Source organism: Salvia miltiorrhiza, chromosome 8 (genome assembly GCF_028751815.1).
Source record: "Salvia miltiorrhiza cultivar Shanhuang (shh) chromosome 8, IMPLAD_Smil_shh, whole genome shotgun sequence".
NCBI lineage: Eukaryota > Viridiplantae > Streptophyta > Magnoliopsida > Lamiales > Lamiaceae > Salvia > Salvia miltiorrhiza.
The window spans coordinates 35798497-35870585 of record NC_080394.1 but is presented as its reverse complement, the minus strand read 5'-3'; the positions used below and the strand labels follow the sequence as shown (position 1 = coordinate 35870585).

General features: G+C 37.6%; 5 protein-coding genes and 1 long non-coding RNA gene across 13 annotated transcripts in view; 3 read left to right on the top strand and 3 right to left on the bottom strand.

Moving 5' to 3' along the window:
- Nucleotides 1–751, bottom strand: part of LOC130997948 (PAN domain-containing protein At5g03700) — a 2592-nt gene extending 1841 nt beyond the window's left edge. The window contains 1 exon segment of the mRNA XM_057923386.1: nt 1–751. This exon segment is cut by the window's left edge and continues 31 nt beyond it. Coding sequence (XP_057779369.1) covers nt 1–501 — 501 coding nt within the window. The 5' untranslated portion in view covers nt 502–751.
- Nucleotides 752–23111: 22360 nt separating this feature from the next.
- Nucleotides 23112–25334, bottom strand: LOC130997946 (uncharacterized). 4 transcript variants are annotated; one of them, XR_009093266.1, is made up of 5 exons: nt 24861–25325; nt 24503–24570; nt 24120–24289; nt 23526–24012; nt 23112–23347 (listed from the first exon to the last, which is right to left on the bottom strand). It is a non-coding gene; the product is annotated as an uncharacterized LOC130997946 (long non-coding RNA). The 4 variants fall into 4 exon arrangements; XR_009093265.1 differs by having other exon boundaries at nt 24503–24584; nt 24861–25324; XR_009093264.1 differs by lacking the exon at nt 24503–24570 and having other exon boundaries at nt 23522–24012; nt 24861–25334.
- Nucleotides 25335–26770: 1436 nt separating this feature from the next.
- Nucleotides 26771–27637, top strand: LOC130997945 (putative phytosulfokines 6). The gene is made up of 3 exons (XM_057923384.1): nt 26771–27025; nt 27126–27175; nt 27306–27637. The coding sequence occupies exons 1-3, from the start codon at nt 26932–26934 to the stop codon at nt 27411–27413; spliced, it is 252 nt and encodes an 83-aa protein (XP_057779367.1). The 5' UTR covers nt 26771–26931; the 3' UTR covers nt 27414–27637.
- Nucleotides 27638–38984: 11347 nt separating this feature from the next.
- Nucleotides 38985–40334, top strand: LOC130998401 (uncharacterized). The gene is made up of 2 exons (XM_057923820.1): nt 38985–39619; nt 39833–40334. The coding sequence occupies exons 1-2, from the start codon at nt 38985–38987 to the stop codon at nt 40332–40334; spliced, it is 1137 nt and encodes a 378-aa protein (XP_057779803.1).
- A 586-nt stretch (nt 40335–40920) lies between these two features.
- Nucleotides 40921–43394, top strand: LOC130997944 (heat stress transcription factor A-3-like). The gene is made up of 3 exons (XM_057923383.1): nt 40921–41073; nt 41276–41427; nt 42621–43394. The coding sequence occupies exons 2-3, from the start codon at nt 41404–41406 to the stop codon at nt 43353–43355; spliced, it is 759 nt and encodes a 252-aa protein (XP_057779366.1). The 5' UTR covers nt 40921–41073; nt 41276–41403; the 3' UTR covers nt 43356–43394.
- A 54-nt stretch (nt 43395–43448) lies between these two features.
- LOC130997943 (serine/threonine-protein kinase CTR1) lies at nt 43449–59405 on the bottom strand. Of its 5 annotated transcripts, none has more exons than XR_009093262.1 (18): nt 59155–59405; nt 58916–59060; nt 53676–54115; nt 52518–52819; nt 52297–52441; nt 51363–51466; nt 49670–49878; nt 48582–49019; nt 48407–48447; nt 47769–47837; nt 47595–47695; nt 47423–47507; nt 47230–47328; nt 46391–46459; nt 46166–46297; nt 45768–45862; nt 45156–45348; nt 43449–43646 (listed from the first exon to the last, which is right to left on the bottom strand). XR_009093262.1 is itself a non-coding variant. In XM_057923381.1 (18 exons), the coding sequence occupies exons 1-17, from the start codon at nt 59103–59105 to the stop codon at nt 45157–45159; spliced, it is 2628 nt and encodes an 875-aa protein (XP_057779364.1). In that variant the 5' UTR covers nt 59106–59403; the 3' UTR covers nt 43449–43646; nt 45156. The 5 variants fall into 5 exon arrangements, 3 of the variants coding, with proteins under 3 accessions (XP_057779364.1, XP_057779365.1, XP_057779363.1); XM_057923381.1 differs by having other exon boundaries at nt 45156–45182; nt 45266–45348; nt 58916–59403; XR_009093261.1 differs by having other exon boundaries at nt 58916–59403.
- Between the last annotated feature and the right edge of the window lie 12684 nt (nt 59406–72089).

Here is a 72089-nt window from a genome sequence, read left to right as displayed (position 1 = left end):
GCCGTTGGAAGAGACCAAGGCCATGGCGCTACTGAAATTTTGATTCTCGACGAGGGTATCTGAGGGAAAGTCGAAGCTCTGCCACAGAGGCGTTGCTGCGTCGAGCTTCTCGATAATGAGATTTGAAGCGTTTGACAGCCAAACGCGGTCTCCGGAGGTGTGTGTAGACCAATATACCCCAGTGTGGGGATCGGACAGAACGAGGCTGCCGTTGAAGAGGAGGTGGGTCGGGTTGGCCCATCTGGGCGATCGGGTCGTGGCGGCCGACCACAGCGGGACCAAAGAGGGCACGTGGAGGACTGAGAGGCTCAGCTCGTTGCGGTTGACTCGGAGGAAACCCAGTGAGTAGGTGTTGGATGAATCGTTGAGCAGAGGCTGGAAAGATGAGACGTCGGGATTTGGAGTGGCTTTGAAACCTACCACCATTGCCGTTGTACGTGAGCTCCACGTGACTGTTTCGAGAATTGTGAAAATGGCCACGACGAGAATGCGTGCTTCCATTTCAAATGCCCATCAAAATATGTATATTTCTACACACAAAATTTAGAAGAAAGGAAATATGAGTAATTGATAAGGTTGAGGAAGGAAGATTTTATGAGTTATGTGTGTTGTTATATAGGTATTACCAGTGGCGCACTACTGCGTTAGATAAGCCAGCAAGAAAGATTTTATTACTATTACTATCACTTGAAGATTAGGGAATATAAAAAGTGGATGCATTTTTCAATAATATAATAATAATTTTATTGCATGGGATGGCGAGGGACCTCTTCATACAGTAGATATTATATTAATGTTGGAGGATTGGTGGATCCACCTAGAGTTGTCAACTGGGCTGGGCCAGCCCGGCCCGGCCCAGGCCCGGTTGAGCCCGTAAGGAGTTAGGCCCAGCCCAGCCCAAGCCCACATTTGAAATGGGCCGGTCCTGGGCCGGGCTTTTTATAAAATATCGAACCCAGTCCGATTCAGGACCACATGTCTAGTGGGCTTGGGCCTCAAATGGGCCGGGCCTCACATGGGCTTATGCTGGGTCGAGTATGATGGGCTTATACTGGGTTGTACTTCGAATGAGCTTTAGTTGGGTACGAATGAGTTTTCAATTTTAGATTGTTTTAAATTTGTAATTATTATCTTTAAATTATTTTTAGCTTATTTATATATTTGACAAATGGTCCTTGGGCTTTAAATAGGTTTAATATTTTATTGGGTTTAATATTTTAGTATTGCTAAATTGTGTAGGGAATTGAATATTGAATAAGAGGAATAAATATATAAATAATATTTAACCTAAATTATTGGGCTTGGACCGGTCCTGGGCTGGGCCTGGTCCTGGTCCTGGGCCGGGCTTGGGCTGGGCTTCTAACGATCCTGGTCCTGGGCCGGGCTTGGGTTTGATAAATAGCCCAAATGGAGCCCATTTCAAAGGGCTGGCCCGGCCCAACTAACCCATTCGATCAAGTGGGCTGGTCCTGGGCCGGCCCATACCGGGCTTGGGCCGGTTCGGGCTGGGCCGGCCCGGCCCAGTTGACAACTCTAGATCCACCTAAAAGTGATACTTTTATTGAATCAATGTAAATCTGCAAGTTGCATTGCAACCAGAATTTCTATTTCGTTTTCTCAATAAATTGTGTATTTTATTATTGTAATACTATATGTTAGTACATATTAATTACTATGACCCTTCATTGGAAAATTTCGTATATACACATACAGACCATGGAACTTTTGCAGCTATTCAACACTTGATGCCTTTTCTCACTTCCTATATTATCTAACTGCATCTCATTTGCATGTCACAGCTTTCTTCGATAACTTTCTTCTTATTCGCCATAAAAGAGAGAGGAAGTAATGGTTTCGGCGTGATTTAATTCGCTGTGCTACGACGAAGATTAAATAAATAAATTAAGATTATATGTTGAAGGGGCACTTTTATATGGGAAGATCTTTGTCCTAGTCTACTAGCTTAGGGTTTACTCGATGCTGGGTGAATCCGTACTCCCCCTAAAATAATTAGTTGACAAGTAGTACTATTTAAAATAATGTTATAACCGGGTACACGATCGAGATATTACAAAATAAATATTTTGAGAAATTACAACTCAAAATAATTGAAATATTACAAAGTAAATAATTTGAGAATTTACAACTCAAATAATTTGATACAACTGAAATACACTGTATAAATAAATTATACGTATAAACAAAGTCGAGTCGAGATGAATCTCTTCCCGCAAGAAGATTATCGCCCCGGTAGTGCTCTTCGGTTTGGCGTATCTTCCCCAAAGGTAAAACGACTACGTCTCGGCGGATGTAGCACCACAATCCGGCGAGCTCCGGCGAACTTAATAGGATCAAGAACTGAGCACAAGTGTTTGCAGAGAGTTGCAGAGAGAATGGCAGAATGCAGAAATTTGTTGGTGTTCTTCGTCTATTCTGCATGCTCTCCACAAGTCTATATATAGACATGTGGTAAGTATGAATTCAATACATTGAATTCCACTCCTACGGCTGGAAGGTTGAAGAGTTGGCCGGTGGGCGCAGAAGTCGTACTGGCGTGCTGAAGTTGCCATGCAGAAGTCGTACTGGCGTGCTGAAGTTGCCATGCAGAAGTCGTAGCAGGCGTGCTGCTACTGCTTCTTCTGCTGCTGCTGTCAACTGTTGCTGCTGGGCTTGGGTTTGGAAAAACAGTTGGGCCAAGAATAATTAGTTGGGCCAAAACAAAACAAAAGTCCATTGGTCCAAAAAATTAAGGTTGGGCCCCAAACACCACCCCAAAGCACCAATTGCCAAGATCCAAGTCCTTGGCCGCGGCCCGTACCCGACCCGACCCGACCCGCCCGTCCGGCGGCGGCGACGACGTCGTCGTCCGTCCGTCCGTCCGATCGATCGATCGTCGGCGGCGGCGCGCGTGTGTGTGTGCGCGCGAGGCTAGTACTTAGATCAAGCCCACTAGCAAGCCCACAAGTCAATTTATCAACTCCATGTGCTTTGCTATTCTTATACATGAAAAACATCTCTATGTTTTCCAATGTGGGATAACATAACAAATGTTATTTTTCCCTCTTCAACATCCAAACTTTGACATACAATATCTCACTCATCGGAAATCGGTTTTGAGACTTCAAGTATATCACGTTGATCTACTCAAGATGTAGATTAACATCCAATCATTATTTTAATTAAATAATAAATATTTAATTAAATAATATTTTCCAGATATGGCTTTAAAACCATATTTCCAAAACCATATTTCCAACAATCCCCCACATGAGTGAGAAATCAGTATGCGAAAGTATGCAAACACTTAGCTCAGTCCTCTTAAGATACAATATTGCATTTGGAAAGGTAGCTTGTGGCTTTGAACCTGCCATAGTCAATATTATCGAGTATACCGGCGGCCTAGTGGATTGTGTTCCTTGAACTAGTCCTCCTCGGTGTATACTTAGTCAACAATATTGACACAATATTGCTTCAATCCTTATTCGTTCTCACGTTTGTGTCCATTACAGGCCTTGGAACACCCCTTTGGATTCATAAGTGTTTCAATCGAAGCGGCCCCACTTCACACTTACATAGGTGACTCTTAACTCAAGTATCCTGCTATACTTGTCCTCTTCGAGGAGTTCTAGAGTCATTAAAAGTCAAAGACTTAACCTCACCACGTGCAGGTTTCCGAACACTCACTGTTCTACAAGGAATAGGTAATTCGAGTGTTCAACACACGGATTTTCATAGCTTAGTTGTCCCATTGAACCAAGTTCTTGGGATCCTCCAGTCATCATGGTTGGGTTGCCACTATGATTATCCTTAATTTGTGGACTTCAAACCCATTCCCCCTAACAGTTTATACATCTGATCTCGATGGATACTTTTTGTCAAATGATCCGCTATGTTATCAATTGATCTTATATAATCAATTGAGATAACTCCACTAGCGATCAAATGTCTCACGGTATTATGACGTCGACGAATATGTCTCGACTTACCATTATACAAATGATTTTGTGCTCGTCCGATAGCAGCTTGACTATCACAATGAATTATCACGGACGACACAGGTTTCGACCAACATGGAATATCCTCGAGGAAATTTTTAAGCCACTCGGCTTCTTCACCAGCTTTATCCAAAGCTATGAATTCTGATTCCATGGTCGATCTAGCAATACATGTTTGCTTCTTGGATTTCCAAGACACAGCACCACCCCCCACAGTGAATACATAATCGCTCGTTGAAAACGAGTCTTTGGCATCAGATATCCAATTTGCATCACAGTACCCTTCAAGTACAGAGGGTTCCCTAGTATAATGAATCGCATAGTTTTGAGTATATTTCAAATATCTCAAAACCCTTTCAAGAGCTTTCCAATGTTCATTACTAGGGTTAGCTGTAAAGCTGCCCAACTTGTTGACCGAGCATGCTATATCGGGACGAGTGCAATTTGTTAGATACAACAAGCTCCCAATAATTTTCGCATATTCTATCGCGTCAACAGGTTCTCCCTTGTGTACACTCAAATGCACATTAGGTTCCCATGGTGTCTTAGCTATTGGCTTGTCAAAAGCGTTGAATTTCTTTAACACTTTCTCAACGTAGTGAGATTGTGTTATAGTAATACCATCAGGTCTTCTTAGAATTTTAATTCCAAGGATAACATCAGCTAAGCCCATATCTTTCATGCTAAAATTTTTACTTAGCATGCCTTTGGTTTCTTGAATCACTCGGGAATTACTTCCCATGATGAGCATGTCATCTACATAAAGACAAACAATAACATATCCGTTATTAGAATTCTTAATGTAGACACATTTATCGCACTCATTGATTCTGAATCCATTTGACAACATTACACTGTCAAATTTTAAATGCCATTGAAGCGGTGCTTGCTTCAACCCATATAAAGACCTTTGAAGTTTGCATACTTTGTGCTCTTGCCCAGGTACTACAAACCCTTCAGGTTGCTTCATATATATTTCATCTTCCAACTCGCCATACAAGAACGCAGTTTTCACATCCATTTGGTGAATCTCGAGATTGTGCAAGGCAGCAATAGCGAGAAGCATCCGAATAGATGTTAGTCTGGTCACAGGTGAATAGGTATCGAAGAAATCGTACCCTTCTTTCTGCCTGAAACCTTGAACGACAAGTCGGGCTTTGTACTTATCTATAGTACCATCAGATTTGTACTTCTTCTTTAGGATCCATTTGCATCCTAAAGCTTTACTTCCAGGTGGTAGATCCACTAACACCCAAGTATGATTCTGCATAATGGAATCAATCTCAATATCGATGGCTTCTTTCCAGAGAGCTGCATCTGAGCCAGACATAGCTTCTTTAATCGTCACCGGTTCGCCATCTAGCATCAAGACAACATAATCCGGTCCATAGACATTAGCTTTTCTAACTCGTTCCCCACGTCTCGGTTCTACATCCATAGGTTTAGACCTTGGTCTTTTCCTATTAGGTGGTACATGATTAGAACCCGTGGCATCATCTACTTGAGTAGAATTACTAGCTACTTCCATAGGTTTAGAACCTGTAGCATCACCATCAACTCCATCATTAGAGTTCGATGTACCTTTATCCTTGTTAGGATAGATATTTTCAAAGAATATAGCATTCCTTGATTCTATCGTTGTCCCAACATGTATATCAGGTATCTCCGATCTGTGCACTATAAAACGATAGGCACTGCTATTAAGTGCATGACCAATGAAGATACAATCCACCGTTTTAGGTCCTATTGTAACTTGCTTTGGTAAAGGCACTTCTACCTTGGCTAAACACCCCCACACTTTGAGGTATTTATACGAAGGTTTCCTTCCTTTCCATAGCTCATAGGGAGTTACATCTTTCCCTTTGAGTGGAATCTTGTTCAAGATATAGTTGGCCGTTAAGACAGCTTCCCCCCACATGTTCTGGGGTAATCCTGAACTAATCAACAAGGCATTCATCATCTCTTTAAGAGTTCGATTCTTGCGTTCAGCAACGCCGTTAGATTGTGGTGAATAAGGAGCCGTCGTTTGATGGATTATACCACTTTCGTTGCATAATTCAGCAAACGGAGCTACATATTCTCCATCTCTATCACTTCGAACCATCTTAATTCGACATCCAAGTTGATTCTCGGCTTCATTTTTGAAGTTTCTAAAAGCTTCAATAGCCTCATCTTTACTTTTCAATAAGTAAAGGTAACAATACTTTGTGCAATCGTCTATAAAGGTGATAAAGTACTTCTTGCCACCTCTAGTTTGCACGAACTTTAAATCACAAACATCGGTGTGAATAAGTTCCAAAGGTTGAGTGCTCCTTTTTACCGATTTAAACGGTAACTTAGCCATTTTGGCTTCAACACAAACTTCACATTTTTCTTGTGAGTTGTATTCATCAACTTTTAGTAAATTCATTTTTACTAATCTCTTTATAGCATTTAGATTAACATGTCCAAGTCTACAATGCCATAAATTTGAACACTCAATCAAGTAAGCAGAAGAGGTTGATGCATCTTTATTGATTTTAGCCTTGGCAGGCTTACAAGCTCTTACACCAAGTTTGAAAAGTCCTTCGGAGGCATAGCCTTTCCCTAGGAACTTTCCCCACTTGCGTATTACAACATAGTCAGATTTGAAAAACAATTCAAATTCCTTATTCGTAAGCCTAAATCCCGAAATTAAATTCTTTCGGACAGTTGGAACGTGTAATACGTCTTTCAATGTGATCTCCACGCCCGACGTGAGTTGAAGAATCACATCTCCCATGCCAAGGACTTGGGATGTCCGCTCGCTAGCCTCCATTATCGTTTTGTTTTCCACTTCCTTGTAGTTGTGGAACAACTCACGATTTATGCATATATGGACGGTAGCGCCGGTATCCACGAACCAAGCGTTCGGGTTGTCCACATGATTCACCCCGGAGATCATGGCAGCAAAGTCATCGTGGTTCCAATCGTCGAAGTCCTTCTCGACGTTGTTCACGTTGCTCTTTGCCTTCTTCCGCTTTGGCTTGCGGCAATCTTTAGCCATGTGACCTGGTTTGTCACAGTTAAAATATACACCATCAAACTTTGATGGTTGACTACCGCCTTGTTTCCCTTTACCCTTATTATTAGGGTTAGGGCGACCACGTTTATTGAAGGGACCGCCTTTCTCGGTGAGATTGGCTTTTGCCTCCATCGGAGCTTTTCCCTTTTTATCACGACTTCTCACGTGATCCTCCATTTGAAGCTTGGATATTAATATCGGCACGGACATCTCCGAGCGCTCATGCTTCAAAAGGTTTTGAAATTTCCTCCAACTAGGAGGTAATTTCTCTATGATGATTGCAACGAGCAATGCATCCGCCAAGGGCATCCCTTCGGCTTGAACCTCATGTGAAAGATTTTGGAATTCTTCCACTTGGTCCATCAATGGCCGGGAGTCGACCATTTTGTATTCCAACCATTTGGCGACAATATACTTGGTAGTATTTGCCTTGTCCACTTGATATTTCAAATCAAGGGCCTCCCACAATTGTTTCGCGGTTTCATGAACCTTGAAAACACGGTAGAGCCGTTCGTCCAGAGACATGAGAACGGTGTTACGGCACAAGTAGTCGCCGCGGCACCAGTTCAAATATCCGGCACGAATTTCTTGGCTCGTCTCCCCTTCCCCTTCACTCGGGGTTGGAGGTTTATCCTCCATTAAAAATCCGGCAAACCCCACGGTTGTGAGGTAGAATAGCATCTTCTCTTGCCAATATTTGAAGTTCTTGCCTGAGAACGTTGATGGTTTCTCGGCAAGACCAATAGTTCTAGATGTTGTCGATGAAGCCCCCGTTGATGCAAACGAGGAAAATATTGACGACGTGGTTGAACCGATGGTTGCAGAGGTGGTGGAGCCATCCATATTGACGTCGTTGTGAGCCATTTCTCGAACGTGTATCAACGGCAGAGAAATAATCTTCTTGCGATTGTTATAACCGGGTACACGATCGAGATATTACAAAATAAATATTTTGAGAAATTACAACTCAAAATAATTGAAATATTACAAAGTAAATAATTTGAGAATTTACAACTCAAATAATTTGATACAACTGAAATACACTGTATAAATAAATTATACGTATAAACAAAGTCGAGTCGAGATGAATCTCTTCCCGCAAGAAGATTATCGCCCCGGTAGTGCTCTTCGGTTTGGCGTATCTTCCCCAAAGGTAAAACGACTACGTCTCGGCGGATGTAGCACCACAATCCGGCGAGCTCCGGCGAACTTAATAGGATCAAGAACTGAGCACAAGTGTTTGCAGAGAGTTGCAGAGAGAATGGCAGAATGCAGAAATTTGTTGGTGTTCTTCGTCTATTCTGCATGCTCTCCACAAGTCTATATATAGACATGTGGTAAGTATGAATTCAATACATTGAATTCCACTCCTACGGCTGGAAGGTTGAAGAGTTGGCCGGTGGGCGCAGAAGTCGTACTGGCGTGCTGAAGTTGCCATGCAGAAGTCGTACTGGCGTGCTGAAGTTGCCATGCAGAAGTCGTAGCAGGCGTGCTGCTACTGCTTCTTCTGCTGCTGCTGTCAACTGTTGCTGCTGGGCTTGGGTTTGGAAAAACAGTTGGGCCAAGAATAATTAGTTGGGCCAAAACAAAACAAAAGTCCAAACAAAACAAAAGTCCATTGGTCCAAAAAATTAAGGTTGGGCCCCAAACACCACCCCAAAGCACCAAGATCCAAGATCCAAGATCCAAGATCCAAGTCCTTGGCCGCGGCCCGCCCGCCCGCCCGCCCGTCCGGCGGCGGCGGCGGCGGCGGCGACGTCGTCGTCCGTCCGATCGATCGTCGGCGGCGGCGCGCGTGAGGCTAGTACTTAGATCAAGCCCACTAGCAAGCCCACAAGTCAATTTATCAACTCCATGTGCTTTGCTATTCTTATACATGAAAAACATCTCTATGTTTTCCAATGTGGGATAACATAACAAATGTTATTTTTCCCTCTTCAACATCCAAACTTTGACATACAATATCTCACTCATCGGAAATCGGTTTTGAGACTTCAAGTATATCACGTTGATCTACTCAAGATGTAGATTAACATCCAATCATTATTTTAATTAAATAATAAATATTTAATTAAATAATATTTTCCAGATATGGCTTTAAAACCATATTTCCAAAACCATATTTCCAACAAATAAGTACTAGTACTGTTTTGTATTTATGAGCATAACATTTAATCAAATATTAATTGATTAGCAGATTAATTAAACACACTAGCTTACTAGGAAAATCAATGAAGATAACAACAGCTATGCGAAATGGTTAAGGTCTCTTTGTTCGACTACCATGCTGTCTGATAAAAAAAATTAGATAAATTCATCAACATATACACTCCACGAATTTAAGTAAATTAATGAAAAATACTGTATATATACGTTTGTCAAATTAATCTGGTGGGGTGGAAAAGTGAAATACAACTAGATGTATGCTTTATGCTTATCTAGTTGGTGTTTCAAAAAAAAAAAAAAATGCTTATCTAGTAGGTCATTTGTCAACTAGATGCTATTATGATGGTTTTTGACTTTCTCGCTCATAACCTCTCTCTGTCTTCTGAGTTAAAGATTTAGGGAAACAAAAAAGTCAACTCTTTACGTTTTCGCAACTGCCTGAATAAATAGGTAGAAATTAATTTAGGTTGCAATTTTCATGTATATGTGTGCCTGCAATCACAGGTCGGTATGACCTATCAAGTAGTATATGAGAAGTTGCATATTACTACCTCCGTTTTTTTATAATAGTCGTATTTAGTTCATTTTTTTTGTTTCTCAATAAGTGTTTTCATTTAAAATTTGAGAGTATATTTATGATATTTTTTCTATTTATTCTTATTTAATACTAATATCACTACAAGAATTCAGCTCATAGACAACAGATATTTTGTGTTGTCTATGTGGAAAATATCTATTGTTGTCGTCGGTGTTGTTTATTCCGGGGTACTCATAGACAACATATATTATCTGTTGTCTATTTTATGATAGAATGTTAAAAAAATTTACAATATTCAATTACCGTATTTTATAATACCAATATACTTGATAGAATTAAAATACTTAAACATCAAATAATCAAACAATACTACAAAATCAATAATAAAAACTCGACTAATATAATAAAAGTCAAACATCTTGTTTGGTATTTTATCAAAATACCTTACATACACAATTGTATCGTCCCTAACTACGCATTTATTTATATACTAAAAAACCTCTAATACAGTCTTCAACCTTGAACATTCACCACCAGCCATTCAACAAATTCAATCATCCAACTATCTTCCATTTACATGAACAAAATAAAATACGACAAGTTTAAGATTTAAAATCATCTAAAATTAAATGAAACAAAAGAAAACTATATAAAATAACAACTGCAAACGAGATAACTGACCTAGAGCTCTGTTGACCTGGTCCATTTTTACAGCTTCAGATTAAAGGATCACATATGTTTTCTTTCCATCTGCAATATTAATTAATATTTGTCTGCCTTTCTCCTGTGTAAGATCAGAAGTTTCCATCATACAAACATCTTACATCAAACCCAATAAAATATTTTTATCATCCTACATGTGAGTCAAAACAAACAGAATTTAAATTATGTTGTCTATGGTGACAGCAATGGTGGTGGACGGCGAGTTGACGAGCGGAGGCGCGGGTGCGGCTGTTTAAGGCGAGCAACCGTTTGCCGAAGGAAAGAGACGACGGGCTGGTGAATGAGGCAATGGAAGCGAGCGGTAGCGGGCAGTGGCAAGCGGCAGTCGAGACTTGAGGGTGGTAGGCTGCAGCGGCGCCGGACGGGAGGGACGAGCGATGGGGAGCGGTTGATTAAGGAATTACTAAAATACACAAGTGTTTAAAATAGCAGTAATCTAGAGTTATTTTGTTAGTTAAAGTTTATTTATTTATTTTGTAATTGAAATACACAAGTATTTTAAAATTATGTTGTGCAATAATATAATAGACAATAGATTTTTAAAAACACTTGTTTATATGTGTTAAATAGAGACAACAGTTTAAGAATATTCCTTGTCTATTATATTACTCCCTCCGTCCCACTTCAATAGGCTCATTTATTTTGAGCACGAAGATTAAGAAAACTTACTTTTTAGTAGGAAAGTCGTAGTAAAATGGTGTGGTTCACACTAATTAAGTACAACTTTTTTACCCGAAAAGGAAAATTAGCCTATTAGAGTGGGACATCCCAAAAAGGAAAATGAGCCATTGGAGTGGGATGGAGGGAGTAATACACAATAGAATTTAAGATTTGTCGTCTAAAGGCGGTTATAAACAACATAATTTAAATTATATTGTCTATGACCATCTTTTTTAATGGTTATAGACAACAAAATTAGTCATATTTGTTGTCTTTGTAATGCTATTTGACAACATATTTATTAAAATATGTTGTCTATTTTGTGTTGTCTATGTACCCAATTCTTGTAGTGTGAATGTAATAATTAGTTGTATATATGCATTTATTATGATAATTACTAAGGTTACAAATGTAAAATTATCTTATTTTATTGGTATGTGTATTTTGACGGCTGAGGACACTTAATAAAAAACGGAGGGAATAATTATTAGGTGACATACTAACACAACTCTATGAATTAATTTTGGATTTATGTATGTATAGCAATTATGTCTCAAAGCTAATGCTCTACGAATTCCCTTTCCATTTTTATTTTATTATTGAATATCCAATTCCATTTTTCTTGTATTATGTTGTTGATCTTACGGATGATTAGTCTAGTATGTTTGGTTTAAAATTATTTGAAGAATATATTTTCAGAATATAGCGTTATTCTGTATTTTATTGTCATTATGTAGACAATTCTTGTGTACCATCTGATCTAGTACAATATTATTCGATGTATTAGAAGGGGTCTTAACAGCGTTATACTTATCCCTACACAAATTTTTAGCAGCAGTGTTAAGAGTTATTTCTTGGCGAATCTTGTTGACTTTGCACGACTTCTTATCTCTAAATTTTATAAAGTCTTATTCAATCATAATTACAAATTAACTCTACCTTTTGATAGAGACCTCTTCGAGCTGAAACTTTTGCTAGGGCTACACCTATTTAAAGCGAAGAAAAGGACGATTATTGCTACCGCTATTTTCATTATTCTCCTAAGTTTTTGCAGAATATTTTCGTGAGGCTTCATATCATATTTTGCGTGAGTATGTGATCCTGTTTGATCGTTTTTTCATTGTGTTCTTGAGCAATCTGTTGGGTTGTGCGAAACTGTAAATGATTCTTTCACTAAGTGATTGGTGAAAGCTTTCTAAGAGTTTAGGTGGTGAACGCGCTGAGTTCACGCTTAGGGAGTGAGTTGTTGTCTTACTTTCAATTGTCTACCGTTGGTGAGGTTTTGGGAAAATATAGAGACTAAGTACGATCAAGTCTTATTGTGTAAATCTTTGTATATCTTAACTTCGAATAGTGAATCATATTACATGGGCGAGGTGCTCTAGATTTAGGTGTTTTATCATTGAATTAGGTAACTATTCCTTGCGTACTATTCTTTACTATTTTAATACTTTCTTTGATAGAGTATCTTCATACGTACTTACTTTACTTGTATGTGACATTATATGTGTTGGAAAACTAAAAGAAATATCCCTTATTAAAAATAGCCTACCTTTTCACATTCAAAAAAGGGATTAAATGAACCCGCCTTATTTTCAGTATGTGAGATTTCAGTTTGCGTACTTTATACACTAGTCTGACGTATGCACATCATTACTAATCTCGCCTTTTTAGGTCCACGTAGGCTAGCAATTAAATGCGGATCTCAAATTAATTGCAATGCATTTAAGGCGCGTAAAACGAATCGCCCATGTCCCGTCTGCAACCCACGACTGAACCCTTCGCATTCCTTGATTGAAAAACTGATTTGTTGCTATATATACTTTTAGTCTTCCACATTTTCACACAAATTTTCTCTCTGCAACTAACCTTTGAAATTCCACAGCAAATTTCTGTGAGAGAACTCCTAATTTTTCTCAGGTTTTCAGTCAAGTTCACTCATCCAAAATGGCCCCATTCACTGCATGCGATGCGAAGGAAGTGTGCTACGAGTCCTTAGTCTGGCATCAAGGTTTCATCACTCAGGCGGGATATATGCAGGCCAATGCGGCCCTGAGCAGACACGGATGGTTAAGGTTTATGTCCACGGAACCTCCATACTTCCTCAAAACTCCGGTGAATAAGCTTTTTTTGATTCACTGGCTCGTGATGCTGATTCAGGCGACTACTTCGCCAAGGTCAGGGTGTTCACCTCCTCCGACCTCAAAGACTTGGTGAACCACGAGTTCAATGTCTCGAAGATATTCAGGAAGATCTTTGGTCTTCCAACCAATGAATCGCTCCCCACCAGCATCCCCGATTAGAAGGCAAATCGTCCCCTCTTACCAGCCATCAAAAATAAAATTGATGGAACCTTCAAAGTTGATGGCACTCTCAAATTATCAACTTTCCATCCCTGCAACAAGATTATGACCAAGATCATTAAAGGTTGTTGGTTTGGGATGAATGGGTCACCTGACCAGGCATCTCAGCCCCAGAAAGGTCCTATTAGCCGTCCTAATGTAGCCGGGCCCTTACAACTGGGATGAGGCCTATATCCGTCTATCTGCTGATGAGAAAATTCAACCTCGTACCCAAAGGTTCCTTCGCCAGGGGAACAAGGTATCCTCCATCATTCTGGAGGCCACCAAGGACATCCCCGTCTACTGGCCGGAAATTGTGCCGATCATTGATGACCACCGCCTCTTCAAGCGGGTCGAAAGCTCCTTTCGTCCATCTGTTCCACCACCCTCAACATCAGCCAAGATTGGCTTGCCACCGTCTCAAGCTGATATTCCTCTCCGAGCACGCTCTACTTCATCTAAGCATAGCTCCGGCAAAATCTCAGTGCCCCTCCCCACGAATGTCACTGCTTCAGAAGCCCCTCTTAATATCCCTTCCACAATTCAAGAGTCTTCAGGACTTGCTCCTAAGACTCTTTCATATCCTACTTCTCATCCACCACCAACTCAACATTTTTTGTCCCTTCGTTCTCCCCATCATTTTTCCTCCTTATCATCATCTTCATCAATTCTACACTAAAACAATCCTCACGAATGTTTCAGCTTCTGAGCCTATTATTCCATCATGTTCAGTGTCTAGTGAACCCCACATTGAAGGTCTCTCCAACATACAGTCCACTCTCCATACTATCCCTGAGTCTGGTACTTTAGACTATGAGGCTTCTCAAAGGAAATTTGAACTACTTAAGCAAACCCTCCTTGCACGTGCTTATTCTTACATCGAGACTTATATTCTAGGTCTCGAAGCTCATTTTGAGGCTTACACCGATGTGATAAACCTCCTCTACCACTCCTTCCTCAGAATCGCTCCCTGGACGCAGCTCCATGACCTATATGTCTTGGGTGCTATGTCCGGTCTAGACTTCGACGAGTCGGAATTGTACACTAAATTTGGCATCACCAATATGTGGGATGCCATACATGATCTTAAGATAATAATTCGAGATTACCTTGTGCCTCGTGATTTGCTTCACAGGGACCATGCTGGTTCATTTGGGACAAAGGATCTGGCAGACAACTTCATGCAAACTGATGAGGCGATTCTTCCGAATCCTGGAACTGATGTTCCAGTTCGACAAGAGGTTGGTTCCACTGTTGAAACTGGTCCCAAAGCGGTGGATACTGAAGAACAAGAGCAGCCATCTTAAGCTGTTGCAACTGAAAAGCAGGCCCCTGAGGGCCCCACTGAAGAGAATGCGGCTGATGTGCCACAAATTGAAGAAACTGTGGCTAGAACGCCACAAACTGAAGAGCCCAGGGCCAAGGAACCGTAAACTGAAGATACTCCATCTTCAGTTCATCAGTCTCGTTCGTCCACTCCCGAAGGACATGTTAAGACCTAATGAGCCCATTTTTCATGCTCTTTTTGAGTCTATTTTTAGGTTTAGATCGAGTCTTTTTGCATGCTTTTGTGTGTATTTGTGTCTGGGAAGGCATATTTTGGGCACAGGAGTGTGCAGGGCACGTAATGGATGGAACAGGCTCCATTCTGTGAAAGAGGCAAGTACCCGACTTCAGACAAAGGCACAGCCCATGTTGTGCCCATATCGAGTACCGCGCGGGATCGGATCGTGTTCAGGCGGAAGGCCCAGATGGGAGGAGCATGATCAGAAGACAAAGGAAAATAGGCCAAGAGAGAAGTCTGCATTTGGGCACAACTGGAGTGAGCAGGCACAGGTGGGAATATCTGCCCCTCGGGTGCAGAAAATAAAGGAAATACACAATAGAAGGTAAACCTTCTACCAGTTGATGCTTAGCAAGTTTGTTGATCGTCTTGAAGTTGAGGTGGTTGAGCCTTCTGTGTCATAGCCAGTTGAGCTCTGAGTTGCTTTTGCTGTTGAGACAAGTTTCAGGCGGGCTATCTTCCCATGATACGACGTAGAGACTTCCTTGCCTGATTCCTCTCCGCACCACCTTCTTCTGGCTGTTTCTCACAGTGAATTCATCTTTCTTAATCTTCACTGCGAATCCGATGTCACAAAATTGACTTACAGACAACAAATTATGTTTTAGTCTAGAAATATAGCTAACATTACTAATATCGGCGTTACCCATGTCGAGTACACCATAGCCTTTTGTTTCACCAATTGAGTTGTCTCTGAATGCAACTTTTGATCCAGCTTTCTCAATGTATTGAGTGAGACATTCTTTGTAGCCCGTCATGTGCTTCGAGCATCCGCTATCCAAGTACCATGTTTTGATCGAAGCTTTAACTTCTTTCTTCTTTTTGTGTTTCCTATTTTTGCCCTGCAATGATGAGTTAATTTAGTTACCCAATCAATGTTTGGGTCCTTCAATGTCAGTTCGTGTTCCTTTGGAACCCATATCTGCTTTAGAACTGGTCTTGGTGCTGGTCTTTTGCGGTTGGCTGGTTGTCTGACTGAAGTGGCTGGTGCTTCAGTTGGCATATGAGCTTTCTTCGGTTGAGCTTTCTTCTTAGGAGCCTCGCTTTTGTAGGAGCTTTGTCTGGTGAAGTGTTGAGGTCTCCTTTGCTCCATTGTGTATCTCATTTGAGACACAAGAGTTAACTTTGACTGATGGAGTCTTGATTGATGTTGTGGAGCATGAGATTGATGATGTCCAGTTGCACACTGTTGTGAATGAACTCGAGCTCGTCTGGACTTGTCACTGTTTTGTCTCCATGGTTGTTGTTCTCTCCGAAATTGAACCGGCTTCAGTTTTTGATTGTTTCTGTTGTTCTTCCCCCTGGACTGATGAGGAAGACTTTGTTTCTTTGCTCCGTTGGCATGCTGTCGTTTCAGTCCCGATGTTCCTTCCCCATACTTTGACTGAAATCTGCTCTCCAGTCTTCTCAGTAGGATGAACTGGTTAGGGGCCTCCTTGGCTCGTCTGTAGCTTTGTGGAGAAGGAACATTTCTTCTTGCCATCAGTTTTCTCTTTTGAATTTCCTCCATGTCATGATCCCTAGACTCTTCCGAAGTGTTGTCTTCAGATGTATCAGCCGCCTCCTGGATTATGATATTCTTTCATTTATCAGCAGAAACCACCTTTCCTCTAATACTTTCCACAAAAGCTTTTGATGGAAAGTTGGTCATCATAGGAGATTTCATCATACAGTCCTTGACTGTTTTCTCCAGTTTGTGGTTGAGCCTCTTGATTTCATCAGATGCTCTATCACATTCTGATGCAGAAATTCTGAGCTTTTCTTCCAGTTGACTGTTCTCCATGATCAGTCCATTAAGACAGGTTTCATCTGGAAAGTTGATGACTGTTTGATTTTTGATTCGCTCTTCATTGATCTCCTTTTCTATTTTCCTTAACTGACAGTGATCAGTCATGAGCTGATCATATTCTTCAGTCTCGTTGATTGAGCTATCTCCAAATTTTGAGTTGTCTCCTGTAAACAACAAGGAGTTATCAGTATGAAGAGTTTTTTAGTAAGAGTTTACCTCTGGCCCATTCATTCCGTTGTCGTAGATGTTGTCGGCAACGCTTTCGGTGTCGCTGGCCATGAGGGCTTGAATCTCATCATCTGAGCTGATGGAGTTGAAGGTGGATGATTCTGATGCATATTCGGAAGATCCTGCATCGTCAGCAACCATCGCTTTCTTTTTCGCATATTTGCGATCCCTCCTAGCCTTCATCTCTTTGCGCTCAGTTTGTGATAGTTCTGGGCATTCTGACTTGTAGTGCCATTTCTTCTTGCATCCATAACATTCCGCATCTTTTAGATCAATAGCGGATGATTTCCTTTCTCCGCTTCTATCAGTGGAATATCTGGACTTGCTCTCTCTCTCTCTTTTTCTTTGTAGTGCTATTTGTGGAACTTCCTGTACTTGCGGAATTTGGATTCCATCTTGTTGAATCTTTCAGTCAATAGAGCATATTGACTGAAGAAGTCTTCTGTTTGAGTTCCGTTGATTCCTTTGACTGCTTCTTGCTTTCTTTTGCTGAAACTTTCAGCGTTATTCCTTTTTAGGCTGATGGAGTATCTTCGTCTGATCCTCCAGCTTTCTTTATTTTAAGATTTCTCTGGATATCGAACTCATTTGCCACGAGATCCGAGAAAAGCTTGTTCGTTGGGAGTTGATTGATTCCCGACTTGTTTTGATGAGCAACAGAGTAGATCTACCAATCTCCTCTTGGTAGTGCTCGTAGAATCTTCAGGTTGATCTCTCGTTGAGTGTATTTGTCCTTTGAGATGGATTGAACTTTGTTCAGGATCTGGTTGAATCTGAGTTCTATCTCGTCGACAGATTCGTTTTTTAGCATGAGAAATTAGTCGAATTTTTGACAAACTATTGACAACTTGTTCTCCTTTATTTCCTCTGATCTGATGCACATTCCTTCTAGAATGTCCCACATCTCCTTTGCAGTCTTGCATTTGATGATCTTGGTGACGTGCTTGTCTGGGACTGTGCCTAAGATAATGCTTTTGGCGAGGTTGTCGAGCTCATCTTGCTTCATTTCTTCGGTGGTGAAGTCAGCCTTTAATTTGATCTGGACTTCATCAAAAGGATCTCTAGTTGGGTTCAGAGGAACCCTTTTGATCACCTCCATGATGATGATGGGTCCTTTGGTATTGACTTTCCACATTCGGCAATGTTGAGCGGTGAGGAAGCCCTCAAGTCGAAACTTCCATATGTCGTATTTTTTAATACTAAACATAGGTAGTGAGGATAATCTGTTGTGGTTAGTTTCCATAGAGAAGAGAACAAAAAACAACATATAAGAAAAGTAGTAAACACTTTTTGAAAAGGAAAGAGATTTTGAGACCTTTTAGGAGTAGGATCTAGTTCAGTAGAACTTGGTCAAAGCAAAATTGTTCTTGCGAACAACCTGCTCTGATACCAATTGTTAGGTCCAGAGGGTCTCGAATAGGTGTATGGGGGGGAATACACCTATAGGCTATTTTTGAAGATGAAACTTGAAACACAAACTGACTCAACATTTTTAGTTAAAAGAGTTTTATCAAAACAAGGTTGACAACTGATACTGAATACTCTTCAGTAAAGAGTTATCAGTTAAGTCAAAGACTTTAACTGATACACGTAAAGCTTCAGTCGAGTTTGTTGAACAGAGAGATGTTATGAATCTTACTGACTATCCGAAGATAAATCAATTAGACTAATAACACACGCAGCGGAAAACTTTTGTTTCGAAATAGCCTGTGAGATTAATCACGTTGTCAGAAATTAAGTTTCTCTTTGCAGTTAATCAGTTTTATGTTGGAGAAGATTTGTGCTCAAATAAGAATGTAAAAACTGAAAGCTGTAAACAACACAAAGATTTTTACGTGGTTCGGAAAATACTTCCTACATCCACGGTCAGTTGATCAGACCGACAACTTCATTGGGCATGTGCTTACGGGTGCACAGCAAACCTGGACAACTGAAGATCCTATCTTCAGTACCAACACACCTGGTTGGATTTCTCACTCTTAACGCACACTGGGCATTAAGATCTTTTCGGAGACAGAGCACTGGTCTGAACTCCTTACAACTCAAACTCCCAATTCGGTTGATTGAAAAGAGGTTCGAAAACTTGCCAACTATATATTACAAAGAACAAGTTCTCTGTAATCAGTTATACCTAGGCTTTGGATATACAATATCATGCCTAAGTTTTAAGAGAATGTATGTAATCAGCAGTGACTGATTTTTTGCTTTGTGATTCTCTTCTTCGATTCAAACTTTGCAATGACTTTGAATACTGAGTAACGAATTCGGCAGCGTTTCAGCTTATGTAGTTGAATCGGTGAAGATTGAAGTGATCCTTGAGCTCTATTTATAGGAGACGTCTTGAATAGATCCGTTGGCTGAAATGGTCTTCAAGAATTCTTTCGTTAGAGAGTAATTTGAACTTGGGCTGAGGCTTCAATCTTTGAGGTTCCTTTGTTTGGTGAGAACGGCTACTAAGGAACAGGAGATAGGATATCTCTGAAAAGGTAATCACCAAAAAAGAAGAGCCTCTGCAGAGATTGGACGATCTTGAGATCTCTGCATTTAATGCGGTTGTACTTCTGGAGTGTGTGGCTTCCTTTAAACTTTAGAGGTTCAGTCCGAGGAAGGATATTTAACCACGTGGCTCGTATTAAATAATCAGTCGTAACTGATTCTTGGACTGGTTAGTCAAATATCAATATTTGACTTTGCCTTAATCGTTACATCAGTCGGCAACTTCAGTTTTCAGTATTCAGTCCTCCGGCTTCAGTCTTCAGAACAACAACTAAACTAGAAAAAGATCGAACTCTAACACTTGAATTCGAACAGTTCTAGTCTATTACAAGTGAAACCTAAGGATTTTGGTATCATCAAAACTAGGATTATGATATTTCATTAAGTTCCCAACAGCAAACTTATAAAATGCATTAATAAAAAAATGCGCATAGTATCGTAATTTCTTAGGATCATGCGCTAAATCAAAATAATACTAACTATCTCCCAATCATTAGGTGTACTTGTATGACATAGTGCGCAGCTTTTTCAATCAAAATAACATTAAAAAATTATGATGGTCATGAGCTGAATCAATTAAAAAAATGAGTATTTTTAGAATGTACTTTTGAGAAGATGAGTAGAATAGAATTCCTCCCTAACGAGTATTATTATTATTATTATTATTATTATTATTATTATTATTATTATTATTATTATTGAGATACCACTCAATAGACTTGTCAATAACGTGATATAGTTCCGTAAAAAAACTTAATATAGTATGTATTGCGTTTAATACTTCTCGAACTCTCCATAATTGATCAATTTTTTAAAATAATATTCTCCTTCGTCCCACTAAAAATTAATCATTTCTATAAAATGTAATATTTAACTCTTCCCTACTACTTTTATTCAACTTACTTTTTCTCCTTAATTTTTGTATAAAAAAAAAGTGAGTCATGTTTAGTAGAACGGAGGGGGAGTATTAAAGAAGAGTGATGCTAGCTTTAAACTCAATATATTGCATTTAATGCTTCTCGACCTCTCCATAATTGATCAATTTTCATATACTACATTTATCCCATTAAAAATTGTACACTTTCATAAAAGGCAATATTTAACTATTCTCTATTATTTTTATCCAATTTACACTTTCTCCTTAATCTCTGCGTCGAAAAGAAGTGAGTCATGTTTAGTAGAACGAATGAAGTACTAGCTTCGTCCCTGAAATAAGTTCATCTTTTTTCTTTTTTGGGACGTCCCCCAAATAAGTTCCTCTTTCTTTCTTTTCATTTTTGGACAACTACCCCACCACTAATAATACTTTATTTATTGTTACTTTTCACTTTTTCTATCTCATTACTAATTATAACACTTTTTCACATTTTCACCACTTTCAATACTAATTATAACACATTTTTCTCCACTATCAATACATTTTACCACTTTTTCTTAAAACTCGTGTCGTCCCCAAAGATGAACTTATTTCAGGGACGGAGAGAGTATTAAAGAAGAGTGATGCTATTTGACCATAATAGCTTTAAACTCAATGTATTTAAATATTTTGTTCAAAATAAAAAGAGAATGTTGCAAGTTTTATTATTTTGTGCACATTGTAATTTTATTTTATTTTTTGCAATTTTTTTTTTATTTTTTTTAAATAATAAAAAAAATATAAAAAATAGCTATAACGTGTAAAAAAATTAAAAATAATTAAATTCTATTTTTATTTTAAACATAAAAAATTAAATACATGTATTTTATTACGACTAGTTATAATATGACCAAACGATTTTTCCCATTAAAGAAAAGGAAGAAGTATATATATTTGTCAGTTATTAATATTTTGAGTTCAGACTCAATAAAAATGTTACGGTATGTTCAAATACGATCTAATAGTTACATATTATTTTTTAAATTAGATGAACTATCTTGTGCCGGCATGACATTACATACTAAAGTAAAAATTATAGTAGTAGTTATGAAGCATAAATTTGTCTTAGATCATATGTTAACACATAATAGGATATTTTTTTAAGGTATTTATAGATAGTGTGTGTGTATATATATATATATATATATTCGCTAAGTCGTCTATATAACAACATATAGACGTATTCCAATTATCACTTTTTAGTGGAATACGCGCACTTTCGATATTGATTTCGTTTGATTTGTCAATTAATTAAAACAAACATATCTATTTAATCACTTACATGGGACATAGCTTTTAATTAGAGAGACGTTTCTTATACTAAAAAATATTTTGGTTTCTGTGGCAGCATCTCCGGGCAGCTGTATAGCCCTGAAAAAAATCGTAAGTTTTCTTCGTGGACAAGGTTCCTACTAATCTGCGCCATGCCATCTCGCGGATTATCTCTTTCTCAAATGGGAGGCTCCCGTTCTCTTATTTAGGGGTCCCTTTATTTCACGGGAGCGCTAGGTCTTCTCATATGCGGCCTATTCATGATCGGGTATTGCAAAAATTCTTACATTTGCGGGGGCTGCATCTGTTCACGACGGGTCGGCTTTGTCTCATTAAATCGGTTATCCAAAGCTCGCTTAGTCAATCGATGATGATATACCGGTGGCATCGGGCGCTGCTGAAAGAGCTCGACACTAAATTAATGCCAGAACTTTCTTTGGACGGGAGATGTGAACAAGAACCCGGCTTGTCCAGTTAGTTGGACGAGAGTCTGTGCTACTAAGGAGGAAGGCGGATTGGGTGTTAGGTCGTTTTCTATCATGAACAAGTGCTTTCTTATGAAACGTGCTTGGAATATCATTCGCAGTATGGAGTTTAGATACGATTTTCTGCAACGCCGCTATCTCACGAGTCACGAATTATGGCAGGCCGAAGTCGGTCGCTGCTTCTTCTATTTGGTTCGGTATTCAACCTGAGATTGGTGGTCTTGTTGAAAGCTCTTATTCCCACATCGGCAACGTTGATAGCACAACTTTTTGGATTGATGATTGGTTAGGTTGTGTTATTGCGGATAAATGTGGCGTTCCTCATTATCTGCGTGAGAGGCTTTCACCATTTGGTGGCGGACTATTTTTATGATGGCGTGTGGCATTTTACACAAGAGTTGGTCAACAATTATCCTACCATTATATATATGCGACATTCTGTTTCTCCCTGTTAATCCGGATGTGAGATTTTGGAAACCTTGTGTTCAAGGCCATGTTACGGCTACTTGGCTTTTACTAATAATTGGCATAGATTTCCTAAAGTGAACTGGCACTACAACAAAAATGCTAATAGAAACCGGTTAAAAACCGGTTTCTATTAGCATAAACTACCGGTTTCGTAGCTAGCGGTTTTGTAGGGGTCCAAAAAAAGGCGCTGATAGAAACCGGTTAATAACCGGTGTCGTAGGTATGTAAGACACCGGTTTTAAACCGGTTTCTATTAGCGCCATTTTTAGTAGTGTCTTTTGTGATAATAGACACCGGTATATAATAACGCTAATAGACACCGGTTAAAAACCGGTTTCGTAGGTTATTTGAGAAATAAAAAAAATATTTTTTAGATTAATTTTGTAGCCCCTATCAAAAGTAATTTTTTAATAAAATAAAATCCAATAATAATAAACAATAATTATGAAATTACACCATCAATTATCATCAACATTCATTACAACCACCTAAAATGTCTTGCAACCAAATCTCAACTATCAATCTAACAATTTTTCAAAATCTAATAACAAGTTTGAAATCAAATTAAAAAAATACAATATTCTTCAAGCCTCAACTTTTCAACAACTAAATAGACCTTTTTCCTCTTGCTTCCAAGCTACCATTGATCATATATATCCTACCTGCAACAAAATTTTCAAGATACAACAAAGCAAAAAAAGATAAGCAAATATGAGATTAATAGAGAAGATACGTAATAGAATAATTAATTAATACAAAAAAGTAAATCATTAAAAATAACACTGTTGCATAATATTATGCATGACATGTGAAAAGTAAAGAGTACAGGAACACACATACTCAACTAGTCGCCAAACAAGATGCTAGATTTCCTTGGATCAATGCTTCAACAGGACATTAATAGATATCCCAATATCTGTTTCCTGAAGTAGAAACAAAATCAATTGGAATCCGTGATCACAACATTGCATAATTGCTTCTCCAATAAAATCAAAAACACGAATCTCAAACCTTGTACAGTGCATCTAAAACTAAACAAGTATATGTAAAGTTTTAATAAATATACATAATACAATAATTAATATAAAAAAGTAAATCATGAGAAATGGTACCGTTACATTTGGAGAATAGTGGAATCTATTGGTGACCAAAAGAAAATCATTAGAGTGGAAAATATAAGAAATAAATAATGATAGAATCAAGAAAAAATATCTAACCTTCTTGTAAATGCTCTCATATCTAGCTTTGCTGATGAGAGAAAATGCCAGTAAAAACACATCAGCTCCTCCATAACTTAGAGGGCGCAGCCTGTTGTAATCTTCTTATCCTATATCAAACAAATTAAAACCCCATCACTTTTCACTAAAACAAATATATAACCATGATTTAATTTATTAGTTTTTAAAAGGGAAAAAAAAAAAAAAGCATCACAACCTGCAGTATCCCAGAGGCCAATTCTGTAAAACTTCCTCCATCTCCCACACAAGCAAATGGTTCAAGGATACACTACATACTACCAATATGCTATTCCTTCTGAGATGAGCAACATATTCATGTCTACTCATGTTCTTCATTTCTTATAGCTCTTGTTGATAATTTTTCAACTGTAGTAATTAATTTCTTAGTAAATCATTCAAAAATCACTCATCTATCAATAAAAAAATTCAAAAATCATTCATCATCTATGGCAAACAAATCTACAGCTAACAAAGAAAAAGAATCAACTGTCATGCCACTCTAGTAGAGTTATAAAATTGCCAGAGTTGCTGGTTTAGTATAATCAATAAGTAAACAAGCCATATGCTTTTAGAACATACCATTCCAAAGAAATTCTCAAGCGATTCCAATTATTCTGCTCATCCCCAATGCAATTGACTGATAGAAACTGAACAAAATATTCTAACTCACACGAAAAAGCATAAAATTGAGAGCTCCAAAATTGATATTAAATCATAATACCAAGAACAAAATTTCACAAGCAGGAACATAAAATCGAAACCCTAGACTATCACAAACATAAATCTTCAGGCACAAGCAAGATTTTCGTATGCCTCATCATTCTAAGATTTCAGAAATTCAGCTAAACAAAACCAAATAATTGAAGTCCAATCTCACCAAAAAATCGAGTAAAGTCGAATAAAGCAGAAACTCAATCCTCAAATGTAAAGAACCCACCATGATTTCTAGGCCAATCGTCGAGTGTACAAAACCACCGTGATTTCATCCGGCGGATTTCATCTGGCGGATTCAGGCAGAGAGGGGTGAAGCCTTTAATGAGGGCACAACCCGAGAAACTCACAGCCTCACGGCAGACGGAGTTTAGAAAGCAGCAACAAACGTCGGTGATGGGGAATCGGTGACTGTAAATCGTCGGTGAGCGGAGGACGAAGGGCAGAGCAGTCGAAGCCTTCGACCGCGCAAACTCACAGAATGACGAATGCATCGGCGTTTCAGTTGGGGAATCGGTGACAGGAAGAGATATGGAGGCGGCGCCAGCAGGTGTAGCGTCGATTGATGTATGGTGGCGCAGGGAGATAGACTTGGGAGAGATGGAGGCGGAGAATACAGAGACGCTGGAGAAGAGAGATAATTAGGGCACCAATATGTAATTTGACATTATTTTTACTTATTTTATCTAGAAACTAAAACAGAATTATAAAAAATGCTACGAAACCGGTTTATAACCGGTATATTAGAATTCAATTAAAACCGGTGTCATAATATACTTACAACACCACACAAAAGAAACCGGTAGTTAAAAACCGGTTTCTATCAGCGCATTTTTTTAGAATAGAAACCGGTTATATCTACGAAACCGGTTTTTTAAGTTATGAAACCGATTTTTACTGTTTCTTTTTAGTGGTTTCTATTTGAGTTTTTGTTGTAGTGTGGGGGTCATGGATTTGGGAGAATTACATCTCGGTCCGGCGGTCTTTAACGTGTTGGCATGTGTTTCACAATCGGATGTCAACTTTTGATCGCTTAATTAGCCATGGTCTCGGCATGCCAAATTATTGTGTGGCTTGTTTCAGCAATAGTGAGAGTTTAAGTCATGTGTTCTGTCGTGTGCTGACATATGGTGGCAGTTTTTAGAGTAGTTTCAGTTAGAGCATGCTCTGGACGCGATGGATATCCATAGCTTCCTTGTGTAAGCTATTCATTATAAACCTAGTTCGCAGGTGTGTTGTTATCGGAATGCGGGGATTATTACCCTCATATGCTCGATTTGGACGTACCGCAACAAGTGTATTTTCGACAGGTGGAGTTCGACTCACATTATTAGTTCGGTTAAGGTGGCTTTTCAGGAAATGGAGCATAATTTTTCGAGGCTTGGCTCCATCAATAACTACTCTTGGTCGGATTACCTTATCCTTCAGGCGATAGGGATCAAAGCTAGGGCATTGGCTCCTCCGGATTATCTCAGTGTTAACTGGTGGCCTCCGGTGGCGCCATTGATTAAATGTGATACCGATGGGTCGGCTTTGGGAGCTTCAGGGATTATCACTGCTGGCGGCGTTTTTTGTGATAATCACGGTTGGGTCAAAGGTTGCTTTCACTTTAAAGGCACTCTTGGTTACGCTTTTGAAGCGGAGCTTCTAGCCGTCATTAAAGCTGTTTAGATGCTTTTGCGCGAGGTTGGCTGAAACTTTAGATTGACTCGGACTCCACATACATTATAAAACTGCTTCGGTCACGATCGCAAATGGTTCATTGGCGTTTTTATGCGAGTTATGGTGACGTGTTTGGTTTCTTTGGTTTGGCTTTTTCCTGCTTAGTGGCGGTCGGGTATACTTGGGGGCGATGGTTAGGCCGAAGCTCTCGAAGTATGTCCACCCTTTACGGCCGTTTAGTTTTATTTTAGTTTTCTTTTCTTAGATGAGTACTTTTTTTCCATTTTAAGACTTTTCCTTTTAAATTTTCCTTAAAGCTGGTTTTAACAAGTTTCGGCCCTTAATCTCCTTTTCTATGTTTTCAAGGAATTTTTAGGTTTTCTTTTTATAATAATATCGCAATTTCATTCATACTAAAAGATCATATCTTCTTCATTTAAATAATCCGTTTAAAACAACCGAATAATCTATTCAAAATAAATTAGCCAGATCGACAAGGTTTTATATGTATAGCTTATATATACGTCACAGTCTTGCTATTATTGTTTATAAAATAAAATTCCGCAAACACACTCACACACTCTCTCTCTCTCTCTCTCTCTCTCTCTATCTCTACTCTCAGCAACTTAGAAGCAATGAAGCAAGTATCTAAGGCAGCAGTTATTTCCCTAATTCTTCTATTAATGATATCCAATACACGTGGTCGCCTCCTCCCTTCTCAAGAGCAAGGTACTTCATATTAGCTTCTGATATGCTTAATTTTCATGAAGCCAACACTTTTTTGTGCATCTTAATTTGAACTTGTAAATTTCGTGTTTATTATTTACAGCTGACAAATACAATCCCAAAAACATCCAGCAAGATGATAGCTTTTCAAGCGTAAGCCCATTTTACGCAGCACCTTCTAATTAATATTTAGATTTTTGCCTTCTAACATTAGATTAATTTGCATATATATATATATGATTTTCGCATCTTTTTTCCCCCTTGAAATTGAACTTTTGAACAGTTGATGGGATTGGAGGAATGCAGCGATAAAGATGAAAGGTGCGAAAAGAGAAGAATGGTTGCTGAAGCTCACTTGGATTACATCTACACACAACACCAACACCCATGATTTAAATATTACTTTCATCACCACACACATTTTACTACTATTTTTTGTTTTCCCAATTTTGTGTTGTATTTGCGCTTATTAGTTTCAATCTGTAGTAATATAAACTAGTGTTAATTTTTCAGACCAGTAGGTAATTAATGGAGCTGCAGTCTTGTCTGTATAAACACTAAAATAGTGTGTTGCATCTGTTTAATTAAACTCTCATCGCATAATTAATTTCTTCAGATCTTTCTTCCGTTCTCGCTTTAATTATTTTTTCACTTTTTAATTATTGCTGATATAGATATTGTTTTTTTATTCGAAAAAATGTGCTCCAAATGAATTCATGAAATAATCTATACTATATTAAAACAGCAGTTTTCAATTAGAAATTGATTTCAAATTGATTTGAATGGCAATTTTGTAAATAATGAAGAAATTAAAGTCATACTTTTTGCAAAACTCAAATCTATATATAACCAAAAAATTCCATTAATTTCAAAAAAAACGTGTTGCATAAAAAATGGAGATGATGGGTTGACCATATTTTCATTCTACATTTTTATTATTTGTTTTTTTGTTGTAATTTCTTTTAAATTATTTTTCGGTTTCTTTTCATTTTAAGAATCTTCGTTTTTTCTAAAAATTATGCATTTTGATTAATTAAAATGTATTCAATATACATATCAAATTAAAGATCATGACAAAAACTTTAATTTGATATATAATATATAAAAAATAAGTTTAAAATAAGAATTTTATTCAAATTAAAAGTTTCAAAGTTATTTTCTTTTCTCTCTCCTTTCTCTTAGTATTTTATACTACAAGTCTATACTATATTAAAAAGGGAGTTTTCAATTTGAAATTGATTTAGAAGGCAATTTTGTAAATTATGAAGAAATTATAGTTATAATTTATGTAAAATTCAAATAACTACATTAATACAAGTTATTATTAATATCATTCATTAATTATTAATTATGTAAACAAATAACCGTTCATTAGTGGCCACAAACCGTTAATTTTTTTTATAGGTGACTATAAGTTAGTATGTGCTAAGCCTTCATTTTACATATTTCCATGTACTTTATACTAAGCCAAAAATTATAAAATTAAAGATTGGTAAATTTTTAATAGATTTAATAATTTGATTGGTATATATATATTTTCTATCAACATTTAAAAATTTTATAATTTTAGATTTTTTACACGATTACACATTTATACTATTCATATAATTTTAAGTTCCTTACACACACTCTTCATATAATTTTATATAAATATAATTTAAAATTTTAAAAATATAAAATATTTTTCGTGCATCGCACGAATGGCAAATCTAGTTATATAAAATTACAAATCACACTAGAAGGGAAAATTATCACGATTTATTCTTAATACAGTGACAAGATAAGCATTAAATAGTGATTTGGGTGATTGGTTTTGGTGAATATTAAAAAGAGATAATGATATATCATGAATTATCAACTTTTGTGTTAAGCAAAAGGTAGATGTGTGGCATCTTTTCCATGTGAAGAAGACTGAAGAAGCAGAAGAATAAGCGACAAGAGACAGAAAAGAAAACGGGTCAATTTGAAACACTCGTTGGAATAATTGCAGACCCACGTTTGACTTCACGGATTTCATCGACAAACAAATTAAGTAATGCAACTGCTTTTATCTTTAGTTGGGAACAAATTAAACTATAACACTTATCTGCTTCGAATCTGATGTTTCATTAATACGTATATTTAGCTGTATAATCAATATTGTTAAACATCATCTACGTTGTCATGCCATTTCCATTGATCTTCATTTGATTCTCGATTTACATTGTCATGTCACTAATTAACAATATTGATTACTGTTTAGTAGCTAGTGATATAATTTTAATAACAAAATACTTTTCTTACGAATAAAAATATAAGTAAATTTAAGTAATTATTTATAAAAACTAATATATCATCAATTAAATGTCACTAAATTCTTATATACTTTTATTTTTGTGAGACTCATAATAATCATGGGCCACCATTTTGACATGGAAAACATCACTGACTTTAAAAGGATCCAATCATTTTAATTTGGACGGAACCATGGCCTTTTTAGGCTATAAACCCAATCTATGAATTACAAATTTACATGGTGGCCATGTCTAGTTAATTTTGACTGAACCATGGCCTTTTTAGGCTATAAGCCCAATCTATGAATCACAAATTTACACGGTGCCATGTCTAGTTCATTATTTGCTTCAAAAAAGTTTCTTCTGTATTTAAACTAATATTCAAATATGTAGGGGTTGGAGGGTTGGGGTATCTAAATCTGAAATTATCCTAAAACTCTTATTTTGACTCCAACATGAAGATAAAATCGGATATCCTAGTATTCGGTTCGGGTATTTGAATACCCTAAATTACTTGACATTTGAATTTGGTAAAATTTTCCTCTGAATATGGTCTTAATTGGGTACTTGAAATACCCGATTCATCGGGTTGGGTATTCGAGTATCCAAAATACCTAATTTTTTTATTAAAAAATAATCTTTTTTTATTTTTAGCCTTTAACATGTATTGATGTTCAATTCCTTCTATTAACAAATTACATAAACAAACAATAAGCATAAATCACATTCAGATCTCAAGTTTAATATTCAACCAACACCCCAACGAGCTCAGTAACAAGAAAAGTCAAATAACTGACAACAAAAAACATAAGTCACAATGCCAACAAAGTTCATGTTCATTTGTCCACCCACTCCATTCCACAATCCACACTATGTCTTGCAACTAAACTCAATGGTGTTGACTGTCATTCTCGTGTCTTCATGAGCAATGATTTGGACCACTTTGATCAAATAAACAAACAATGTATTATAATAACGAATAAAATTTTAAAATAAAATATAATTACCCATTTCAAACCCTTTTTTATCTTCATCTAGAACGCCTTCTTCGCTTTTTTTTTTTTTACCTTAACCAATCTTCAATACAAATCAAGGCCTCAACCATATTCGGTACTAAAGAGCTTCTATATGCTGAGAGAACACGACCTCTCGTGCTAAATGTAAACTCAGAAGCAACCCTAGATATGGGGATAACCAAAATATCTTTGGCCATCTCAGAAAGTACGGGATACTGAGGACTATTTCGACCACCACATCAAGATATCAAAGTGGTCGATGTCATTCTTAACCACATTGTGTTGCTACTCAGTGAGGTAGATAATGAGCTTGTTATTATCAAAATCATCACATTCTTCATCACTCTCTCCAAAGCCACAAAATCTACGCACGTCGAAGAATCTATCACTCAGAGCCGCGATGAATGTTTGACGTCTACCACAAAATCATTTGGATGCTACAACATTTCTCACATCGTGGTGTGTAGTGAGAGCAAATTCCATCAGCGAAAAACAAATCCTCCTCCCTTGATGAAGAGCCATATATCCTCATCATCATCACCTCTCATCTTAATATGACAAGAAACAACATTGTGCAATGCCATGTTGTACTTGTGACTCGGATCCCAATCTAGTAGGTGACCAAAGAACCTTGCCTAAATGTGCTCACCAATTGATCCCCCCCCCAATTACATTTAGTGTCTCTACTACTCGAATCAAATATGAGGGCTTATAGTATGTGCTGATCTCGGACCTCACGTTGCAGTCTCGGGCCTTCAATAATGGATAATTTCCTATTTCATAACAACAATAATTAAATTTAATCAATAAATGAAATAAACTACGATATGTTCAACAATTAATCAGCATATCAACATAAATACCACTTAAATATAGACAAAAGCCCAAACAAATGATTAATCGTCGAGAAAGGGGCTGCTTACGCCATTAGCCGGTAGTGTTCATCATCGCCAGCTAGTGGTATAAATGGTCACTTTGTCGACGGCTAATTACATTTTCGGATAAATCTCACTATTTCCTAGCTAAATGCGTATAAACTTTAATTTTATCAAAAGCTAATAACTATAAAACAATTATCAGTTTCTTAAATTCTCAAAAACAACATAATATGCAATATTCAACAATTAATAAGATTTCTATACAACTAACATTTCAATAGTGTTATTAGCTCGAAAACCAAATTAGTCGTTGAAATCTAGGCCATTTACACCATTAGCTGTCGTTAAAGAAAAACATCGGCTAATGGCATAAACGACGTAAATTTCGATGGCTAATTTGATTTTCGGGCTCCTATAACTATTTCATAGCTAAATACATACAACCCTAAATTTTATCCACGACTAATAACTACAAAACAATTAATCGATTTCATAAATTCACGAAACACAAATAAAAATCCATTCTATTTAACAATTGATTAACAAATCAATACACTTAGTATTTAAATAGTGAGAGAGGCCGGAGATATAGATTACCGTTTACGGCATTAGCCGGCGACGGTGGTACCACGCCAGCCAATGTCGTAACATGCGTAATTGTCGACGGATAATTCGTTTTTTCTGGCTACGTTGTTATTTCCTAACTTAATACATACATTTCTTAATTTTTTGACTACCCAACACAATTTGTTTGAATAAAACATGCTAAAAATAAATAAATTATGCTCAAATTCAACAAACTACAAAATTATAACACAATAATGATAAATTCTAGATGTTAAAAGTTTAGATTCTTACTTGGTTTGAAGAAGAAGAAGCCATAGCTGTGAACCATAAGCTAGCAAATTATCCGTAAACTATCCCTCCACAAGCCGTCGAAATATCCCTTGAATTCACCCTTCTCTTTCTTGCTTGCCATCGAATTCATCCTCACACTTGTTGTCTTTTTTTTCTAGTCGTCCAGTACTTTCAAAATATATTTGTGTTTATAGCCGTCGCCTAAGATATATTTAACCTAAAATCTTATGTAGTGGGCCCTACCCACTATCCTATTTACCTATCCACTAGTCGTTTCCCTCTTTAATTCATATTACATACTCCCTCCATCCACCAAAGATATGTCACAATTTCTTTTTTCGTCCGTCCACAAAAAATATGCCACATCCATTTTTAGTAGTAGGGTCCACACCATTCTACTCACATTTAAAGTGGGACCCTTACTCCACTACCAACTTCACTCACATTTTATTAAAACCTGTGCCGAAAGTAAAGTGGCATATTTTTGGTGGACGGAGGGAGTATGACTTTCTTTCTTCAATTTTCGGGGGCCCAACTCAAACTTGTCTTGTAGCATATTAAATTCAAAAAGTATATAGAATCTTCATAATTTGTGTCACCATCAACTCCTACAAATATGAAATCAATTTCATTCCAAATTGTAAGACATGTTAGAAAAGTGTGGACAAATACAACAATGAGTGAGATATTAGGATATTATAGTACATTTGGGTAGATTTAACATACACCCTCTGTCCACCAATCAACTATCCATTTGCCTCTAAAATTTTGTCCACCAATTACCTACCTACTCTGCTTTTTGGACATATATACCCTCCCTTACTTTTTAAATTACTACACTTTACCAATTTGACCCACCACACTCTACCATTACTTGTCTACTTAATCCAATTTTGATGTTAATTAAATGGAGAGGGATATTTTAAATTTCCAGTTTATTTATGTTCTGAAAATTTTATTTCCAATTTATTTATTTTCGTAATTTTCAGTATATTTATTTATTTATTTTCAAATTTTCAGTTTATTTATTTTCTAAAAAATTTATTTTCCAGTTTTCAGTTGATTTATTTATTTATTTTCTGAAAATGTTAATTCCAGTTTATTTATTTTCTAAATTTTCAGTTTATTTATTTCTTTCCAGTTTATTTATTTTTCAATTTTCAGTTTATTTATTTATTTATTTTCTGAAAATTTTAATTCCAGTTTATTTATTCATTTATTTATTTCCAGTTTATTTATTTTCTAAATTTTCAGTTTATTTATTTTCGAATTTCCAGTTTATTTATTTCCAGTTTATTTATTTTTCAGTTTTCAGTTTATTTATTTATTTATTTTCTGAAAATTTTAATTCCAGTTTATTTATTTTCTTAATTTTCAGTTTATTTATTTTCAAAGATTAAGTTTATTTATTTATTTAGTTATCTTCTGAAAATTTTAATTCCAGTTTATTTATTCATTTATTTATTTCCAGTTTATTTATTTTCAAATTTTCAGTTTATTTATTTCCAGTTTATTTATTTTTGAATTTTTAGTTTATTTATTTATTTAATTCCATTTTATTTATTTTCTGAATTTTCAGTTTATTTATTTATTTTCAAACTATAAGTTTATTTATTATCTAAAAAAAATAAATTTTCAGATTTTAATTAATAAATTTATTTATTTTCGAATTTGCAGTTTATTTATTTATTTATTTTTTATTTATTTTCAAATTTTCAGTTTGTTTATTTATTTATTTTCGATTTTTCAGTTTATTTATTTATTTTCGAACTTTAAGCTTATTTATTTTGCAAAAAAATAATTTTTCAGATTTTAATTAATTTATTTATTTATTTTCGAATTTACAGTTTATTTATTTATTTAATTCCAGTTTATTTATTTTCTAAAAAAAATAATTTTTCAGATTTTAATTAATTTATTTATTTTCGAATTTTCAGTTTATTTAATTCCAGTTTATTTATTTTCAGAATTTTCAGTTTATTTATTTATTTATTTTCGAATTTTCAGTTTATTTATCTGAAGTTTATTTATTTTCTGAATTTTCAGTTCATTTATTTAATTTCAAACTTTAAGTTTATTTATTTTCTAAAAAAATTATTTTCCAGTTTTTAATTTATTTATTTATTTATTTTCGAAATTTCAGTTTATTAATTTCCAGTTTATTTTTCTTTCTGAATTTTCAGTTTATTTATTTATTTATTTTTGAATTTTCAGTTTATTTATTTTTCAGTTTTCAGTTTATTTAATTAAAGAGTAAAAAAAAGAAATAGTTTATAAAAAAAAAAAGAACACTTTAATAAGTCAAGGCATTAAAATAATGTTCTAATGAAAGATTAGTAAAAGTAATCAAAATATATTAACACTACCCTTTTAGTCTTTTACACCACTTTTACACCACCTTTTTCAGCTTTTTTAGTTTCCGTGCCGACCATCAAATAGGGAGTAGTTGATTGGTGGACGGAGGGAGTATTTCTTTTGGAGGTGGGTATTTTTCACATATGAGTTATGAAAGTGAGTATTTAAATTCAATAATGCTATTTGGATAAAATATGGTTAAATACTTTTAAAAATAATTTTATTTCAATTTTTTTGGTTCAAAATAAAAAAAAATTAATTTTATTGTTTTCTCTACATTGTACAATTTTTGTAATTTTTTTAATAACTTTTTTAATTTTATTATTTTTAAGTACAAAAACTAAAAAAAAATAAAAAAAAATTGTTAATTATTTACAAAATATCTACAATGTGGAGAAAACAATAAAATTAATTAAATTCTTTTTAAAAATTAAACCAAATTTAGTAAATAAATTAATTTTTTAAAGTATTTAACCACTTTTTTGTCCGAATAAATTTTGTCGAAACACATACTCTTTTAAACTAGTACGCTCGCCCGTACGATGCATGGCGAGCATAGCTTTGCATCAAAATTAAACGATATACTAAATAAATAAATAAAATAAAATAATACTAAATAAACGTAAAGCACACACAAGCTACACTCTCTCGCCAACTCTTGTGTTTAGATTAGGGTGAGTATTCATGTACTCGCGCAAGCCACAAGATCACAAGATGCATAGCGGATAAACGTAAAGCACACACAAGCTTACGGGACAACTCACTCCCAACCTTCGTATTACAAACAACTTCGTACAAAGGATACAAGGCTTACACACACGAATCTCTAATGCGAGATTCTGCCCAAAATCGCCCATCTATGTGATGGACAATCCCCCATCACTAGGATAACCGCCGGTTCAAGTAAACTAGCCAAATCAGGAGCTTCCCACGACATAGGCGATTATTGCAGCCAAAATCGCCCACTAACTCCAGCCCTTGCCCACGAACAATTGCATAACTGTTCAGACTCAAGTCCTCCGCCTTTTTCCTTGTTGGCGCGCATCGCCAACTGTTGCTCATGTGGCTACCAGGTGGCGCTTGGCGCCAAGTGACGTGTCGTGGCAGGAATTGGCGCACACGCCCTACACGCCCTTCGCTCGGTGCACAAACGCACAACTCCCATTGCCCATGCCCGTGTCCGCCTCGGCGGACGCCCGTGCCTCAGTGCCCCGCACGCCCGATGCGCAACGCCCGACATCACCCGGTACGCTCGCTCGATAGCTTGTGCACCCGATGCACGGCACCCGCCCAACGCTCGTATTCAGCATCCCGCACGCCCGATATGCAATACCCGGAATCACCCGGTGCACCCACTCGGCAACGTGCGTGCCCGACGCACGACGTCCGGTCTCCGTCCTTCAATCCAGCCAAGTTGCCTAGGACGAGAACAACTTGACACCATCGTGCCGAGGAGTGCCAATGACTCGGCATGACTCGACATCGGCCTTCAAAGGTCTAACAGCAGCCATCGTGGGTCACGGTCATGCCCACGATGACGCCATCGCCATCGTGTTCACGATGGATGGTCAGGATCGTGCCCACTGTTGTGTCCACGATCGTGTCCCACCATCGTGGACACGATGGCAGCCATCGTGGGCCACGGTCATGCCCACGATGGGAGCCTCCCATCATGTCCTTGATGGGAGCCACGACGGGCGATGGAGAAGGGGAGGGGAAAGGGCACGAGGGCGAGGCCCGGCCACAACAGGGCGACGCACGGCCATGGCGGGCTACGCACGGCCACGATGGGGGCGAGGTCCGATCACGATGGAGGCGACGCACAGCCACGACGAGGGCACGATCGTGCCCACGATCGGCACTATCGTGAGCAGCCATCATGGGCACGATCGTGCCCTCATTGTCGGTTCACGTCGTGCCTCCCATCGTGGGCTCGATGAAGTCGCCTCTCCCACCTCCATCGAGCCCTTAAGAACTCAAGTTATATCCCAACCAACAATGTCCAAACCGTAACAACTATTTTCGAATTTTTTGAAAAAAAAAATCCTTCAATCTTCAATTTTTTTTTTAACAAACTCAAGTTATATGTCAACTAAACATGATTCTTATAGCATTATAACACATACACATGCATTTAACTAAGAGGTGGTTCTTCGATCGTCGGACATGAAAGATTGTGGGTCGAAAATTGTAGAGAGAGAAAGTGGGGAGGAATTTGAAATTTGGGGGTTGGTGGGGACCAAATTTTGACCTATTTTCCTTTCTTTTTTTTACTTTTTTTTTAATTATATAATATGAGGATATTTTAGTCTTTTAATTCATTTTGGTATATAAAAAAATTACTTTTAAGTTGAGGCTATTAAACACTATACTTTTAAATTGTGGTATTTAAAAGCTTGGAAGCCTTAATAAATGGGCCAAAGAAATAATCCTAGTAATTTACGAATGGGTTGAGTTTAAGAGCAACTCCAAGGGATACTTTATTGTGGCGTTAACTTTAATTTGGCGTGACAGTATTCTCCAACAGTCTCCTGGCCGCTACTTTAAAATAGAGTTGGTGAACAGTGCACCGCTTCATATGGCGGGCACTGTTCATCCGGTATATATATATATATATATATATTGTTTTTTATTTTCTTTTTTGTTGTTTTATTATACTTATTTTTTCTTTTATCTTTAGAAAATGCTTGTCTTTGCTTGATTTAATCTGTAAAATATAATTTAATAATCTCTATATTATTTATATTTTTAAATTAACATAAATAAGTATAATATTTAAAATATATTATATAAAATTTATAAATACAATAACATGAAATATAATATAAAAGCATATTAACATAAAATTACGAAAATATAAATTACAACATAAAAACACAATAGCATAAAATTACAACCACATAAAAATACAAGAACATTAAACTAATAATACAATAAATGCTAGTAAGGTCCAAGATCACTTCCAGATCCTCCAACATCGCTTCCAGATCCTCCAATGTCGCTTCTTGATCCTCCAAAATCATGAAAATTTCCTCCAAACATATTGAAAGCATCATATGGACTTGAATGTTGTTGTCTTTTAAAAATGATTTTTGCTTGTTCACTTTTGAAATAATCTCGTCGAACATGATCGGAAATATTGTCGGTGTCCATCATTAGAATTTTATTATCTGATTCCCACATTTGGAATGCAATAGCTTTTTTTTGCTTCAGTAGCTTTGTTTTTTGCTTCAATCTTCTGCATTTGTAGTTGCAAAATTTGCTCTTTTGTGGTTGATGAGTTTTCCATTAAATCTCCAATTCGTTTATTTCCTTGTTCAATTACTTTCAAAAAATTAGACATATCTTCACCTTTTTTTCTTTTGTTTTTGGTCTTTTTCACACCATCTGGACGGTGTGATGATCCAGAACCACTGCCACTACCATCGCTTAAATTGATAGAAAAATTAGACAATCCATCAGGTGAGATAGGAGATTGTGGTAGTGAATCTGACTGAGATGCAGACATTTGTTGTCGAGAGTTTTGTGAAGGACAATCAAACTTTTGATAATCTTTCATAATAGACCACACATGCTCGAACTTGAAGCCTTTCTTATATTTTGTGTCTAGCATCATCAATTCTTTTGCACGAGTGAACTGCATAATGAATAAAAATATTATAATGAGTAAGACAAATAATAATTATAAAAAATGTATAGATAACTACTACTTACAATATCATTTTCAGAACAACCACTTGGATTTAGATATTCCACTTGTTGTATACACCCTTTGAGTTTTGAAACCGAACTTAAAATAACCTGCATGCGAGTTTCAAGTGATCTTGAACTTCGAGTATACATATTTGGATTGGGTTTCTCCTCGTTGTAAACCTCCCTAACACGATCCCAAAAATTTTCTTTTCTTTGGTGTATTCCCGTTTCTGAATCTTGAGATGTCTCCAAATACACATGACAAAGATGTTTATCTTCATCAATTATGTAATTAGGCTGTCGATAAGAAGTCATAAAAAATGAAATAATAGCTAAAGAAAGACAAGTTGGTAAAAGAAGGAAGAGGGTTATTGTGTGCTAAAATAGAAAAAATAGCTCATATATATAGAGGATGACTTATTGATAAGGTATAAATAATAAATGGTGTAGATTTAATGAAATCTGGTTGGACGATGGTGATTGAATTGAAGCTGCATTATTTGATATGTAGGACCAAATGCTTTATCTTTTTCTGCATGAGATTGATTGAATCGATGCTTTATCTTTTTCTGCATGACACAAGTGTAGATTGATATGTAGGACACAAGCTGCATTATTTGATATGTAGGACCAAATGCATGTGTCTGCACTTTATCTTTATCACATGTGTAGATTGGTGTTGTCAAATCAATCCTTTCGTATAATAGGGGAGTGATAAGGTGGATGATGAAGATTTAATGAAATCTGAATGGACGGTGGCGATTCAATATTTAGGATTTTCAGATAAGATAGTATTGGAGATTTTTTATTATTTAAGACATACACACGATTTCAATAACCACCACACCTATTTATTCTCTTCCACTCATAAAATAGAAAAGTAAAAAATATGAATCATCATAATATTGGTTCTTCTTCACTACTTTCTCATTCAAGTTCAAGCTCATCTGATGATGAGCTTGAACAATTAATCAACGAGTGTGATGTTGAACATCAATTGATGGGTCAACATATTTTGAATAATAATCTTATTGTAGCTCAACTGGCTGAATATCAAAATGCTACAAAAATTCATGGAGGTTCAGTTCTTGGTCACAAGGTAATCCATCGTGATCGAGAAGCAGCAGCTCATCGTCTCTTCAACGACTATTTTTCTGAAAATCCAACATTCAACGAAGGAATGTTTCGTAGACGCTTTCGAATGTCTCGAAGTCTATTCCTCCGTATTGTTGATGCTTTTAAAAATTATAATGGTTTTTTCGAGCAACGCATGGATTGCACAGGAAGATGGGGCTTGTCCACACTGCAAAAAATAACAGCTGCCTTTCGAATATTGGCATACGGGGTACCAACAGATGCTACTGACGAGTACATAAATATTGGTGAGTCCACTGCAATTAAATGTGTCAAGAAATTCTGTCGTGCAATTGTGGAAATATTTTCTGATCAATATCTAAGATCTCCTAATGCTAGTGATGTTGCTAGACTACTTTATATTGGTAAACAACGTGGATTTCCAGGAATGTTAGGTAGTCTTGATTGTATGAATTGGAAGTGGAAAAATTGTCCAACAGGTTGGGCAGGCTCATATGCCGGTCGTAGTGGCTCTCCAACAATTATTCTTGAAATAGTTGCTGATTATGACCTTTGGATATGGCATGCATTCTTTGGTATGCCAGGCTCCAATAATGATATTAATGTGTTGGAAAGATCTCATCTTTTTAGTGACCTTGCTAGAGGTATCACTCCACCCGCACATTATGTCATACAAGGAAAAGAGTATAATGTGGGCTATTATTTAGCAGATGGTATATATCCCAAGTGGTCCACACTTGTACAAACTTTTCATGAGCCACGCTCTGTGAAAAAAAAGTTTTTTGCAATGAGACAGGAATCGTGTAGGAAAGATGTGGAGCGTGCATTCGGAGTTCTTCAAAGTCGATTTGCAATTGTTGCAAATCCAGCTTGCTACTGGCAAAAGAAATATTTGGATAATATAATGAAAGCGTGTATTATTATGCACAATATGATTGTTGAGGATGAACGTGACCTGTCTGCACCAATTGAAATTGCAAGAGAAGTGCCAATTCCAGATGTTGAAACAATGCCAAATGAAACAAACCATTTCCAAGAATTTCTTGGACGCTATAAAAAAATGAAAGATAGAGTGGCTCACTTTGCGCTTCGTGATGCATTAGTCGATCATATATGTGATGAGTTTTCTAATTTAGAAAATTAGTTAGTTTTATTATGTAATTGATGCTTTGTTAAGTATTGTGTAATGTTTAATTCCAAGAGTATTATGTAATTTCAGTTTTTATGTTGTTGAAATAAATTAATCGTTTTATAATATTTAAATATAGCACTTTATTAATTAATTTTTCTAAAAAAAATTAAATTATTTTATATTTCAATTTTAATTTTAATTGCATTTAATTGAATATAAATATATTTATTTATAAATATATATATGATATATAATAATTGAATTGATAAAATAATTTAATAATAAAGAGCATAAAAAAGGATATTCTATTGTAGAGGGAAATGTAGAGTTGATTGTTGGAGATGAAAATGTAAAAACTCTATATTTCAACTCTATAATAGAGTGAAGGGCCCTCTAAAATAGAGGAACCCTTGGAGATGCTCTAATACACAAAAAGAAATTACTAGTAGTCTAGTACATGTTTCAAAAAGAAACAGAGAGAGAAGCATAAAAATTGGTAAATTATAAAAATAAAAATAAGGCAAATAATAAGCATGACTACTTTTTCATTTTGAATTTCAAAAGAGTGTTCTTTAAGTGTTAAGTTTGTAAAAGTCATTTGTGGTTCTTGCAATTGTGCCTAGTGTATGTTGTATTGGTTACAACTTTCCAGCTTGGTTGTCTTGTCCAAAGCAACTACATAATAGTGACATTTAAGTGATAAACGGCATTATTCCCTCATTGGTTAAACCCGGCCGTTATTTTTCTTCTGGTAAATTATGTTTGTAATTTGCCTCCTTCATGTAGTTTCTGTTGATGATTTTAACATTTGTTTTGGATGAATCTGACTGCAAAGATTTGTCTCCCTTTATATCCGTTGCGCTCAGCTTTGTAATAGTGTGATATAGACTGACTTCCGCAATACCCAAATCACTGGCTGTTTGTTTTAATCATGTTGATTTTCTCTTCTGCAGCTTGCTTCTCACACTAAGAAGCGACCAAACAATCTTGTACTTGGACGATTCTATATGATCTTGTAGACGGAGCGACGGGAAGCTAAGCCGCCTCCTACAACACCAAAGAAGCAAAAGCAGGATTCTCAATGAAAAGCATTCTACACTTCTGGGTTAGTTTTATTATGGTATATTCCATGACTTGGGTTCTTTTCTGTTGCCAAATTTGTATGGTCTTGGTTGTTACTTTCGTGACTTATTATAATTAGTGAGAGAAATAACGACCATGAATTTTAAGAAGATAATAAAAATCAAATTGTGGCTTGAGAAAGAAAAAAAATTCTAGAAAGCATCAGTCGTGTAGGAGCAGTGAATAAATGAGTGTAGACTTGTTGACGCCGCCTTGCCATGCAACAGTTAGGCTTAACTCTTAAGACTATGTTTCCGAATGGCAGAGTGCGATTGGTTGAAAGGACGAGAAAGCAATGGCAGCTCAGCTTGTTGATAACTTAGCAGAGGCATCCACCGCCTTAACTAGATATTTTCCAGGTGCCCCCAATACCTATTTATATCTCACCATTTTCATCTGTCTCCAAAAAAGAAAAAAAGAAAAAGATTATAAATCCATGGGCGCTCACAGTCACAACATTCAAACCCCGCTTCACCGCCGCTTCTCCACTAGCACTGAGCCAGAGAGCCTTCCTCTACGCCCGCCGCCCTCTGTGGCGAGCTTCGATTCCCCTCGGCCGCTTGCAAGCATCGCCGCCGATTCCGCGGTTTCTGTCGAAAACGTATGATCTAACGGATGATCCGTCGCTGGATAGCATAATATCGTGGGAGGAGAAGGGAAAGAGCTTCGTGGTGTGGGACCCTGTGGAGTTCGCGAGGCTGGTTTTGCCTCGGAATTTCAAACACAATAATTTCTCCAGTTTCGTTCGTCAGCTTAATACTTATGTGGGTATTGTTACTGGAATCATCTTCTCTTTGTTTGTTTCCTTTTTTTGTGAGGATTCATTATTGTATGTTCCATTTAGCTATTGTATATGTTAGGTTGCTCTGTAATTTGTAGAAATTTTGTAGCGGATTGTAATTGTGAGTAAAATTGTGGATATGTTCTGTTCTGAGTTTGGATTCTAAGATTTTCTGGAGATGTTCCCATCGTCTTCAAATCTATGCTCGGAAGAAGCAAGTGAGAGGTAGAATTTAAGCTTTATTTCTCACTCTTGCACTCAACATTTTGTGTGAAGTAGCTGGATATTGAGCATGCATGCTTATGTTTGAGCTGTGAATGTTGAAGCTACTAATAATATGATGAGCTAGGTTAATATGTGTTGTGAAATTTAATTATGGTTGCATATATGTGCAGGGATTTCGCAAAATAGACACGGATAAATGGGAGTTCACAAATGGAGGATTTGTACGAGGGCAGAGGCATCTACTGAAAACAATACAAAGACGGAAATCACACAATCCACAGCAGCAGCTTGAGGGATCATCTAATGCATTGGAAGGTGACATTAAAGAGTTGAGGAGAGAGAGAAGGTTGATGACGGAGGAGGTGATGGGATTGCAGCACGAGCAGCGTTGTACGGTTCAGCACATGGGAGTGGTGGAGGAGAAGCTCGAGGCAGCAGAGACGAGACACAAGCAGATGATCTCATTCTTGGCTACAATGCTCCACTCCCAGACCATTCCTTCCTCCTCTAGAACCATGAGAAGATTCGTGAAACATCAGCCCCAGCTCTGCAATTCTGATCCACCATCACTAGATGCACAGGATTTGATCCTTTATACTGCAGACAAGGGTGACTCGGTAGCGATGAATCCTGCAGACCAGCGTCCCATCTCTTCTCCGCAGAATGTGGTGGTGGAGAATGGTGTTCCTGGATTCTTGACAGCAGAAGACGCGGGTTTGGAAGCTGGTCATCCATGGGAAGGTTATGTTAGCGATTACGACGCCCCGCATTTAGGGGTCGGGGGTGAGTTTTTAGATGTTTCGGAAATAGGGTCGATGCAGCTTCAAGGAAGTTCGGGCATCAAGAATTGGCTGGATGAAGAATCCCCTGTTAATTATATATACATGGATCCTAGTATTAAATAATTAGTTGGCCGATATAATCCTAACTTTTGTTTATGTTAATCAACTGAATTCATTCTTAAACTACATGTGCAGAATTAGGTGAAGAATCTTGGCTGAATTGACGAGTTCATTTGTTAGCTTGATTAATAAACACGTACATTTGCCAATGTGGCATTGACAATTACACAGCCAAAAAAAAAAGAAGAAAATGTAGATGACTTGAAAAGTAAGATGCGGATTCTCATGCTTTCCTTTCAACTGATGTTTCCAATTGAGCAGAAAAATTCGGCATTCTGCTATTTACATGGATGCCTGCAAAAGAAACCAAAATGCCATATTAGGTTCAAAGATTGATTTATAATGGAAGGTGAGAGACTCGCTTTCTATGATCACTCATTGTTGGACCACTTAAGAACCTATGGGTCCTGTTTAAGCTGATCAACTATCAAAGGTAGCAACCAAATGCAAGAAATAGTTTTAGTTGCTTCTGTGGAAAGGATTGGAATGCTAAATTCTTACTCGTTTGGTTCAAGTAGAGGAATGGAAATGGAATGGAATCAAATAAAGGAGTGGAATGTTAACCATAATCATTACTTTTATTAAGTGTTTGGTTTAACAATGGAAATGAATCATTAGTAATTAAGGGATTCCCTTTCTTTTGTTTTCGCTCTATTTTGAGGGGTAACAAATTGGGTGATTGGGTTACCCTCATGTAAGCATTGACGTAGCCAGATGGGGGGCAGTGGGGGCACTGGGCCCCCCTGAAAATTTCAAAAAAAATTAGGGGTATTTTAGTAATTTAATATTAAATAAATACATAAATATTCTTATTTTAGTAATAATCCCAATTTTTCTCTACGTGTAGGAGATAAGTTATTGAACGATTGTAAAACTAGTGTTTTAAGGGTGCGTTTACTTTGGTTGAAAAAAAAATTATTGGAAAATGATAGATAAGAAAATGTGATTTTTTTTTTTTTATCTTATGTTTTGCTAGAGATGAAAAGATGATAAAATATTGAAAAATATTTTCACACCCATACCGTAGAATAATATTATCTAATACTGGAGAGAAAATGAGTGAAAAGGGGATGCCCGATAAAATATTTTACATTGGCCAGAGAAAAATTTCCATCATAATAAACATGTGAAAATGGTGGAAAATGGATGAAAATATATTTTTTCTCTGTTTTTCCATCAAAATAAGTGTATTTGGTAATAAAATGAATAAGTGATTAGATGCTTTTTGCTTATATTTATTCCATATTAGAAAATTGAAATAAATTTAGCTGGGATGGTCCAAAAATGAACATTGATTAAATTAGTTGGGACGAAGAGAGTATTTGGCCCCCCCTAGCTAAAAAGTCTGGCTACGTCACTGCATGTAAGGGTAATGGTTATCTCATTATTCAAACCAAACAACAAGCAATGGATTCAATTAATTGAATCCTTTTCCAACCTCTAAAAACACCCAACCAAACGAACGTGGGCTTAGTCTGTTACAGTTGTTAGAAAGAAGGCATGGAAACATGAAGCTAGGTAGAACACAAACGTGCTAAACTGCTTGTAATAATTCAAGGACCTCTTTGAATAGCCATCGGCACTTGAAAACTAACGTGCCCAATTAGCTCGGTCAATGTCAAAGCTATTAGGTGACCTGAGAAAACTAGAATGATTAAAAAATTGTTCAAGGTACTCTATTCTTTTTCTGGTTCTTTTTTTGGTTGGGGGTGGATATGTCAAGCTGAACACTTGAATGCTAAAAGTTATGAAGGGTTCACATTCTGGGCTAACCAAGTAAGAGGAGGTTTTAGATAGACAAACCTTACATCATATGAGCACTTTTCCAATCTGAAATCAAACAGAATGAGATAAGAAAGCCACCCTTCTTCGATTCACACAATTTCACATGAGCAAAGGCATTTCAGCAGAACCTGGCTGAGTTGGCGGTGAATACTTAATCAGTGGTCTCAAAGATTCCATGATAGTGGAAAAAGAGGGTCTTTTCCAGGATTCCCTGCATATTTAGAGATCAAAGTGAGTAAAAATTACTGTCCAGCTCTAGGATTGATCTACTTATGAAGACACTAAAAAGTGATTATTTGTGAAGAAACTCTCTTATATATCTCAATACATAAACATTTTTCCAAAAAACCTCCTAGCGCAGCTAAAATTGAAGCGAATAAAATGTGCACACAAGTAAAAGTAGTGAAAATGCCTTTGAAGACTGACACAGTGGAATATAGGTCGCAAGCCAGAAACCAATGAATGTAACATATCTGACCAAAATACCATTAACTTATTTGGATTTAATCAGCGGGGACATTCGAAAAATCTCAGATTTGCATGTAACGCTGAATCCATGTCCCTCTATATATACCCGAAAACATTCCCAACCAAAACCAATCAATATACTTCAGCTGGATAAAAACTCACTTGGCCCAGCAGGCCTCGATAAGAGCTGCTATTTCTGGATTCACATCTCGAGGAATTTCCAGCCTTTTTCCTTTAAAACCAACAGCTGCCACAACCTATAGTGTTTAAAAAGTAAAAACGTCCTCCATGCTCAGATAAGCTCACATAGAAAACCAATAAACTATAAAACAGCTGCATTAGGTGTTAGGACAGTAAAGCAAGTTCATACACAAGCAATCCCCAAGAGGAAAAATTCGTCAGGAGAATGATTTATGTAGTATCAGCATTCGTGTGATGTCCAATTTAGTATTAAAATGTATAGGCTGAACAAATAAATAGAATGTGAAACTATGTTTGGAGATTGCTTATACAGATATATTGTGTATCATAATCCCTGAATACAAAGTAAATTGACCAACCTGTGCAGGATTCAGGTTACCCCAAGGTTGCTGCAATGTTGCCAGCTCCCACAAAATCACACCAAAACTGTATACATCTGATTTTTCATTTGACGGTTCATCACGGAGCACTTCAGGTGCCATCCACTCGGGCTATATGTGAAGTAAAAGGAGTTTCTTCTTATACAATGAGAGCAAAATGCAGACAACGGTATCAGAAGATCATATATCAGCAACTAAACTTACAGTTCCAGCAGCAGACTTGGATGAAAGAAATGTGTTTGCTTTTAAACGGGACAGACCAAAATCACAGACCTGATTGATAATACACCATTAATGAACTAAAAAGAGAGAAGATTTAAAATAAAGAAGGCCATCTATTATAGTCAGTTAGATATGATATACAACTCGAATGCAACATCTCTAACTATTGATAAAAAATGAACAATAAGTTCAAGGTAGTTGTGTGCGTGTGTTGGCCTAGTGGTAGGAGGTTAATGCTCAAGACCTTGAGGTCCTGGGTTCGAGTCCTCCGTCGCCCGGTACTTAGATTTCTTTATTTACTTATGCAATTTATCCCAAAAAAAAAAAAAATAGTTCAAGGCAGCTGAATCAATGAAATGGACGAAACAAGGGGCTTGAAAAATCACTTCCATTAGTCCTAAGATTTTTTCTTTTCTTTTTTTCTTTTTTATTGGGAATCATTAGTCCTAAGATCACAGAAATGCACCAGCTCTTAGAGGAATAAAACTAGTTTCACGTTCTGTTTCATGTGAAGATGCCTGGTTATGTAATGATGAATTATATTGGAATATGGCTTTTCATTTGTCCATTATCATTTAACGAGAAATGTACTCAGATAGCTGATTATTAGGATCTGCTACAGAAATTATCTCTGTCGACAACAAAAATCAGATTTTCCTACATTATGCAATGGAAAATCAACTATTTTTCCGAGAAGAAAAAAAAAGATCCAGCTTACTTGTCTGGGTACTGTACCATCAAAATAAGAATTGCTTCATAAAATGAATATCTACCTCACAGATCAGATAAGGTACATATGCATGCTGAAGATTTCCTCTTACCTTTACAGTATACTTTCTATCAACTAAAAGATTTGGAGATTTCAGGTCTCGATGAACAACAGGAGGATTTCGTTTGTGAAGGTAATTCATCCCTTTAGCCTGTGCAGGAGGGTAATTTGAGAAATCAGAATGTTAAAGAGTAATACATCATCATTGGCTCCAAAATATTTCTCCATAGGACTTGGGTAAATACCACATCATAAGCCATGCTCAGCCGACGTTTCTCATCTAGTGCCTCTCTTGCACCAGGTTTATGCAAAAGTCTGTAAAGACTACCTCTGAAAAAAACAGGTGAAATACACAGTTATATATTGCAGGGTAACTATGAAAAATGTTAAGGGGCTTTATAAATTGACAAAAGATACCTTGATAAATATTCCGTTACTATAGATAAGTTAGGTGGTTCTGTTACAGCACCCATAAAAAGCACAATATTTGGATGCCTCAGTCGTTTCATAATTGCCACCTAACAGAAGCAACAATATATCTAAAATAATAATGTAGCATAAGCCAAAGGCGGATCGCAGAACACAACTTACCTCTTGTAGAAACTCTTTGAATCGCTCTGCATGAAAGTCTTGTTCCATGAGAATCTTCACAGCAACATCCTGAAAAGGCATCCACTCTTGTAAGATCAAGGAGAAATTACAATATAAGGTAATTCGAAATATTCATATTACAACAATGTGGTAATAGGAGATTCTGAAAATTCTTGATAAAGAAATACAAAACAGATCATCTCTAATAACAAAAACAGAAACAACAACTATTATAAATCTGGCAACTTTTGATATTAAAAAGTCTTCAGCATCTAAACCTCAAGAGAACTGTCTCTAGATGCTTTTCTTGAGCCTTAAGGCAGACTTCTTGCATATAAGACACCTTAATCTTGGGGAAGTGTCTTGAGACCCTAGATATGTGTTTTGATCAACTTGTCTAAAGGCTCAATATTTGTTCTCATGTTAAGGAAAGGTGACATAGTCCTTTCCATATATAGTTTTGGTACTTCCCATCTAGTGGATTGCTATAAACATTTTGCAAATCCTAGCCTTCCCAAGAAAATAGACCGATCAGAAAGATAATGGATGTCTAATTCAGGTAGACAATGGCTCATTCAAGGTCAAGCTGAACAGAGACCTGTAACATATCAGAAGAAATAAAAAGATAGGTCACTTACACATCCATTCCACTCAGCACGATGAACTGTTCCAAATGAACCTGTAAGAACATCCAATTATACATACTACCATACACATAGTTTAGAAAATCTAAGTTGCTAGTTACTAAAAAACACAACAGTAAAAAAATAGAGTATCATAACCAATATTTTAAGAGCAACCAAAAGACTATACCTGCCCCAATTATCTCCTTCAAAACAAGGTCACTCCATGGAATGTTTAGATCATCCACATAGAAGGTATATTCACTTGATTTACATGGGACTAATTGACCTCCTTCACCAAACCTTGCATTTTTACTTGTTTCCATTCTTGGATTCATGAAGGGAACAATTTGAGGATTTTCATGCCCCGTTGGAGGAAGAAGCTTCAAAGGGATCGAGTGTTTGAACTTATTTGAGGAGCTCATAACTTCCTGAATGTCAGATGGTCTGGAAAGCAATTGGTCTAGACCATGAACCTTGATCCAAGAATTTGTGGCACATTGTGGTGTAATAGAAATTTCCTCCCGATTGCTTGAGCTGGGCAGGCAGCTGGTTCTATCCATGTAGTTCCCCTCTGATTGTTTAGGATGCATAGAGTTGTCAGTACCTCCTTTATTAGCAGTTCCGCCTATCACAAAACAAAACATTTTTTTAACTTGAAGTTTCAAGCCAACAAAACCAAAAAGTAACATCATTTAAGCTACAGAGAAACAATAATCAATTAGTGAAAAAATGAGTGTCTCCACAAAGTAGAGGTTTTGAACCAACGAAAGCTACAGAAACAGCATGGATGCATTGATTAGTCCTGCATTGTGTTCGCAGAAAAGATAAGTCATAAGGGAAACCTGAGGAAATACTGAAATAGCATAAAGTGAAACCATTATCAACTAAACATAGATCAATTTTAGTTCGATATCACCCAACTTTTTGACTTCAGCATCACTATGATTTGCTAAATCACAAAAAACTGAAGGCATTTATACCCCATTCTAGATATGACAATAAAAAAATACTTATCATTTTAGATTACAAATTACTCTAAAAGATAGTCTTGGGTACTTATGCCAAAATTCAGAATCGCATAAAGAACCTGAGTAATTTGGTTAGGCAACAATATTTGGATCTGATATGGATCCAAAATATGGTCCTGCTCTCGTATGACCCTACATGCCCATTTACAACTAAATAGCCAAAGGCAGGTAAGTGAGAATAGGAAATCAAGAAGTCAGTTCAGATATGCACCAAAGTCATATAATTCTCAATTCTGCAGATAATTACCTGCTAAAAAATCACCGAACTCGGAATTAAGAGACTGAATCTCCGAGAAGAACTGTTTGGCCAGCAACCTAAACTCAGTTGGAGGTTCCACCTGCCTAAACCGTGGAAAGCGTAAAGGTGATGAAATTGAGATAGTAGAAGGACCATTAAGTAAGGAATCAGGCTCATATAAGCATCCTGGTTTCTCAACCAAATCAACGAGATACTCCCTGTGCATCAGAACAAAAACGGATGGTTAGCACAGCCATACATCAAATGTTAAGTAGAATAGCATTAACAATATTTTCTATTGTTTCTGGACATTAAAAACAATGTAAGGCCAAAAAGACTTTGAGCAACTCCTACCAAACTCAAACAATTCACAGCCAAAAAAACCAAGCTATGTAAAACATCTGAAATAGTTACCTATCCAATTGCATAAACCTCGCAACCACAATATATCAGATAACTACCACAAAGTAACAGTAAACGTATTACGGAAAGTAAGAACACTGAACACCAGAATTGTTCACCCAGTTCGGTGGTAAAACACCTACGTCTGGGGGGCCACGCCCAGGGGTAAATCGTTTACTAGTGATGATAAGATATGTAGGACTTACACGATAGACTCTCTGGCCTTCTAGCCACAATATCTTCCCAAACCCTCACTACCGTAAACAATTGAGAGAAGAACAACAATCAACTCTCTAAGCGTGAATACCTATTCACCACCAACACTCACAAACTAATACTTTACCAACAGGCTGGTAAAGATCAAAGAGAATGACTCAAACACTCACAACTTTGCTAGAAACAGAATAAGCAAAGTAACTCACCAGTTTGCTCTCACAAGAACTGAACAAACTACGCACTCAATAAACACCCTCTATCAAACACAATATCAGAGAGTAAAACAAAAGCAGCAGCCTCCAAAAAATAATCTCTTCGTCTTTTAAAGATGTCACAGCGGAAACCCTAGAAGAGATGTAGTCTACCAAGGACTCTTCTTGATAGCTCATTTCCTTCAAATAACCAAGGAGTCGTGCATACTGAAAACTCCGGGATGAAGTATATCTAAAACTCACAAGATATACATCAAAAACGAATATATAGCTGCAAACCCGTGTTGGACTGTACCGGCCGAAGTATCAAACACTGACAGATACTATGAGAGCAAAACTAGCAAATTTGTCTACATAATGACTACAAAACTTGAGTATCACCAATACTCAACAACATCATCTTCCACCATCCTAGAATACAAAATATCATCTTCCTCCATACTGCAAATTTCTTCCTCTGTCCACAAATTAGTGAAAAATAGTGATAGTTAGTGGGTTTATGTGGGTCCATTAGTGGCCATATGTGTAAATATGTGGGAATTTGAAGGGTGATATTATTTCCAAAAAAGGGGTAGGAAGTGAATTGGTGAACAGACGAAAATGGCAAATTAGGAAGTGAATTCATGGACGGAGGGAGTAAGATATATACTACCTACAGGTCCCATACTTAATTATTATTATTGGGTATCCGACAAAGCTTGTGTGCTACTTTTTTTACTAATCGTCGATTGACGGTGTTTTCAATTAATTCAAATGCAATTGACGATAATATATCATAATCCAGATTTTTCACATGTTGAATAATGGAATTAGTGTTCTAATCATTCTACATTGATCAACGTGAGAGTGATGGCAACCTGCATAAAATTTACCTGTCAAGCCCAAAGCGAACAAGGCACGATGAAGCATTTTCTCTAGTACAATATTTACACCCCCTTGCAATTCGACATGGTAAGCCAATATCATCAGCTAAAACCTGCCAGACAAAAACATCTTAATCGCAAAGTGCACCTTTAAGCAAAAGAGAACAATGCCTTCAGACTTGAGAGAGTATATTTAGAATACTGCTTATAGCCAAACAGAAAAGGATTAGAATCAAAGGTGGGACATCTGATTCTAAGTTGTTTCTCTTCTCTTTTTCTCTATATACTTGAGAAGAAATTCAAAAAATCAAGGAAAGACGAGATGCTCTCTAACGTTTCAAAAACTTGAAGACAGAAAGAAACTGTGACTGTTTCATAATTGAGGATTCTTTACAACTATAAGCAATATAAAGAATGTTCTCGGCATTCCTTGTCCTCCATTTTCGCATGTGACATCTATTACCACAGCCCATGAACACATCAAGATATTCCTGAAAATAAGCGTTCACTGGAATCATTTAAGTATGCAATGAATCATTTGATTGCCACAAGCTTGGCTCTCTGAAGAAGTTTAACATTCTTTTTTTCCCAGGGCTGGAAGGGTGAGGACTATAAAAAGATGTATGAATGATTTTATTGCCTGAAGTGATGATGCCTCACCATCGGCTGGCTATCAAACGTGGGTGTGGGTTTGTAGGGATTTTCTATCCCTCTACCATTATAAGATCGGCAGCAAATACTTTCAGCTAAGACGGACCTACCCCACCCCCAGGTGCGAGAGAGAGAGATCCAACTTTATATTGTAGCAAGCAAGAACTAGTCGGATTTGTTGTATGCAATCTCCAGAATGGTTTACAACTTCATCACAGTGTGTGTGTGTGTGTGTGTGTGTGTGTGAGCGCAATCTACCAAATAATTTCAAATAAAAAGTAGAAACACATACTTTGAATAGCAGTGTGCGGTGTTGACAAAGTCCAATTGACAGACTGCCAATAGGGAGAACTACTGACCCCAAGCAATCTTTTAACTCATCACTGCACTCTTTCCAAGGGGTGACCAAGTTATCTTCCCCGTTAGACGATGCATCGCTACAGAAGGCAAGAGAATAACATTAGATTAAACAAGAGGTCACTCAAATGCAGAACAAGGAGCTTCTAGGCTCACCCCATATGATTGCAAACTAGCTTTGCTAGCTGTTCAACAACTTCCTTTGTGGTGATGCAACAAGATGACAGGTTATTAGTTCGATTCTGCAGTTCTTTCAAGCTGGGATCACCTCGTCGATCTACTGAAATCACTTCAACTGAAGAAACAAAGGCAGGATCAACAGTCCTTAATGATTCAAAGGAAGGAATGCGGCCACTTTCCTGATGATCAGAGCACACAGTCCAAACGTATGGATCCATCCCATGAATCATGTAAAATCCATCAGGTATTCGGTCGAAGTATGACAAGCAACCATTTATCTGATACAATCCAATGAATAAATTTAAGAATATGGAGAACTTTCAAATGACAAATTTAAAAGAGATAGGATCACTGTTTTAATTTATTTAATACATCTTAATACTATGAAAATGCCGAGATAATGTGTCTATGAGATATTCCTCAAGATCCATTTTTGGTGATATCTCATCAATCAGTTCCAACGTAAATACGGTTAACTTGCTTTTCTGTGTCATACATATAACACAATTAACTGCCCTATGGAATCTAATTGAGCAGATATATTTCGGTTCTTCATACTTGGCTACTAAGGGGAGATGAAGAAACCCCAAATAAGGAGCAGAATTGACTAGCTAAAGAGCACTATTCCACATCCTGACACTTGATAAACTGATTTCAGTGATTACTGATAACAATCTAAACCTCAACAAAAGGTGGCAAAAAGTCACTACCAGTATTCCCTCGCAACTAGTACTATCTGTAAACTTTTAATTTTTTTACAGTCAAAGGAAAGAGCGATGCAAAGTGGCATAGAGGTCATTTTAAGATTTTATTAGGATTACATACAATCGGTGTTTTGGATTTATTTCTTTCAAGCTCCCCATTTCTTACATATAGATAGATCAATTTGGTAACTTTATCAATTATAATCTCAAGTTGTGCGGATTCGTTTTGAGTGATGACACCACAAATGCTAACAGCATCCGAGACAAGCATCTCTTGCAATTCACAATAACATATTTGTCCTTAAGGGACATATTTTCAGGGACCTCAGTGATAATAAAATTTGAGCATCAGGCAAGTAATACCAAAAAATTATAGTGAAACAACGCAGGAACAATAACAATTCAAGAGTGGCTTTCTGTGTAATGTTACCCAATATCGATGAGAAATCGCCTCAGCAGATGCAGGTGAGGAAGCAGCAACGCAGGCGGCTTCGTCGGGCACAGGATCCAAGAAATTAGGATCATCAGCACATGTAGCCTCCGACGAGAGACGAAGAGCCAAAGCCAACTGCAACTGGTAGCTCTCCTCCGTCTGCAGAGCCCAGCTTTTCGAAGACGACGAGCCGTCGCCGCCGCTGAATGACACCTCCGTCGCCTTGGCCCTGAATTCACCAACTCCATCACTCAAATTACTAATTCCGACATCGGGGTTCGAGAGCGAGGGAACATAATAATCCCCCGATAGCGAGCTCTCACCGAAGCTGCTCTCACTCGACTGCCTCTGCAGTCCGAAAGACCCCAAAAACGGCGCCGTTGCAATCCGGCTCTGCTGCGGCTGCGGCTGCCCCTGAATCATTCTTTGATCAATCGTGTTGGAAATGTATCTTCACTGTGCATGGGTGCATGCGCACACGATTGCTCCTTTCATTATCCTAGCTGGCTAGTTAGTTAGAATTTGCAGCTGTATTGCATGAGTGCGTGAGTGTTTATATACCTCTTGCTGTACTCCTTTTTTTTTGATGAGAAGATAATGAGAGAAAAGTTTCTTTTCCACTTTTCGGTTCTAGCTTTTTCTTACTTTTCTAACATGGTATCCAGAGCATAAACCTTCCGCTGTTTTCCGATCTGTTTTCCGATGGCCCCTAAGCCGCAATTTCCTCCTGTTCCACCACATGAAGATCAGTCCAGCCCCTATTATTTGTCCAGCAGTGACAATCCTGGTGTGCAGCTGGTCACACAACAACTCAACGGATCCAATTATGTGAATTGGAATCGCTCCATGATGACGGCACTAATGGCGAAGAACAAACTTGCGTTTGTTGATGGTACCATCGATCGACCGCAACCGACTGAAGCGATCTATTCTCAGTGGCTCCGATGCAATAGCATGGTTGTTTCATGGTTGCGCAACTCTGTCGTGCCTGATATTAGCTCAAGTCTTATGTATCTCGATGATGCTTCTCTAATTTGGAACGATTTGAAAGATCGTTTTGCTCAAGGGAATGTTGCTCGAGTTTATCAACTCAAACAACAACTTCTCACCCTAAAGCAGGGGTCTGATGATGTAGGAGCTTACTATACCAAGCTCCGCATTCTCTGGGATGAATACAAGGATTTTCAGCCCTCACGTTGGTGCACTTGCGATACTTGTCGATGCCATAGCTCGCGCAAATGGTGTGAATTCCAGATGCAAGAGTGCTCAATGCAATTTCTCATTGGATTAAGTTCTGTTTATTCGCAGATTCGATCTCAGATTATCTCTTCTCTTCCTTTTCCTTCCTTGTCAAAGATTTTTGCATTGGTTCTTCAGGAAGAGAGACAGAGGTCTATTGATTCTGTATCAACTCCAGCACCTCCTATTATCAGTGAAATGCCTGGATCTATAATTAATGCAGCAGGTATTGGTCGTGGCAAAGGAGGTAAGGGCAAGTTTCTTTGTACTAACTGTGGAAAAACTAACCATACAGTGGATAAGTGCTTTGAGATCATAGGCTATCCACCAGGATATGGCAAAGGCAAAGGGAAATCTACTGGTTTTTCTTCTAATGGTGCTCGATCTGTGAATCAGCTGAGTGCTGCTGATAATACACCTTCACATCAGAGCACTACTTTATCTACTGCAGATATGGCTCAGATGATATCCTATTTGCAAAGTCAGATGCAAGTAGCTGGATCTATGACTACTTCCGCTCCTACTATGAATGATGTGAAGACTCATGGTCATAACTCCACCTCTGCTGGTGCAAGTCCTCCATTCAGTGGTACGATTTCCAACCACCCTTTCATTTGCTCTATTTTTCAGCCTTCTGTATGGTTGCTTGATACAGGAGCAACACATCATGTGTGTAATGACCCTGCTCTCTTCACTAAAACATCCATATCCACAAATACTCATGTGAATCTTCCCAATGGTAGTAATGCTCCTGTCACTTGCATTGGCACCATTGTTCTTTCCTCTACACTTGAGCTTACTTCTGTACTTTGTGTACCTTCTTTTTCCTATAATCTGATCTCAGTAAGCTCACTCACATCTTCTACGCAATGTTCAGTAACTTTCACACCTGATACTTTTGTGATTCAGGGAGCTTCTCAGGGGATTGTGATTGGGAAGGGTAGCAGAGTGGGCAATCTCTATGTGTTAGATGCTTCTTCAGTTTCTGCAAATCCACCAGTCCATACTCCTTCTCCTCCAGTGTCCAATATGGTGTCAACTGATACATGGCATCATAGATTAGGGCATTTATCTTTTAGTAAACTCCAGTTGTTATCTAAAACTTTATCTCTTTCCAATTGTAAAAATACTCTTTGTGAGATTTGTCCATTGGCTAAACAAAAGCGTTTGTCATTCTCTGAATCTCAAACTGTAGCTCAGAATATTTTTGATTTGATCCACTGTGATATATGGGGACCATATCCAACACCCACTGTGCAAGGATATGTTTATTTTCTCACAATTGTTGATGATCATTCAAGATTTGTTTGGACCTTCTTAATGAAGCATAAATCTGATGTTAAAGAAATTCTCACCCAATTTTTCAATACCATACAAACTCAGTTTGGGAAGAGTATCAAAATTCTTAGATGTGATAATGGTCCAGAGTTCAATTTAGGAGAACTATATTCTAAATTTGGCACTCTCATTCATCATTCCTGTGTCTCCACTCCTCAGCAAAATGCTAGAGTGGAAAGAAAGCATCAACATCTCCTTAATGTAGCTAGGAGTCTGCTTTTCCAATCCCATTTACCTGTCACCTATTGGGGAGATTGTGTACACACTGCTTCTTATCTCATTAATAGAACACCATCTTCAGTTCTTCCACATAACACCACTCCTTTTGAAATGTTGTTTGGGAAACAACCATCTTATTCACATTTAAGGGTTTTTGGGTGTTTGTGTTTTGTCTCCACTTTAGACAGACATAGGTCAAAGTTTTCACCTAGAGCTTCCAAGTGTCTGTTTCTGGGCTATCCACCTGGTTACAAGGGTTATAAGGTGCTGAATTTAGATACTCAGCAAGTGAGCATTAGTAGGGATGTGATTTTTCATGAAAATACTTTTCCTTACTCTCATCTTCCCTCTTCATCTTTTCCTGAGCCACAATTCACTTTTCCTATAGAATCTGCTCTTCCAACTGCCACAACTACTGCTAATTCTGCTCCTACTTCATCTAGTCCTTCCATGGCCATTCCTATTTCTGTTCCTGCATCAGCAGCACCTCCTCCTTCTCTTACTACAAAATCTGGCAGAACTAGCAAGGTTCCTGCTCATTTGTCAGATTATGTATGCAACTCTATTACTTCTTCTCCTTATCCTCTCCATAAATACATCTCCTATTCTAGACTTTCATCCTCTTACTATCGATTAATCTGCTCTCTCTCTGCCATTCCTGAACCTTCCTCCTATCATCAAGCTTCCTTGTATGCTGAATGGAGGAAAGCTATGCAGGCTGAGTTAGAGGCTCTTATTAAATCTGACACTTGGTATGTCACCTTATTACCTCCCGATAAGATTGCCATTGGATGCAAATGGGTTTTTCGCACTAAATTCTTTGCAGATGGATCTCTAGATCGGTATAAGGCAAGAATTGTTGCCAAAGGGTATACACAGCAGGCTGGTATTGATTATCTTGACACCTTCTCCCCAGTGGCAAAGTTGGTTACTGTCAAGATGATGCTTTCGTTAGCTGCTATTCATGATTGGTCCCTCACACATCTTGATATCAATAATGCGTTTCTTTATGGTGATTTGTCTGAGGATATTTACATGGAGCTTCCTCCAGGCCTCCTTGATTCAGAGGGGCAACCTTATCCTCCAGGATCAGTGTGTAAGCTCAAGAAGTCTTTATATGGCCTCAAGCAGGCCTCGAGGCAATGGTATATCAAATTTTCTGAGGCACTCAGTGATTTTGGATTAGTTCAGTCAGCTTGTGATCACTCATTCTTTTACAAGAAGGAAGGCTCAAAATTTTTGGGTCTTGTGGTTTATGTAGATGACATATTGATTACCAGCAATGATGATGACTTAGTCTCTTCTTTCAAGCAGTTTTTGGGTCACACTTTTAAATACAAAGACTTGGGAAGACCTTCCTATTTCCTTGGTATGGAAATAGCTCGCAATAATCAAGGCATTTATCTTTGCCAAAGGAAGTATGTATTAGACTTACTCAAAGATACTGGTTTAGTCAGTTGCAGACCTGCTTCTACTCCTATGGAGTCAGGTAAACATTTGACTTTAAATGAAGGAGCTCCTCTGTCAGATGCTTCTTCTTACAGAAGACTTATTGGAAGGCTCTTATATCTCAGCTTAACTCGACCTGATATCACATTTGCGGTTCATAATTTGAGCCAATTTGTCTCTAAGCCGTGTGAAGGTCACCTTACTGCAGCTGAACGTGTCTTGCGATACTTGAAGGGTAGCATTGGGCACGGTCTTTTCTTTGCCAAAGATTCTAGTCTTAGCTTATCTGCCTTCTGTGATGCTGATTGGGCTTCATGCCCTACCACCAGAAAATCAGTTACTGGTTTTGCCGTTTTTCTTGGCTCTTCACTTGTTTCTTGGCGATCAAAGAAGCAAAGCACGATCTCTCGTTCTTCGGCTGAAGCAGAGTATCGCGCTATGGCACAAGTATGTTGTGAAGTCACTTGGATACGTAATCTTTTACTTGATTTTGGGATTCCGCAGAGTAAAGCCACGCCGCTTTACTGTGACAATCAAGCTGCAGTATACATCTGCAACAATCCGGTTTTTCATGAAAGAACCAAGCACATCGAAATCGACTGCCACACTGTCCGTGAACGATTCCAGCAAGGTGTTGTGCAGCCACTACATGTGAAAAATACCTTGCAGCTTGCAGATGTTTTGACTAAGGCATTACCTGCTCCGGTCTTGCATAACATCATGAGCAAGATGGGCTTTTCCAGCATTTACGCTCCATCTTGAGGGGGCGTGTTGGAAATGTATCTTCACTGTGCATGGGTGCATGCGCACACGATTGCTCCTTTCATTATCCTAGCTGGCTAGTTAGTTAGAATTTGCAGCTGTATTGCATGAGTGCGTGAGTGTTTATATACCTCTTGCTGTACTCCTTTTTTTTTGATGAGAAGATAATGAGAGAAAAGTTTCTTTTCCACTTTTCGGTTCTAGCTTTTTCTTACTTTTCTAACAAATCGCGTCAAAGGCTCCTGCTCTGCCGGACTTCAACTTATTCTTCTCGCCGGAGTGAGATTCGTAGTAAAGAGGCTGCTGAGCCACCGGAGCGACGGAGACTTTCGGCTGCTTTGGCGGCGGCTGGGGGTAGAACGGTTCGTCGGGATTCTGGCTTAACAGAGCGTAATTAGATCGCCTTCCAGGCATTTCCATCGAATTGTATACAGATTGATTGAATTGCAATTCATAAAACCCGACGCACCGCCATTATCGGAGGACTTCAATTCTATCTCTCTTTCGTCACGTTTCCTTTCCTTCAGCTCAGAATCAGATCGTCGGAAAGAGGGAGTGTTTCTGTTAAATGGTGATATCTTAATATTCTTCTACTAGATTTTATCAATATTCCTTAAGACACAACTTTCTCATCATCATTACATACTTTATTTTATTTTAATAAATGGCTCCCAGTTACTGCACTTCGGTAAGTATGCAAATTTCAATCGAAGAAACATATTTTGAATTTTAATAAATAGATTGGAGCCTGACGATTGATTATTATACAACAATTCATCGTCGAATTATTGTATTTGTTGGTCGGCTCTATTCCAGAAAAGGAAATAAATTCATTTAGTAAATTGTTAAAGTGTTCGGGAAGTGGTTTTGAGAGGGAAAACAAACCATGGGCCTTTTTCTGGTTTTAGTTCATGGGGTTTTGGATTTTGTTGGTAAATATCATAATAATATACAAACCTTGGACTATACCTGTTTTATTAAAAATATTTTGAAATTTTTAAAATATTCTCTAAATTTTCAAATTATTAGAGTTTTATCAAATATATCCCGCATTTTTTTTCCGACCACCAGAAATATGACGTGGCTCGCCGGATGCCACAGTGTAATTTAAAATCTTTTTTTTAATTCATGTCATTTTTTTATTCTCTTTTTTAAATTCATCCTGGAAATTAATTTAGGGCTCATCGGGTGTAGTCGAAAGAGGGCGAGAAAGGCGCGACATCTACTGCCGCTGCCTTGACGTCGAGACCGACGGAGAAAGAGGTCGCCGGTGATGGCACAGAGGATGCGGCGAGTCGGCAGGAGAGGACGCTCGTAGCGTCGGACCAGAGCGGCGCCAGCCTCGGCTTACAGAGGGGCCTCCGACAACCGCAAGGGAGGCGAGGGTCCCCAACAGAGGAAGCGCGACGGCGCTGTGAGCAAACTCCAGCAGCGGCGGCGGAAATTTAGAACAGAAGAGAAGAGAGAGAGCAGAGTCGATGTTGACCTGAATCGAAAGGCTAGGGCTCGATCCGTGAGCAGAGGAAGGACTTTAGCGGTGCTGCGATCTCCGGCCAAGGGAGGCGCGGCGGCGTCAAGCCCGGGGCGGTGACCGACAATTTCAGACGAAGGAGCCAGGGCTCGACATTTTCCCTTCAATTGTGTGCTTCCAACGAGGAATTAGAGAGGGAACTAGGACGAAGAGAGAGGCAGAAGACGACTCAGGCTAATCCAAGCAAATTGCGCAGTCCGACGCCTATGGCGAGTCGACGAGGAATACGCGACGCCGGGGAGAAACGCCTCGAAGTCTAGCTCGGGATCCGCCTCGGCGGAGGCGGGGTGGAGGAGGCGGGTGCAGCGACGACTAAAGGCGTTGGACATGAAGAGGAAGTGGAGGAGCACGATGGCGGCGAACCCTAGGAAGAAGAGGAAGAGGGACATCATGATTGCCATGATTACACATTTCAGGAAGAAGATGAGGAGCTTCCTCTAGCTCCGGCTCATCAGTCGCGGTGGCGCGCGGCGCTGCTGGTTTTCTTGGGGAGAATCGGGTATGGTGGAATTGGAATTGGATTGAGTAGGGCTCCTCGCCGGATTAAGTTTATTTATTCATTCATTTTATTTATTAGAGTGTATGTAAGTTTAATTTCCAAGATGGATTTCTATAAAATAATGACATGGATTAAAAAAAATAGAATAAAAAAATGACATGGATTAAAAAAAAAAGATTTTAAATTACACTATGGCATCCGGCGAGCCACGTCATATTTCTAGTGGTCGGAAAAGAGATGCGAGATATATTTGATAAAACTCTGATACTTTGAGGGTTTAGAGAGCATTTTGAAAGTTTCAGGGTATTTTTGATAAAACAAGTATAATTCAAGGTTTAATATGATATTTACCTTAAAAAAAATCAATCAATTTATTTAATTTTAGTTATAAGTGTGTATTTTGGTTATTTTAAATTTATTACAAAAAAATTATGGATATAAATATTTTTCCTTTCAAAGTCCTTTCTTTTTTCTCATTTTTTACAAAAATAATTTCATAATTTTTCATTCCTCCTTTTTCCTCCAAGTCATTTCCATAAAATAGAATTTCAATATTTATCATCCTCATTTTTATTGCAATAAGAAATCATGTTCGCTTATTTCTTTACACGCCGCAAGTGTACGTATGCAATTAAGTGTACGTATGCAATTGTGTATAGGCAAGCAAGGTCGAATCCACAGAGACTAATTAATACTAAGTAGTAAGTACTATCCTAAATTATAATTCTCTATCTGGACAACATAATTGAAGATTTGATTTTAAACTAAGAAATATAAATATTGGAAAACAAATAAATCAAGCTGCAAGGAATAATCAAGAAGAATTAAATTATCTCAAGGTGAAAGTTTCAACAAATTGGAAATCTCAACAGATTCAAAACAACAATCAAGATAATTCTCCTAGGACAATCTCAGAGTTAGTTTATACTTACTCTCGTGGCATACAAACAGTTGATTATATGCATGGTTACTGTCCCCGAATCACTCTTCTAACATGCAACTCCCAAAGGTTCCTAGGATTAATGTCATCACAAATATAAATTCCTTTTAGAATTAAATAAGTGTGTTCTATGTTCTTAGTTCAGATAATAATTATCATCTACCGATCTCAAATTAAAACATATGGTTGTGCTAAATTGGTGGCCAATCAATAAAGCAAACAATATACACAAGAACATAAAAAGAAAAATTAATCTTGATAAATGAATTAAATACTGTCAAAAATTCAAATATGTTTACTCTCTAAACACTCCCAAAAATCGTGTTTTTTTACTTAAATACTGAATTTGGGCGAAAAAACGCGGAGACCATGCGGCCGCATGTCTGGCCCGCATGGTCTTGACAGTTTTGCGCAACAATTTTATTTTGGTCCGTTCTCCCTCATCCAATGTCCGATTTTCGATCTATTTGCGCTCACGAACTCCTATCGAGATGAACTACAACTTGTATTTCATCCAATTCTTCCAAATCCTGCTTCATTATTTCTGAAAATTCGTTCAAACAATAAGGAAGTGACAAGTTCTTGACAATAAACCAATATAAGCTCCAATAAACCATTAAACACACAAAATTCCCATAACTAAACATAAAAAATGACACACCAAGAGGCAAAAATGCATGTTTATCATATCACATCAAAAATTGAGGGATAATATTATCCCTCTTTCGAATGAAAGAATAATGAGAAAGGTAAAAAAATTATATAAAATGAAAAAAAAAATGAGAAATTTAAAGGGATCCCTCATTTTTTCATGAAAATTTTGTAATAAAAGATAATACAACACACCTTAAGTAAATTTGATTTACAAGTTATTAAATCAATGGAAGCAGAGAAATAAAAACCAATTTGGAATAAAAGTTTGGTGCAGCTAGGCGGAGCAACCAACTTTACACTAATTTTATTAGCACAAAAAGTTTTACACTGACGTCCATACGATAAAAATACACAAACAAATTTTAATATAATTCTCACAAATATTTTATTAGAGTGTCTAATAGTAAGACATTTGTCCTAATTTGTGTGTGTATTCACACTGTGCAGACATATGCATGGAAGACCTCATCTTTTACTAAATATTTTTGAATAGTTTGTAACTATAAACTTTTGTTGTATTGATTGACTATAGTGTTTTGATACGAAGTCTTACACGTTGTGGTGATAAAAGTTGTCATAATGAATTAGGACGAAGCGGGTCGGATCAGGCCACCCAAAAAATGATCATAATTTAACAGGTTGGTCTTACACATAAGTTTTTATTTACATAATATTTTGGGGTATGACTGGCTTCTATTCTTTTTCTTTTTTTTTTGCCGGGCATATTTTCGAGTTTGTCTCATTCGATCTTTTGTCGGTGATATTCAACATTTTGATTTGTTGCTATTAGGATCACTCTCAAATTTAACTAATATGTCAAACTTTCAATTTTTTACCTTAAAAAAATTAAAAAAAAACAAAACAAAACAAAACAAGTGTTGGAGTCCCAGAGGGTCTTTGAATAAGTGTATGGGGGGGAATACACCTTTTTGAGTAAATCTTTTCAGAAAATTGATTTGAAGAAAGAAGTGTGAACCGACAGTTTTCAAAAGAGTAGGCTGCTGACTGATACTGATGAAACAATCAGTAAGTGACGAGTTATCCGAGTCAGTCAGATCACTTAGTCTAGATAAGGCTTCAGTCAAGTTTGAGAGAAAACAGAGTTGTGTTAAAATCCTTATTGATTATCAGATGATAAATCAGTAGATTGATAACACAAGCAGCGCAAAATAATCTTAATATAATTAGCCTTAAAACAAGTGAAACAAATAAATTCTTGATTACACTTGTCTGTTAGTCAGTTTCAATAGAAAGCAACAGTAGCACGGAAACGACAATAACAAAAAGCAGAGAACAACACAAGAATTTTTACGTGGTTCGGAAACAAGGTTTCTATCCACGGTTAGATGATCAATCTGACAAGTACTCCGGGCTAATGCTTGAGGTGCACTGCAAACCTACCAACACAACTCTTGGTCGAATTTTACACTTAGCGCGCCCTGACACTCTCGTGCCTACACAACGAAACACTAAGGTCTTTGGAGTCAGAACCTTTAAGTTGAATTCCCTCTTGGCTTTCTCGGTGACAAGGTAACCGAACCTGTTTAGTTTTAGATCGATACTAAACAACAACCACTCCAACTCACTTTTCGCTACGATTGAAAAGAGGTTTGGATTCTCCCAGCTAGGTTTACTGAGATTTGGTTCTCAAGTAATCAGAATCTTAGGCTTTGTGTATACAAGGATTTGCCTAAGGATTAAGAGAATATGTGTAATCAGAGAACTGATTTGAGCTTTGATGATTCTCTTCTTTGATTCAAACTTATGATAACTGTTTAAGGCTGAGTCGCAATTTTGGCAGAGTTTCAGCTTGTGTGTTTGAATCGGTGAAGGTTGCAGTTGATCCTCGAGCTCTATTTGTAGGCGAAATCTTGAATAGATCCGTTGGAGAGATGGTCTTCAAGTTTTTTGCCGTTGTGAGAGTAGATTTGGATCTGGCTGAGTCCGCAATCTTCGAGGTTCCTGTTTTGGTGAAGAACGATGTCTCATCGTACATCCGTAATGTGTCTCTGAGACATGTTACATCAAATAGGAACATTTTGCAGAGAGAGGACGATCTTCGATATCTCTGCATTTAATGCGGCTGCAGGAGCATTTAATGTTATCTTCAGGATATCAGTCCGATGAAGCATGTTAACTGATACTTGTCAGGAGTATCAGTCCGCTGATTCCTTTGTTCCTCATCAAGGCATTAATCTTCACTGTTGGTTCAGTGAAGCTCTCATTCAGTCAAAACTGTTGCATTTTGACTTTTCTATTCCAACTTTCGTCAGTCGTGGTCTTCAGTCTTCCAGTCTTCAGTCTCTAGAGAGTAAAAAGAATGAACTCTAACACATGAGTTCGAAAAAGTTCTAGTCTATGAAAACGACCAAGGAGAGTTTTGGTATCATCAAAACTAGGGATAGGATATTTCATTAAGTTCCCAACAATAAATGTCAAAACTTATAATCGTTCAAATCTTTAATTCGAGTATAAAATGTTGGGCTTTGATCGATTCAATAAGATAAACATTTTGACATGTGGCTTGATATTTAATATTTTTAAATGGATTTCACAAAATATGCAAGTATTGGTTGTTGATGTTGAATACGTATGTTGGTGCTCCGGCGAAATTCGTTGCGTTTAAAAATTATTGAACGTTGTATGCCAAAATGTACCTCAACACAAACCCGTCAAAGCACATCTTTTTATTTTGTTCAAATCAGTGGCTCCAATTACAATAATTTATTTCAAGTATACAGTTTAATAAATTGGTCAAATTTAGTGTTGGGAAAATTCCATGTTTTGATTAGATACCAAAACCCTTAACAATGATGGACAATTGATGCAACTTTGTAGATCTCAACTCAATTTTTAGGGAGTGTGCATTATGTTTGATGAAGAGTATATGTAACAATCCTGATAGGTGCAAGGCTGTAGGACCAAAAGAAATATGTAGGGTTATCCAATATGTGAACAACTTTAGGTTATATTGATACAAACGACATGTGCATAATGAATCAAAGATGATCGACTGACTGGGTTGATGAGGTACACGTAGTTGAGGTACATGACTGCACCATTCATAGGGCTAGACCCTTTTAAGGCTGCATCTTTCACAGAACTAAAGCACTCCATAGCGTTGGATACCGTAGTTAAGGTACACGGCTACGTTTCACGGCTGTAGATTTTATCATAAGAAAGTATTCATTCCTTACTAGATAGACAGCTTTGTTATAAAAGGACAAACATTTGGTTACTGGAGGCGTGCACCTGATTTACAAACGCTACACTCATGAGCGCATGCAACCTACATGAACCCTAGAAAAAGATGAGAATAGCCTCAACGTTTAAACTAGTATAAATAACTTGTCACTGTGCCTTGTACAGTGTAACAGCCCAGCTCCAGACTTGACGGATGTCCCTACAGATCAACACGAGTCTTTTCTAGCGTGTTTTGTTCTCCCTCGCATGCTTCCCGAGAAACTTCCCAGGAGGTCATCCATCCTGGAAACTACTCCGAGCCAAGCACGCTTAACCTTGGAGTTTCTTCCATGTGGGCACCAGAAAAAAAGATGCATCTTGTTAGTATGAGTAGCACCAATCAAATCATTTAAGCTCTCCTCGAATATATTGTCCCATTCCAACATATTTTAGGAATCCCTCTCATTCGGGTGTGTTCCGACTCACCCCTACGCCCCTCCGCTTGGAAGTCTTAATCGGAGCCGCTCCTTGTTCGTGCCTCTTTGCACCGGCGATCACTCTGCACTTCGTCCTCGGACGTCACAGGCCCACGAGCTTCTGCTTGGTTCGTTCTCGAACCACACCGTACTAGAAAAGGTTCGGCTCTGATACCACCTGTAATAGTTGGGCTCCAGACTTGACGGCTATCCTCACAGATCAACACGAGTCTTTTCTAGCGTGTTTTGTCCTCACTCGCACGCTCCCCGAGAAACTTCCCAATGGGTCACCTATCCTGGAATTACTCCAAGCCAAGCACGCTTAACCTTGTAGTGTCTTCCATGTGGGCACCAGAAATGAAGATGCATTTTGTTATTATGAGTAGCTCCAATCAAATCATTTAAGCTCTCCTCCAATATGTTGTCCTATTCCAACATATTTTCGGAATCCCTCTCGTTCAGGTGTGTTTCAGTTCATCCTTGCGCCACTCTGCTTGGAAGTCTAAATTGGAGCCGCTCATTGTCCGTGCCTCTTTGCACCGGCGATCACTCCGTACTTCGTCCCCGGGCATCACATACAGTTACGCTCAATATATTATCAACAATCTAATTTTCCTCTTAAGTGTTCTTCGCATTGAAACTTTCATTTTTCTTATCTTTGTGATATTTTTTAGATTTTGCGAACAAGTGATAATTTGTTGTTGATCTCACTATATATTTAATATTTACGTTTATAAACTCAACAATCGGCGTTGTCTGTGGAAAAATCTGAGTTAAAGCATGAGTTATGTTTGAACATTGTGGATGCGAGTTTAAAATCGACCGTGGATGTTGTTTTCTCAGATGAATAATTTTTTATTCGCATGTTTGCGTGTCAATTTTGGCTAGAATTCATGTTTTTTCCTAAATCAACAGTTTTTCTCATAATCTTTGATGAAAATTAGGGTTTATGTGAGGTTTTACTCGTGTTTTGTGCGTTTAATCTTGTCATGTCCTCGTATTTTTGTTGGTAAGGTGTTTTTAATGATGCCACATATAATACATATGGTATATGTTGCGAAACTTGAAATGCACGTACCAAATTGGGTGTTTATACCCAGAAAATATGGAACTCGTCGGGAGTGTTCATGAGCGGGGAACGTACATATTATGAATATGGGAATTTTTGGGATTTCTTGTTATGATTTAATCTGAATTCTTTGGTATCGCTTTATGTTTTTAAAGTAAAGGTGTTTGGTGGGGCCCATAGGAAATCTCATGTGGGCTATCTTATCCTTTGTAGAGCTGGAATTTCACCTAATATCCATCATTGGTTTACGAACAACTGTTAGGACTATGGAAGACAACAATGTTAACAAGGATCTCTCTCAAGGGATTTTAAGAAGGAAATGCACGGGTCTTACGTATTGAGAACGTCGTTGAGTCAGCCAAAGATATGAATCTTACCGATTTCATACCATCGGTGCCTGCTAGGCATGTTCTGTTACTATCGATTGTCACGCCTAGGCTAATGGGCACATGTTGCCCATTGGGACGTCACGACTGGTGGTGGCCTGATTAACGTCACTATAACAGACGATGTTATCGCTCTTTAATTACTCTGTCATGATATAAATGATGGGTGTACCTTTTACTTCATTGGCTCCTAACATTCAACCAATCATTACTGGGCAAGCAGGGCTGGTGAATGCATCATCGGGCGGTATGTAACACCCCGTTTCCTCGTAGCTATATTTAGAGTATTTTTGAACTTAGATTTAAGAAGATTCACGCCGAATTGAGAAAAAGAATTTATTTTAATTCCAACAAAAATAATTTACAAAAGCTTTGGTAAATTTAGTTATTAAATTTATATGCATTGCATATTTATTTAATTTAACATTCAAGTATTTTCACGAGCTTTTAATTAGCAAATCCTGAAGAATTATTACAGTTTCGACAATTTTATCCTGAAAGATTTTTACAGATACAATTCTTTTATGAGACAGTTTTAATTGTCAAATCATCACTCACCTCACTTAGACTCCCATCAAGAGCCATGCTCCTACATTTAGTTTTTTCAACTTTTAGCCACACTTGGCAATTGGCAGCCACCAACTCCCCTCCAAACTGAACTACACGACAGCAAATCTATTCTTGCTGTTGGTCAAATGGGTTATCATATAGGCTACTGTTCACAGCTCTTGCCAATTTCCATGCAAATAATATCATTGTCAAAAGTTACTGCCATTGCCATTGTTTTCAACTAATACTGTCATTGTCTTCAACTATTACGGCTAAGTTTGCCTATAAATTGAGCTTGCAGAAACATTGCATTATTCACCACCTCTTCCACAATTTCACTCACCCCATTCTCGCAAGAAGTAGGAGGTTCACTCTTCATTTCATCAGCCAAAAGTCCTCCTTCCATCACACACTAATAACTATAGCTAGCAAGCAACTCAAAATGCAAGAGCTCTCAATTCACTGAGATTCAGCAACACAACAGAATCCTTATAAAGGTTTCACTTCCAAATTCTACTCTATAAATTGTAATGTTTCCTTTCGTTCATTCACAGAGAAACACATATGCATACATTCATTTATATATATATACATACTCATATATGTGTTTAAGCAAACATATCAAATGACTTACAATGATGAAAATCGTAAATGAATAAAAAGAAGAAGAAAAATAGAGTCTTGAAGCTTTGTCTTGCTTTGTTTTCGAACCTTGATGTGGTTGTTGGCTGTATGAGTCGAGAGGAGGGATGCGATCGGCGGCGGTGGTTCTTCTACTGCTGTCGGCCGGAAGTTTCAGAGAGGGAGAGATGGGCTGGGTACAGCTGAGGGTATCGGCGATGGTGGCTCGGCTGCTGTCGCCGGACTGATTTGAGAGAGAGCTGAGGGAGGTCGGCGGAGGCTGTCGTGGCTGCTCCCCAGGCGAGCTTCCGCGGCGGCGGGACTTTTGAGCGGTCGAGAGTTGAGAGAACAGTGGCTGAAGGGCGACGGTCGGCGGCCTTGCTGCCGTCGACCTGAGAAGAGAGCCGAGGGAGAAACTTGTGTTGAGTGTCTTGCTGAGAGGGTGTCGGCAACGGTGGCTTGGCTGCTGTTGCCGAAAGGTCGAGAGAGTCGACGGCCGAGGCGGTTTACAGCCGTTTCCCCGGTGAGCTTCCGCGGTGGTGGTTCTTTCGGCGGTTCCACCGCTAGTTGTCCAAAGCAGGGGAATGAGAGGGAGGCGACAAGGCAGGACCTTGTTGCTGCTGTCGACGGAGAGAGATAGGTTGAGGGAGATGAGGCCGGAGTCGGCGGACGGCGATGGCGGCGGTCCGGCTGACTGCTGTTGTCGGCTGGAGCAGAGGTGGGCGACGGCGGTCGGGCGGTGGCGCTGCTACCGCTACCGGAAAAGAAGAGAGGGGGGAGAAGAGGGTGTTGGAGCGCCGCTGCTATGTGCGTGTGTGCGTGTGTCGTTTTGTGTGTGTGCGTCTGATGGGGGGGGTTGAAGAGGGTAATAGGTTTAAGTGTTGGGGGCTTGGGCTTGGGAGTGTTGGGGGCTTGGGCCGAAATTATTTTATTTAGTGGGCCGAGTTTTGTTTATTAAATCAGTTGGGCCCTTGGTTTTAATAATTGTGCTGGGCCTTAATTCAATTATTTAATAGATGGCCCTATTATTGTTTTATTAAATTGAGCTTTCTTATTTTTAATTAATTGAACTATTATTAGTTTGATTAATTTATTTAAAGGATAATTTTCATAATAATATTAAATTATTATTATGTGCATATTTTAAGTAAATTACTTATTATATGTTAAGCATGACATGAAATTGCATTTATTTTGAAATAATAGTATTTAATTGGTTTTAATTATAATTCCAATTATTAAAGAAAGTCGAGTAAGAATATTGTTGGTGTTCTTAACTCAAGAAAAATGTTTTTAAATATTTATTCATTAAAGTTTAAAAACCCGGCTAAGTGAATCATAGAATATTAAGCACTACACCATGACTTAAGATTAGCTTCACGAGACCTATTAAGAATAGAATTTCTTGTAGGCTTTGTGACCAGGGGGATTAGCGCTGTTTTCCCAAGACAGGTTTTTATGTGTATGATCTTCAGGCTTTGCCTATCCAGGTGGGCTTACTTTCCAAATGTACAAAGTATGATTGAGTTATTAAGCTCTAAATGTTTTCAATGAAATGCAAATTGTTTATTTAATGTAATGAAAACTGTTTATCCAATAAAATATTTTGTGCACTCTGCTCTGTTTAAGGCTCGCAACAATGAATCGATCGAGGTTCTCTCTTGACCTAACACGTTATTTGAGAATTGTGTACACCTATTAGCTGACCTGGTGGGTTGATCTCCATCGGGCACTAATCATGTATGAGGCGTTATAAGGGTGCTCGACGGGATGTGTTCCGGAGCATTGGGTCCCAAATGGGAACTTGGCTGGGTTACGCCCTCAGTCCAAGTAAAGCAGGAGTAATGGATCCGTCGGTGGCTAAAAGGTCCGGGATCACAGCGAGTAACGGAAACGGAGTGTGACATGTGCGCACAAATGAAAAAAAAATGTTTTAACATGCTTAGAAGTACTTCTTTCAATTTAAAACCTTCTAAGTCATGTCAAGTATAATTGGATAAACTGCTCTTTACAAAAATATAAAATGTTTATGAAAATGCATGCCCACTAAGTACATTAGTACTTAGCCCAAAAATACTTTCAAATGTTTTCAGGTTGGCTGGCTGGTGCTGACGGGACGGAGCTGAGGCTAGCGATAAATTCCTATGATAGACTTCCGCTGTAGCAATTACTCTTATACATCTTTTGTTTTCTCAACTTAAGATGACTTCATGTCGAGCTTAAATTTGAAATTCTAGTTTTATGCTAATGAATGTTGGTTGTCAGAAACATGAAACAAAACTTGTGATCCAAAGGGGCATAGCCCGACTTTCTATCCTATTTTGGGTTTTAACAAGGTATTTCCCTTGTTTATTTCTATGAATTAGTTGCACCTCGATTATATTTATTCATTCAAGAATTGGGGTGTGACAGAATGGTATCAGAGCATAAGTTTTCTTTCATGTCTCTGATAACCATAAGCTTTTTGATGTCGAGTCTAGAATAGTATCTCTAGACTTCTAAGAATGTCAGTAGCCCTCAGCTCGCCGTCACACTGCCGCAACTAAGGTACGATAATAGTTTTAAAAATATACATATATGTATTTCAGATGTTATGAAAGTTTTCAAGAAAATGTGCGCCTTATGTTTACGATGCTATGTGAATGCTTTTTGTCGTGTTTGGGACTACCCGAACCCATAACGACTCAATGAATGTATTTCGTGTTTGGGACAACCCGAGCCCTTAACGAATCAATGTATGTATGTATGTATGGTCGAGTTAGATTCCTTGAATCTTTCCGGCATAAGCAAAGTTTTTCATGAAAGGGACATTTAATGTCCATATGACTCAAAATTTCAAAGAAAGCAAATATATGTATGTATGTATGAATAAATGATGAGAAAGCTTTATGTTATCATTTTAGGTTCACTGCCTATATGATTAGAATGATGAGTTATTTTACAAATCGTTTGAGAACCACCCAATAATGCCTTACGAATGTTAGTCGTGATAGCACCGCTAGAACGACATAGAATGGACCTATATGATACCAAAGATTTATGATTGAAGTACTTAGAAGTAAGTGCTTTAAGTTAGAAGTTGACTTAGAGCTTTATAAGAGATAAGAAGTTGACATGATTGGGGGCGAAGCTCCCATTTGACTGAGTGATTCGTTGTGCAGGGTCTGGCCAGCCCACATAACTAAGATCTCGGTGATTGTCAATTAAGATTTTTGACCTCGAGTAGAGCGTCATCCCAATGTATAGACTCTCACTATGTAGTTGCCACAATAAGATTTTTCTTCCATCACGATAAGCATAATATGATTAGAATGAGTTCGTTTGTTACTAGTTCTCGAGACTATAGACATGGTGTTCTCACAATTAGAAAGATGCGATAACAATCAAGCTATGTAGCCGCACCGATAATGAAAGTCTAGTATCCCAAACTAGAATACCAAATATGCAATTCCGAGGACGGAATTTTTATAAGGAGGGAGGAATGTAACACCCCGTT

Excerpts from the sequence above, each read along its gene's own strand:
- LOC130997943 (XM_057923380.1), bottom strand. The coding sequence starts at position 59,105 with ATGGAAATGCCTGGAAGGCGATCTAATTACGCTCTGTTAAGCCAGAAT. Across the intron at positions 52,442-52,517 it reads CTAGTTTGCAATCATATGGG|CGATGCATCGTCTAACGGGG; the intron begins GTGAGCCTAGAA and ends TGCCTTCTGTAG. Across the intron at positions 47,329-47,422 it reads TGAGCATGGCTTATGATGTG|GCTAAAGGGATGAATTACCT; the intron begins GTATTTACCCAA and ends CCTCCTGCACAG.
- LOC130997944 (XM_057923383.1), top strand. The coding sequence starts at position 41,404 with ATGAAAAGCATTCTACACTTCTGG. Across the intron at positions 41,428-42,620 it reads AAAGCATTCTACACTTCTGG|GGATTTCGCAAAATAGACAC; the intron begins GTTAGTTTTATT and ends ATATATGTGCAG.
- LOC130997945 (XM_057923384.1), top strand. The coding sequence starts at position 26,932 with ATGAAGCAAGTATCTAAGGCAGCAGTTATTTCCCTAATTCTTCTATTA. Across the intron at positions 27,026-27,125 it reads CCTCCCTTCTCAAGAGCAAG|CTGACAAATACAATCCCAAA; the intron begins GTACTTCATATT and ends TATTATTTACAG. Across the intron at positions 27,176-27,305 it reads AAGATGATAGCTTTTCAAGC|TTGATGGGATTGGAGGAATG; the intron begins GTAAGCCCATTT and ends ACTTTTGAACAG.
- LOC130998401 (XM_057923820.1), top strand. The coding sequence starts at position 38,985 with ATGAATCATCATAATATTGGTTCTTCTTCACTACTTTCTCATTCAAGT. Across the intron at positions 39,620-39,832 it reads CAACGTGGATTTCCAGGAAT|AGGTATCACTCCACCCGCAC; the intron begins GTTAGGTAGTCT and ends TGACCTTGCTAG.